At 38.2% G+C, this 72,089-nt stretch overlaps 1 protein-coding gene across 8 annotated transcripts; it reads left to right on the top strand.

The window, feature by feature from the left end:
• Positions 1 to 30,353: 30,353 nt before the first annotated feature.
• On the top strand, positions 30,354 to 62,764 carry CPSF6 (cleavage and polyadenylation specific factor 6). Of its 8 annotated transcripts, none has more exons than XM_086400052.1 (11): positions 30,354 to 30,458; positions 38,403 to 38,612; positions 40,008 to 40,111; positions 43,505 to 43,650; positions 44,564 to 44,737; positions 44,867 to 44,977; positions 45,431 to 45,935; positions 48,211 to 48,326; positions 49,122 to 49,275; positions 51,118 to 51,307; positions 57,979 to 62,764. In XM_086400052.1, exons 1-10 carry the CDS (start codon positions 30,399 to 30,401, stop codon positions 51,302 to 51,304), a joined length of 1,767 nt encoding a protein of 588 aa, XP_086256178.1. In that variant the 5' UTR covers positions 30,354 to 30,398; the 3' UTR covers positions 51,305 to 51,307; positions 57,979 to 62,764. The 8 variants fall into 8 exon arrangements, with proteins under 8 accessions (XP_086256178.1, XP_086256176.1, XP_086256177.1 ...); XM_086400050.1 differs by having other exon boundaries at positions 51,115 to 51,307; XM_086400051.1 differs by lacking the exon at positions 57,979 to 62,764 and adding an exon at positions 51,388 to 55,072 and having other exon boundaries at positions 51,115 to 51,307.
• Positions 62,765 to 72,089: the final 9,325 nt, after the last annotated feature.

The following is a 72,089-nucleotide window of genomic DNA, read 5'->3' as shown; positions in this document are numbered from 1 at the left end:
AAGAATAAGGTCCCTTGGGGACTGCAAGAGCCACATAGTCTAGGCAATTTGTTTGCAAGGAACAGAAAGCCTTTCAGGGTGGCTTAAGGAAAGAGTTTTAGTATGAGAATACAGGGGACTTCCAAAGCACTCAATTGCAGTAAGTGTGGTCAGACCACACAGTAACTGGAAATCACTGGAGAGCTATTTGTTGTCTCTGTCTATCCAGGACAACATGTTCTCTCAACTCTGCTCTATGTCCACTTTGGTCTTTGAAGTCTAGCTTCTGGGCATGGCTCTCAGTTTCTTAGTTTCTACCTTAGAATTATATTTCATGTGGCTTTGCATCAAAAAAAATGCACCAACTGTGGCCCAAACACTATGTAACCATAATTTAGTGCCTACCTCTTCATCTGGAGTTTAGTGTATGTGGGGTTTGAGGAGATGGAAGCCAAACTAGAAAAAGAAGATGGATGTGGCAGGAAAATTGACTTTTTTGGGGGGGGATGGCTGTGGGGGCTTCTCATTGTGGTGGCTTCTCTTGTGGAGCATGGGCTCTAGAGTGTGCAGGCCCGTAGAGTATGCAGGATCTAGAATAGTTGTGGCACACGGGCTTAGTTGCCCTGCAGCACGGGTGATCTTCTTGGACAAGTGATCAAACCTGTGTTCCCTGCATTGGCAGGATTTTTAACCACTGGACCACCAGGGATTTCCCAGGGTGGGTATATTTTTGATATGGAAACTAGGGTAGAGCGACCACAGCAGAAGAGATCACTTTAGTTATGACAGGCCAAAGCAAATTAGAATGGTAGCTGGAGAAGGTCTAAGATTAAAGAATTAAGACTGGAACTGGATGATGAAAGGAACAGAAGCAAGTTATGGCATATGTGTTAGAGAGCAATGGTGCCATGCTACAACAGGTATGTATCTGTGGCTACAAGTAATAGAAAGACCAAGTCTGGCTTAAACAATAAGAATATCTAATTATGTCACCTAAGACACCTGGAGATAGGCTATTCAAGAATTGGTTAATAAAAGAGGTCAAAGATGTCACCTCTCTGGGTTGGCTTCTCTGTCATTCTCTGGGTATTACCCTAAGGGTCAGACCATGACTGCTGTAACACCAAATGCTCCCATATGAAAGGCAGGGACATTTTTATTTTTTTTGGTAACTGTCCCTTTTATCAAGAGTTAACCCTTCTTCAGATGTTCACAGCATCCTTCCCTTCATGTTTCATTGCGCAGAGTAGGGTCACATACCTAATCTTTAACCAATTACTTGCAAAGGGAAATTCCACTTTCAGATCAGATCAGTCGCTCAGTGGTGTCTGACTCTTTGCGACCCCATGAATCGCAGCACACCAGGCCTGCCTGTCCATCACCAACTCCCGGAGTTCACTCAGACTCACGTCCATCGAGTCAGTGATGCCATCCAGCCATCTCATCCTCTGTCGTCCCCTTCTCCTCCTGCCCCCAATCCCTCCCAGCATCAGAGTCTTTTCCAATGAGTCAACTCTTCCCATGAGGTGGCCAAAGTACTGGAGTTTCAGCTTTAGCATCATTCCTTCCAAAGAAATCCCAGGGCTGATCTCCTTCAGAATGGACTGGTTGGATCTCCTTGCAGTCCAAGGGACTCTCAAGAGTCTTCTCCAACACCACAGTTCAAAAGCATCAATTCTTCGGTGCTCAGCCTTCTTTACAGTCCAACTCTCACATCCATACATGACCACAGGAAAAACCATAGCCTCGACTGGACGAACCTTTGTTGGCAAAGTAATGTCTCTGCTTTTGAATATGCTATCTAGGTTGGTCATAACTTTCCTTCCAAGGAGTAAGCGTCTTTTAATTTCATGGCTGCAGTCACCATCTGTAGTGATTTTGGAGCCCAGAAAAATACAGTCTGACACTGTTTCCACTGTTTCCCCATCTATTTCCCATGAAGTGGTGGGACCGGATGCCATGACCTTCGTTTTCTGAATGTTGGGCTTTAAGCCAACTTTCTCACTCTCCACTTTCACTTTCATCAAGAGGCTTTTGAGCTCCTCTTCACTTTCTGCCATAAGGGTGGTGTCATGTGTATATATGAGGTTATTGAGATTTCTCCCGGCAATCTTGATTCCAGCTGGTGTTTCTTCCAGTCCAGCGTTTCTCATGATGTACTCTGCATATAAGTTAAATAAACAGAGTGACAGTATACAGCCTTGACGATCTCCTTTTCCTATTTGGAACCAGTCTATTGTTCCACATCCAGTTCTAACTGTTGCTTCCTGACCTGCATACAAATTTCTCAAGAGGCAGATCAGGTGGTCTGGTATTCCCATCTCTTTCAGAATTTTCCACAGTTTACTGTGATCCACACAGTCAAAGGCTTTGGCATAGTCAATAAAGCAGAAATACATGTTTTTCTGGAACTCTCTTGCTTTTTCCATGATCCAGCGGATGTTGGCAATTTGATCTCTGGTTCCTCTGCCTTTTCTAAAACCAGCTTGAACATCAGGAAGTTGACGGTTCACATATTGCTGAAGCCTGGCTTGGAGAATTTTGAGCATGACTTTACTAGCGTGTGAGATGAATGCAATTGTGTGGTAGTTTGAGCATTCTTTGGCATTGCCTTTCTTTGGGATTGGAGTGAAAACGGACCTTTTCCAGTCCTGTGGCCACTGCTGAGTTTTCCAAATTTGCTGGCATATTGAGTGCAGAACTTTCACGGCATCATCTTTCAGGATTTGGAATAGCTCAACTGGAATTCCATCACCTCCACTAGCTTTGTTTGTAGTGATGCTTTCTAAGGCCCACTTGACTTCACATTCCAGGATGTCTGGCTCTAGGTCAGTGATCACACCATCGTGATTATCTGGGTCATGAAGATCTTTTTTGTACAGTTCTTCTGTGTATTCTCGCCATCTCTTCTTAATATCTTCTGCTTCTGTTAGGTCCATACCACTTCTGTCCTTTATCGAGCTCATCTTTGCATGAAATGTTCCTTTGGTATCTCTGATTTTCTTGAAGAGATCCCTAGTCTTTCCCATTCTGTTGTTTTCCTCTATTTCTTTGCATTGATCGCTGAAGAAGGCTTTCTTATCTCTTCTTGCTATTCTTTGGAACTCTGCATTCAGATGTTTATATCTTTCCCTTTCTCCTTTGCTTTTCACTTCTCTTCTTTTCACAGCTATTTGTAAGGCCTCCCCAGACAGCCATTTTGCTTTGTTGCATTTCTTTTCTATGGGAATGGTCTTGATCCCTGTCTCCTGTACAATGTCACGAACTTCATTCCATAGTTCATCAGGCTTATTCATTGTTGTATTCTTAGAATCAGAGAAGGCAATGGCACCCTACTCCAGTACTCTTGCCTGGAAAATCCCATGGACGGAGGAGCGTGGTAGGCTGCAATCCATGGGGTCACTCAAGTCGGACACGACTGAGCGACTTCACTTTCACTTTTCACTTTCATGCATTGGAGAAGGAAATGGCAACCCACTGCAGTGTTCTTGCCTGGAGAATCCTAGGGACGAGGGAGCCTGGTGGGCTGCCATCTATGGGGTCGCACAGAGTCGGTCACGACTGAAGCAACTTAGCAGCAGCATCAGCATTCTTAGAATTGAGAATGTTTGGCACATGGTAAGCACTCAACAGATATTTGCTGCATGATTGAAAAGGTTATAGATTTACTACTATTGGTTTGGATTAATCTGTGACTTGTCCTCTGAGGCAGGGGCCACAGCTTTTCTTTCCTTAAGCATATTGCTTCCCCATAACCACATCCCATTCAGCCTTGACCATGCACACTTGGCATAAAAATTATTCCAAGATGCATCATCCAAATAAATGAAAAAGGTAAATTAATAAAAATTTTAGAAGAAAACATGGCAATATGCTAAAGTCAAGGCTATGGTTTTTCCAGTAGTCATGTATGAATGTGAGAGTTGGACTATAAAGAAAGCCGAGCACCGAAGAATTGATGCTTTTGAACTGTGGTGTTGGAGAAAACTCTTGAGAGTCCCTTGGACTGCAAGGAGATCCAACCAGTCCATCCTAAAGGAAATCAGTCCTGAATATTCATTGGAAGGACTGATGCTGAAGCTGAAACTCCCATACTTTGGCCACCTGATGCAAAGAGCTGACTCATTTGAAGAGACCATGATGCTGGGAAAGATTGAAGGTGGAAAGAGAAGGGGACGACAGAGGATGAGATGGTTGGATGGCATCACTGACTCAATGGACATGAATTTGAGTAAACTCCAGGAACTGGTGATGGACAGGGAGGCCTGGCATGTTGCAGTCCATGAGGTCTCAAAGAGTCAGACAAGACTGAACAAATGAGTTGAATTGAACTGATGATTATCCTCTTTAAAACTGAGGTATAGTTGTGCAATATTATGCAATTTTCAGGTGTACAACATAGTGATTCACAATGATTAAAGCTTTACTCCATTTATAGCTATTATAAAACATTGGCTAAATATTCCTTGTGTGTGTGTTAGTCACTCAGTCATGTCTGATTCTTTGCAACCCCCATGGACTGTAGCCCACCAGTCTCCTCTGTCCATGGAATTCTCCAGGCAAGAATACTGGAGTAAGTAGCCATTCCCTTCTGCAGGGGATCTTCCCAACCCAGAGATCAAACCAAGTCTCCTCCATTGCAGGAGGATTTTTTACCATCTGAGCCACCAGGGAAGCCCATGCTTATAATATATTCTTGTAGCTTATTTATTTTATACATACTAATTTGTACCTCTTAATCCCCTACCGCTATCTTACCCCTCCCTTCTTCCCTCTCCCCACTATTATCCAGTAGTTGGTTCTCTATATCTGAGTCTGTTTCTTTTTTGTTATAATTACTGGTTTCTTTTATATTTTAGATTCCATACATAAGTGATATCGTACAGTATTTGCCTTTCTCTGTCTGACTTATTTTGCTTAGCATAATACTCTCCAAGTCCATCCATGTTGTTACAAATGGCAAAATTTCATTCCTTTTTATGGCTGAGTTGTATTCCATTGTGTATCTATACCACATCTTCTTTATCCATTCTTCTATTGATGGAAATATGCTTCCATATTTTTGCAGTTGTAAATAATGCTGAAAAATATTGGGGTGCATGTATCTTTTCAAATTATTCTTTTTGTTTTTTTCATATATATACCCAGAACTGGAATTGTTGAATCATATGATAGTTATCTTTGTAGTTTTCATGAAATCTCCATGCTGTTTTGCATATAATGATCTTTTTAAGTATCATCTTGACTAGACTATGGCCCCCGGTCATTCAATCAGGTATTAACCTAGACGTTATAGTAAAGTCTTTTTGTAGATATGATTACAGTTCATAGTCAGTTGCTTTTAAGTAAGGGAGATAAGCTAGATGATCTCGGTGGACCTGATTCAGTCAGTGGAAGGCCTTAAGAGCAGAGCTGAGGCTTTGCAGATGAAGAAGAAATTCTGCTTGTGGACATCTGTTCTAATTCATGCCAAGAGTTCCATCCTACACTTCCTGATAGCTTGCCCAGTGGATTTTAAACTTGCCTGGTAGATCCCCATTTCACATTACACAAATTCTTGCAATAAATCTCTTAATATATAAATTTACTGGTTCTACTTCTCTGGTTGAAACTTGACTAATACCACTGTATTGTGGTAAACAAAGATTTTTTTAATCAAAAAAGCACTACTACAAAGGAAAACATTGGTAATTTGGACTTCATTAAAATTCTTTCAGGAATTCCCTGGCAGTCCAGTGGTTGGGACTCAGCGCTTTCACTACTAGGGCCCTGGTCAGGAAGCTGGGATGCCACAGATCACGTGAGATTAGCCACAGATTACACTAGGAAAAGATATTCATAATACATATTTCTGTCAAAATATTCATGTTCAGAATATGTAAACAACTTCTACAAATCAATAGGGAAAAAAGTAAATAACTAAAAGTGGACATAAAATTTGAATCAGCATTTCACAAAATAAGATACCCAAATATCCAATAAACATGAAAAGATACTCTGCATCATTACTCATTTGGGAAATGCAAATTAAAATCACAATGAAATACCACTAGACACCAATCAGAATGGTTAAAATTAAAAGGATCAATAGTGTTAAATCATGGCAAGGATTTGGAGGAACTGCGATGCTTACCGGAGAAGGCAATGGCACCCCACTCCAGTATTCTTGCCTGGAAAATCCCATGAACAGAGGAGCCTGGTGGGCTGTAGTCCATGGGGTCGCTAAGAGTTGGACATGGCTGAGCGACTTCACTTTCACTTTTCACTTTTGTGCATTGGAGAAGGAAATGGCAACCCACTCCAGTGTTTTTGCCTGGAGAATTCCAGGGATGTGGGAGCCTGGTGGGCTGCTGTCTGTGGAGTCACACAGAGTTGGACACGACTGAAGCGACTTAGCAGCAGCAGCAGCAGCTAAAACTAAATGCATCCAGACACATGACAGAAATTCCAGTTCTAGGAATTAACCCAAGAGAAGTGAGTATATACATCCACTAAGGACAGGAGTAGGAAGGTTCATCACAGCTTTATTTGTATTAGCCAAAGTGGAAGCAATTCATTGCCCATCAACAGAGGAATAGATAAACAAATTGAGGTATATTCATAAAGTAAAATTATTTTATTTAGCAATAAAAAGGGACAAACTATTGTTTCTTTTTCATGATGAATTTCATATCTATGAAGTTGAGTGAAAGAAACCAAGTTTAAAAGCATACATATGAGTCCACTTATACAAAGGTCAAGAATTGGCAAAACTAATCGGTGATGATAGATTTAGAATAGTGACTACCCACCCTTCCTCTCCATGGGATTGGGTGCAGTCTTGGAAGAAGCAAGAGAGAATATTTTGAGGTGCTGGAAACTTTCCAGATCTTGATCTGTGTGGTAATGACATAAGTATAAGCAGATACAACAATTCATTGAGCTATGCACTTGGAATTGGTGCTTTCAGTATATGGATACTATCTCTCTATAAAAGTTAAAAAAAAAACCAAAACACTAGGGGATTCTCGGAGAAGGCAATGGCACCCCACTCCAGTACTCTTGCCTGGAAAATCCCATGGACAGAGGAGCCTGGTATGCTGCAGTCCATGGGGTCGCTACAGTCCATGGGGTCGCTACAAGTTGGACATGGCTGAGCGACTTCGCTTTCACTTTTCACTTTCACGCATTGGAGAAGGAAATGGCAACCCACTCCAGTGTTCTTGCCTGGAGAACCCCAGGGACAGGGGAGCCTGGTGGGCTGCCATCTCTGGGGTCACACAGAGTCGGACATGACTGAAGCGACTTAGCAGCAGCAGCAGCAGGGGGTTCTAGTCCCAAGAACTGTTGGGTAAAATGAACAGTATCTACCAGAGCCACTTCAGGGGGTCATGCTTTCTCTACATTGTGCTGTGTGCTTGCTGTACTAAGTTGCTTCAGTCCTGTCTGATTCTATCCGACCCTATGGACTGTAGCCCACCAGGTTTCTCTGTCTAAGGGATTCTCCAGGCAAGAATACTGGAGTGGGTTGCCATACCTCCTCCAAGGGATCTTCCTGGCGCAGAGATCAAACTCAAGTCTCTTATGTCTCTTGCACTGGTGGACAAGTTCCTTACCACTAGCGCCACATGGGAAACCCCTCTCTGCACTACCTGAGTGCATTTCCCACTGGGTCTTTGAAAGAGAACTGTGTGAGAAACACTTTCTCAGGACATCCACCTGGGAGGCTGGTGGGATTTGGAGTCCTGGGAGTTCAGAATTCTAGTTAATATTCCTCTGATCATTACTTGGAGTGGTACAACAGGGTATAAAAGGACCAGATAAGATCTTAAGTTTAAATCTGTTGCCTAAAATTCAATTTAGCAAATGTTACGGGAGGCCTGAGTTTTTACTGCCAGAACCAATAATGAAGATAGATCTAGAGACATAATTATTTATGGTTGGCACAAATAAGCACAACTTTCAGTTGCCAAGTGGGAACTGAAGAGCCCCTTGTGTATTTTATTTGGTTAGAAGGCTTAATTTAAATAAAGCACCAGGTGAAGACCTTCTGCTATCAAAATTATTCAAAGTTTGTCCTAAGTGACGTCCTCTAAAACATAGACCCATCTGTTTGTTAAACGTTCCATTTAAACCTGATGTCTATTTCTTCCTTATTTCAGACTGAGGATTTCTGGATCAATATTTTATTCAAGTTTTAAGCATAGATATGCCACTATTACCTAATAGAAAAAAATTATCAATAATAATATAATAGACGGTGTGTGCTAAGTTGCTTCAGTTGTGTCTGGCTCTTTGAGACACTATGGACTGTAGCCAGCCAGGCTCCTCTGTCCATGGGATTCTCCAGGCAAGAATACTGGAGTGGGTAGCCATTCTCTTCTCCAGGGGGATCTTCCCGACCCAGGGATTGAACCTGGGTCTCTTGCATTGCAGGAGGATTCTGTACCATCCGAGCCACTAGGGAAGCAATAGACTATTGCTTCACCTTCTTGGAACTAAATGTGCACAACTAAAAACTTAAATACAGTAAATGCAAATTCTTTACCATTTGAACCACCAGGGACACCCAAATGAATTAGAGTTGGTTTTTCCTGCTTGCTTTTTCACCTATCTTTCCTCTGCCTTTAACCCTGAACTAGAATGATTCTAGGTTAAGCTTCCTGAGCACAGCATTGACTTCCCAGTTGTTGGTTCTTACATAAAAGCTGCATTATATCACCATAGCAAGAGTCAGTATCTGTTTTCTGACAGATCTGTCTCCTGGCAAACCAGATAACTATGTTGAAGGACCTAAAGCAGGACTATGTTCTCCTCCCTCCCATGCTTTCTTAAAATGTTCTTTGACAGAAAACCCGTAGATGACCTGGGTACTTTCCTCCCTGCTGGAGATATGAATTAGGAATGGCTTCAAAATTGCTCAAAGTTGGAATTTTCATGGTAGCATTATGCCCTTTTTCCTATTTCTGTGATGAGTGATTAGATTAGTAAAGCCTCTTTGAAAATTTTCCTTGCTAAGTTACCTCATCCATACATGATGATGAAAAAACAAAACAAAACTTCGGGGACTTGAATTTGCTCATTTATTGAAAGACCAAAATAGGTTCTTAAGAATGATCCTGTCTTGGTTATAGTTACTCCTTTGGTGAACCTTTGAAATGAGGAGGGTGTGGGAGATTGAAATTTATAGATGTGGCTGCAATAATATTTTTGTTCCCAAATGCTCCTCTAAACTCTACCACTTCCCCATCAATACCTCCTGGAGTCTTTATCCCTTCCTCTTGAACCTGGGCAGACCTTTGTACATTGCCTCAATGGATGGACTGTGATAGAAGTGACAGTATGTGGTTGCCAAGGCTAGGTCAAAAAAGGCAATATGACTTCTACCTGACTTTCTCTCTCTCTTCCTGCCCTTCTCCCTCTCCCTCTTTCTTTCATTCTGAGCCACCATGGAAGAAGCCCAGCTAGCCTAAAGCCATGCTGCTGGAGAGACCATATGCAGAAGCTACATAGAGATACAGTTTCACAGTTGCACAGGGGCCCAGCTGTTCCAGCCCCAAGCTGAATGAGTCTCCTCAACCTGATACCAGACACGTAATTGAGCAGACCGTCACGTGATTCTAGCCCCAGTCACTGTCTGCAACTGCATAACTGCCTAGTTAAGCCCATCCAACACCTATAACTATGAGAGATACTAATAATAACCAGTTTTATTTTTAATTAATTAATTAATTTTTGGATGCGCTGGGTCTTTGTTGTTGTGCATGGGCTTTCTCTAGTTGCAGGGAGCAGGGGCCACTCTCCGGATGTGATCTGCAGGCTTCTCATTGCAACGGCTTCTCTTGCTGCAGAGCACAAGCTCTAGGTTCGTGGGCTTCAGTGGTTGCAGCACACAGGCTCAGTAGTTAGGGCACACGAGCTTAGTTGCTCTGAAACATGTGGAATCTTCCCAGCGCAGGGGTCAAACCTGTGACCCCTGCATTGGCAGGTGGATTCTTTTCTACTGTATCTCGCCAATGAAGTCCACCGATGTTATTTTAAGCCACTACGTTTTGGGGTAGTTTACTATGCAGTGATGGGCTTCCCAGGTGGTGCTAGTGGTAAAGAACCCACGTGCCAATGCAGGAAACACAGAAGACTTGCATTTGATCCCTGGGTTGGAAAGATCCCCTGGAGGAGGGCATGGCAACCCACCCCTGAATTCTTGCCTGGAAAACCCCATGGACTGAGAAGCTTGGTGGGCTACGGTCCATAGGGTTGCAAAGAGTCAGACATGACTGAAGCAACTTAGCAGGCACACATTAAAACACAGCTTTAGAAACACTTTGTTGAATTTGTTGTAAGAACATCATTAAGGACACTGTTTACTATATTACTTAATGTCCTAGGTATAAAACACCATATCAGAAAAAAAGTTTTAGAGCTAAGTTCCAATAAAATTAAAAAAAAAAAAAGTAGAATGTTTTGCTTTTGTAGTCAAGAAAAATTATGATTGACCTTTATTTTTTCAGCAGAAAATTCAAATTCTCACCTGTGGCTCAGCTTAGATAATTCTGTGGAACCCTATTGCTTATATAATTTACTCCACTCCATTGACTTGTTTTTGCCTAATAGATGTTTCTAATGATCCTATTTATTATTTATATTTTCTAATGGATCATATGTATTCTTGTAAGCTTTTCCAAACACTTACGGAAGAGGAGAGAATAGAAATAAAGTGAGAATAAAATGAATATATATGTAAATTATTCTTCTGAGACCTTACCAGGCCTCCCACAGGTCTCGTTTAATGATTTATTCATTTACCTCACAAATATGGATTAAACATCTACTATGAGCCAGCTTGGAGTAGGAAATGGCAACCCACTCTAGTATCCTTGCCCGGGAAATCTCATGAACAGAGGAGCCTGATGGGCTACAGTCTATGCGGTCACAAAGAGTCGGACATGACTTAGTGACTAAACACAACAAGAAATGAATCAGGCATCGTACATAGGGAGAGTATGGGCTAAAGCAGTTATCACACGCACACAGAGAAATAGCATGTCTGAGGATGGCCTGGAGGTTTGGGTGCCAACAGCATCGGGCAGCAAATTCCAATAGTGGCCTCCCCGATCCTTCCCACAAATGGGCCCAGGGTAAGGGTGGGAGAAGCTCATGGCACCCCACTCCAGTACTCTTGCCTGGAAAATCCCATGGATGGAGGAGCCTGGTAGGCTGCAGTCCATGGGGTTGAGAAGAGTCAGACATGACTGAGCGACTTCATTTTCACTTTTCACTTTCATGCATTGGAGAAGGAAATGGCAACCCACTCCAGTGTTCTTGCCTGGAGAATCCCAGGGACGGGGGAGCCTGGTGGGCTGCTGTCTACGGGGTCACACAGAGTCAGACACGACTGAAGTGACTTAGCAGCAGCAACAAGGGTGGGAGTGGGAGTGAAGGTAGATCTTGGGTGAATACGCCCTTTTGGTTCTTGGCCAGGAACGTCCAGAGGCTACCATCTCAAAAAACTCTTTCCAGTTCTGGAGAAGTCTTTGCTAAACTTGCCCTTAGACCTGGATTGCCACATGTACACTGCCCAAGTCCTTTACCCACCGCAAGGCAACACTTGTAACTGGTTTGTTCCACTGCTGCCAATTATTCTTTACTGATTTGTTTGACTCCTCCTCTGGTCCTCTGGTCTTCCCTGGTGGCTCAAATGGTCAAGAATCTGCCTGCAGTACGGGAGACCCAGGTTCAATTCCTGGGTTGGGAAGATCCCCTGGAGGAAGGAAAGGCTACCCACTCTAGTGCTCTTGCCTAGAGAATCCCATGTACAGAGGATCCTGGTGGGCTGCAGTCCATGGGGGCGCAAAGAGTTGGACACAACCAACTAACGCGACTAACACCTGCGCTGGTCCTCTGCTATCTTCATTTGCACTGATTGCGGCAACTTTTGTATCTGTCTCTCAGGATACACCTGCGATCTCTCAGCTTCTTGTACTAAGGGTAACAACAAACCTAATCTTCCTTGTCAACCTTAAACCTTCACGTTCTTATCCATTTCATTCTTTTTCTTTTTTTGACTTGTCCGTGCTGCAGCTGCTAAGTAGCTTCAGTCGTGTCCGACTCTGTGCAACCCCATAGATGGCAGCCCACCAGGCTCTCCCGTCCCTGGGATTCTCCAGGCAAGAACACTGGAGTGGGTTGCTATTTCCTTCTCCAAAGGCTTGTCCGTGGAAGCCTATTTATTAATTTATCCTCTTTCTTGCATTAAGGTTTATTCAGGATATTGAATATAGTTCCCTGTGTTATAGAGTAGGACCTTGTTATTCATTCTGCATCTCTTAATCCCAAACTCCCATTCCATCCCTCCTCCTCCCACCTCCCACTTGGCAACCACAAGCCTGTTCTCTGCGTCTTATTTTATTATTTCTGACAGCATTTCCATGAGTGTTTCTACATTTTTTTGGTCTCTGTTTTTCTTTGCTAGTCTTTGCCAGCAGGGGGCTCTGTACTCTTGTCTCCAGGCATTCCGTCTATCACTTGAGGTATTTTGCTGTCTAACTCAATGAAACTAAGCCATGCCCGTGGGGCAACCCACGATGGGCGGGTCATGGTGGAGAGATCTGACAGAATGTGGTCCACTGGAGAAGGGAATGGCAAACCGCTTCAGTATTCTTGCCTTGAGAACCCCATGAACAGTATGAAAAGGCAAAATGATAGGATACTGAAAGAGAAGCTCCCCAGGTGAGTAGGTGCCCAACAGGCTACTTGAGATCAGTGGAGAAATAACTCCAGAAAGAATGAAGGGATGGAGCCAAAGCAAAAAGAATACCCAGCTGTGGATGTGACTGGTGATAGAAGCAAGGTCCGATGCTGTAAAGAGCAATATTGCATAGGAACCTGGAATGTCAAGTCCACGAATCAAGGCAAATTGGAAGTGGTCAAACAAGAGATGGCAAGAGTGAATGTCAGCATTCTAGCAATCAGCGAACTGAAATGGACTGGAATGGGTGAATTTAACTCAGATGACCATTATATCTACTACTGCGGGCAGGAATCCCTCAGAAGAAATGGAGTGGCCATCATGGTCAACAAAAAAGTCCGAAATGCAGTACTTGGATGCAATCTCAAAAACGACAGAATGATCTCTGTTCGTTTCCAAGGCAAACCATTCAATATCACAGTAATCCAATGAGTAATGCTGAAGAAGCTGAAGTTGAATGGTTCTATGAAGACCTACAAGACCTTTTAGAATTAACACCCAAAAAAGATGTCCTTTTCATTCTAGGGGACTGGAATGCAAAAGTAGGAAGTCAAGAAACACCTGGAGTAACAGGCAAATTTGGCCTTGGAATACAGAATGAAGCAGGGCAAAGACTAATAGAGTTTTACCAAGAAAATGCACTGGTCATAACAAACACCCTCTTCCAACAACACAAGAGAAGACTCTATATATGGGCATCACCAGATGGTCAACACCGAAATCAGATTGATTATATTCTTTGCAGCCAAAGATGGAGAAGCTCTATACAGTCAGCAAAAACAAGACCAGGAGCTGACTGTGGCTCAGATCATGAACTCCTTATTGCCAAATTCAGACTGAAATTGAAGAAAGTAGGGAAAACCACTAGACCATTCAGGTATGACCTAAATCAAATCCCATATGATTATACAGTGGAAGTGAGAAATAGATTTAAGGGCCTAGATCTGATAGATAGAGTGCCTGATGAACTATGGAATGAGGTTCATGACATTGTGCAGGAGACAGGGATCAAGACCATCCCCATGGAAAAGAAATGCAAAAAAGCAAAATGGCTGTCTGGGGAGGCCTTAACAAATAGCTGTGAAAAGAAGAGAAGCGAAAAGCAAAGGAGAAAAGGAAAGATATCAACATCTGAATGCAGAGTTCCAAAGAATAGCAAGAAGAGATAAGAAAGCCTTCCTCAGTGATCAATGCAAAGAAATAGAGGAAAACAACAGAATGGGAAAGACTAGGGATCTCTTCAAGAAAATCAGAGATACCAAAGGAACATTTCATGCAAAGATGAGCTCGATAAAGGACAGAAATGGTATGGACCTAACAGAAGCAGAAGATATTAAGAAGAGATGGCGAGAATACACAGAAGAACTGTAAAAAAAAGATCTTCATGACCCAGATAATCACGATGGTGTGATCACTGACCTAGAGCCAGACATCCTGGAATGTGAAGTCAAGTGGGCCTTAGAAAGCATCACTACAAACAAAGCTAGTGGAGGTGATGGAATTCCAGTTGAGCTATTCCAAATCCTGAAAGATGATGCCGTGAAAGTTCTGCACTCAATATGCCAGCAAATTTGGAAAACTCAGCAGTGGCCACAGGACTGGAAAAGGTCAGTTTTCACTCTAATCCCAAAGAAAGGCAATGCCAAAGAATGCTCAAACTACCGCACAATTGCACTCATCTCACATGCTAGTAAAGTCATGCTCAAAATTCTCCAAGCCAGGCTTCAGCAATATGTGAACCATGAACTTCCTGATGTTCAAGCTGGTTTTAGAAAAGGCAGAGGAACCAGAGATCAAATTGCCAACATCCGCTGGATCATGGAAAAAGCAAGAGAGTTCCAGAAAAACATCTATTTCTGCTTTCTTGACTATGCCAAAGCCTTTCATTGTGTGGATCACAATAAACTGTGGAAAATTCTGAAAGAGATGGGAATACCAGACCTCCTGATCTGCCTCTTGAGAAATTTGTATGCAGGTCAGGAAGCAACAGTTAGAACTGGATATGAAACAATAGACTGGTTCCAAATAGGAAAAGGAGATCGTCAAGGCTGTATATTGTCACTCTGTTTATTTAACTTATATGCAGAGTACATCATGAGAAACGCTGGACTGGAAGAAACACCAGCTGGAATCAAGATTGCCAGGAGAAATCTCAATAACCTCAGATATACACATGACACCACCCTTATGGCAGAAAGTGAAGAGGAACTCAAAAGCCTCTTGATGAAAGTGAAAGTGGAGAGTGAGAAAGTTGGCTTAAAGCCCAACATTCAGAAAACGAAGATCATGGCATCCGGTCCCATCAGTTCATGGGAAATAGATGGGGAAACAGTGGAAACAGTGTCAGACTTTATTTTTCTGGGCTCCAAAATCACTACAGATGGTGACTGCAGCCATGAAATTAAAAGACGCTTACTCCTTGGAAGGAAAGTTATGACCAACTTGGATAGCATATTCAAAAGCAAAGACATTACTTTGCCAACAAAGTTTCATCTAGTCGAGGCTATAGTTTTTCCTGTGGTCATGTATGGATGTGAGAGTTGGACTGTGAAGAAGGCTGAGCGCCGAAGAATTGATGCTTTTGAACTGTGGTGTTGGAGAAGACTCTTGAGAGTCCCTTGGACTGCAAGGAGATCCAACCAGTCCATTCTGAAGGAGATCAGCCCTGGGATTTCTTTGGAAGGAATGATGCTAAAGCTGAAACTCCAGTACTTCGACCACCTCGTGCGAAGAGCTGATTCATTGGAAAAGACTCTGATGCTGGGAGGGATTGGGGGCAGGAGGAGAAGGGTCGATAGAGGATGAGATGGCTGGATGGCATCGCTGACTGGATGGACGTGAGTCTGAGTGAACTCCGGGAGTTGGTGATGGACAGGGAGGCCTGGCATGCTGCAATTCATGGGGTCGCAAAGAGTTGGACACGACTGAGCAACAGATCTGATCTAAAGAGGGCTGTCCCTCCCTATTCTAAGGTTGGCAAATGTGGTTACTAATCATATTACCCTATATTGAGAGTCCAAAGACCATGATGTTTGGTTTGCTAATGAGAATATTCATAAATATTTTGTAGTTAAATAATAAATCTCTTTTGGCTTCTCCAAATGCTGGGTTCTAGGTACTTAAAAATGAAAATAAGCTTGGGACTTCCCTGGTGGTACAGTGGATAAGAATCTGCCTACCAACACAGGGGACAAGGGTTCAATCCCTGGTCCAGTAAGATTCCACATACAACTGAAGACACTACTGAGCCCGAGCTCTGGAACCCAAGAGCTGCAACTACTGAGCTCAACAGGGAAGTCACGACAACTAGAAGCCTGTGCACCACAACGAAGAGGAGCCCCCACTCACTGCAACTAGAGAAAGCTCCCACACAGCAACGAAGACCCAGCGCATCCCCCCACCAAAAAAATAATTCTAAAAAAAGAAAGAAAATAAGCCTGTCCTGTACAGGCCCTTATCTATGGAGTTTTAACTAACTGCAGTACCCTGAGCTAAATTTAAATAGATGCGAATTGCTTTTTAAAAAAAATATTCATATGCTGTCTTCCATTTACCTAATAAGAGATGCATGCTCTCAGCTAATTTCTCTGACAAATCACTGTCATAAAATGTGAGTACTCTTCCTGGCAAATAGTCCTCATGGCTGCCATTTTTTCCTCAATGGTGCATGAAAAGGAATAGAAATTCCCCTTCTGCATATAGGAAAATCATCGAGGAGGTGACTTTAGTAATTGTTCACATCACTGAGCACTCTTTGCTTAAAGTGTCAGTGCTACAGAACGAAGCTACATCCAGATGATGATGGCCCCATGAATTCAATACAACCTTGAAGGCTGAGGTCATCTCGCATCAATATGGTACATTTCATCTCTTGTTCTAGCCCTCCATTAACACCATCCATCCGCCCTCCCGCTAACATTTTGTCAAAGAAATATCCACCTCTAAGAACTGCTGTGTTGGCTGCTATTTTGAAGGATATGGCTCAAAAAGATATAATTTTTCATCTTCTTGTCCACTTGGTTGGGTGTATTAGTTACATCTTAGAGCAATACACCATGCTGTGCTTCTACAGAGAAGAATTAGGTCTATCCCATAGCCAAAGTGGATTTTATACACAACTCACTGCATTTCACTACACAGTGAAAGAAACACTTTCTTTCACAGCAGCTGGTTCCATGTTTGCTATTTACCCATACCTTTAAGTACCACCATTACCCACATCAACTGGACAGTACCTGAAGAAGATATAAGCCACGAGAGAGAGCCTGCAGGAAATCCTCCTACTTGCCAGAAAGCAACCTGTGTTTATTAACACTGAACATCAAGGAAATGCACTGAGTGGAGGACATCACTGTCTAGTTATTTTTCTAATGCAAACATATTACCTGCCCATTATAAAACTGGCATTCCTCCAGGTCTTGAAAAACCTTAACCTCATGGCTTACTCTATCAGTTAGAGCACTTTGCATTACAAGTGACAGGAAATCCAATTTAAAACCATTGAAACAACAAAGTCAAAGCCTTTGGTACATCTTAACTCAAAGATCCAGAGTGAGGGTTGGTTCTAAGAAGCCTGAACCAGCAGTACAAATTATATCATTAAGGACTGGGTTTTCCTCTCTCTGTCTCTCCACGTAGTGTTGACTTCATCCTCAGCCTCTGCAACAAGGTCCTCAGTAGTTCTAGAATGCTCTAACGATGACAAGATGCCTACAGCAGTTCCAGCACATTCCATCATATCACATCATCCAGCAGATGCAAGCAGTTCGTCAGGAACTGAGAGGATTTCTTAGAAGCATATATTCCTTGAATCTCATCAGCTGTGACTAACGTATACGACCATCCCTGAACGAATAACTGGTACCTAGGAAATAAGATTGGAGCTTTCTACCCCAAAGGAAATCAAGATGTGGAATGGATTTGGGGCAGTGAAACAAAGTCTATGCAAGTATCTTACTCATGTGCATTTACCCTATCTTCTACAATTTTCATGCTACCTGACACCAAGTAAAGAAATCTTTGCTTCTCTAAACTGATAAAATTTTTCTCCTTTCTACTCAGGAGGTCACCTTCCACAAGTTATCTCATCTACTGCCAAGGCCTTAAATAACTTCTGTGACGATGCCTCTCAAAGTAGCACCTTCAGGCCAGACCTTTCTCTTGAATGTTAAAGAGATATGCCCAACTGTCTACTAGATATCTACATTTTTTTACTCAAAAGCATTTGAAACTCTTCTTTTTAAAAAATCTATGTGCTTTAGAGATACATGCTAAAATATTTATAGAAGAAATGATACAATATTTGGAATTTGGTTCAAAATATTCCAGTGGAAAGAGGGGGATGTGTGAGTTTAGCTTAAATCAGATAGATGAAGTGGTTATTGTTGAAGTGAAAGTTAAGTATCCATGACATTACCTACTATTCTTTCTACTTTGCATATGTATAACACTTTTCATAAGAAATTTTAAAGGCACCTCAAACTCGACATGAATATGAAAGTTAAAATATGGTTCCAGCCATACAAATAAGACTTCAAATAACAGTGGCTTCACAGGAGAAAAAGTATTTCTCTTTTATGTAAAAATCTGATAAATCACTCCACAGTGTCAGGGGTCCAAGTTCCTTCTATCTTATTGTTTCCCTATCCCTATGGTGTTCTCTTGGACTTCATGGTCCCAGATGTAATATCATATAACATTTCAACCAACAAGAAAGAAAAGAGGAAGGGAATATGCCACTCCTTTTAAGAGTGCAACCTAGAAGTCACAAACATCACTCCCTCTCAGATCCCATTCAGTTAAGTTCAGTTCAGTTCAGTCGCTCAGTCGTGTCTGACTCTTTGCGACCCCATGAATCGCAGTACGCCAGGCCTCCCTGTCCATCGCCAACTCCTGGAGTTCACTCAGACTCATGTCCATCGAGTTGGTGATGCTGTCTAGCCATCTCATCCTCTGTCGTCCCCTTCTCCTCCTGCCCTCGATCCATCCCAGCATCAGGGTCTTTTCCAATGAGTCAACTCTTCGCATGAGGTGTTGGAGAAGACTCTTGAGAGTTCCTTGGACTGCAAGGAGATTCAACCAGTCCATCCTAAAGGAGACCAGTCCTGGCTGTTCATTGGAAGGACTGATGCTGAAGCTGAAACTCCAATACTTTGGTCACCTCATGCGAAGATCCCATTACCTAGGTCTTAATAAATTAGCTGTAAGCAGGCAGGGAAATATACCGTCTTCCTGGGTAGTCATGTGCCAAACTAAAGAATTCTAATATTAAGAAAGACTTCTCTGAGGGGCATACTGAGGGGCAGTTAATAGTCTTTGGCCCATTCTGTCCCTCAAGTCACCCAAATATCCACATACACCTTTCTTCTTATGCATTGATTTCCTCTCTAGGGGCAGAAACCACCAAAGTCCCATCTAGTTTTTGCATCCAGCTCAAAGTTCACAATCTCTGGTTAATTCTCATTCCTATTTATGACATCCACTTATAATTCCTTATAGTCTGGTAGCCTCTAAACTAAAAGAAAGTCACCTGCCTCCAATCATCCTGTTATAAATTGTAAAACAGGAATAGGATTGCCTATTATATATATATATATATATATATATAGAGAGAGAGAGAGAGAGAGAGAGAGAGAGAGAGAGAATGAGTAAAGAGAAGAATGGGAAAGAGGGAAAGACACAGCAGCCTCTGGTTCATTCCAACCATCAAATGCTACAGATGAGTAATTGCAGAGATTCCCTGCCCTGGTATTGGAGTGAGTCCCTAGGTTATCCCATATAGCAGTTGCTATTATTGCTGCCTGGGGGATGTGGAGATCTCTCTTCTGAATCCTTGCCCTTTACTCTCCATGACCCAAATTTTACCCTATGGGAGATTCTTTCTGTCCATTCTTGTCTCTGGTTACATCTAAAATAGTCTTTGTAGAATGTGCTATACTTGGGGCTGCTTAGTTTTCAAAAGGAATATCTGTGCTACAGGCTTGGGGGCTATTGTGCACATAATTACACAGTCAAAGGTTTCTGCTAGATATTTTTAAGCTGAAGACTGATCTTTTATCGAAAAGGCATGAAACAGATTCTCCCCTGAAACCTCCAAAAGGAATACAGTCCTGCCAACACTTAGATTTTAGCCCAGTGAGACTCATTTCAGTCTTCTGACCTCCTGAACTCTGATTTTGGAGGTTACCTTTAATTTTCTGAGTAACATATTTAACGTATATAGCAATATAACATATAATCTGTATCTACCTTTGTCTGAAGTTTTTCAATAGATCTATCATAATGCAGAACAGAACCTTAGCACAAGCTATTGTATTCTGTATTTTGCCCCAGGCCTTCACACCAACAAAGATAATCTAATACAATGTGCTAATTTTACAATGGAGGAAGGTGACTTGCTCCAGATCGTAATTAGAAGGGATGCATTTGGTCCCTTTTTAAAAACCGTTATCAAGTTTTACAAAGTGGAGAACATAGGAGATAACACTTCCTCATTTCTTTACGTTCTATGCTACACATTCTTCTTGGTCTCTCCAGATCCACTTTCTGCTCTCTACCCCTTTATGGTACATCTTCCACCCTCCCAGTTGGCTTCATTCAATGAGAGGCTCTACCAGGAGATCCAAGGTCAAGAGAGGAGAAATAACAGGTATTTACTGCCTAGGCTTTCTCTGCCGTGTGCCTCTACTGAAGGCTACAGCCTAGGCAAGCAGTCTTCTCTTAAAAGTTACAGATTTCTCCCTGAGCTTTAGCAACTGATGGCTCTCTTTGTCCCTTCAGGCTTGCCCTACAGTGCTTCATCATCCTTAATTAGTTTCTCTTATCCCTGCCCATGTTCTCATAAATGATTGCTCAATTAAATTCTCTATTTTCCCCAGTGAGCGCGGCATCCCTTTCCTGCTGGGTTCTGGCTGGCACATATTCCCAGAGAATTCCAAAGGAATATCTGTGTTTCTAAGGATTACCAGCTCCCCTACACCACACTGTACATATACTTTCTAATTTGAGTTGATGCTTATAAAGCATTCATCTCAGGGGCACGTATTACTAGATGCTCAATAATTGTTGGCTCTTTCCTGTTTCTTAGGTCTTCAACCTAGAACTCCATATCCTTATTTTTTTCAACAGGTCTTATTGAGGTTAAGTAACTTTTGCTCAAAATGTCACAGTTGGGTCTCAAATGACAGAGCTGGGTGTCAAACCAATATCTGTTACATTGCAGGCTACCATACCACTTCTTATTACAATATGATGAAATTTTATTTACATTTGTAACACTTGTTACTACCTACTACAGTGGTCCACACACAGTAGTTGGATTAAAAATATGTGTTGAGGAAATACCCTGGTGATCCAGTGGTTAGGACTTTGTGCTTTCGCTGCTGAGGGCCCAGATTCAATCCTGGTCTGGGAACTAAGATCTCTCAAGATGCAAAACAAAAAGAGAGAAAAAAAATGTGTTGAATAATGGAACGAATAAATTCTACATTATGTAGAATTTATATGTAGAATTTATTTGTTCTGTTATTCAATTCTCTCTTTTTTTTTTCTTGTGTCTTGCAGAATCTTAGTTCCTGGAGCAGGGATTGAACCTTGGCCATCAGCAATGAAAACACAGAGTCTTGGGGCTTCCCTGTTGGCTCAGACAGTAAAGAATCTGCCTGCAATGCAGCAGACTTGGGTTCAGTCCCTGGATTGGGAACATCCCCTGGAGAAGGGAATGGCAACCCACTCCAGTATTCTTGCTTGGAGATTTCCATGGACAGAGGAGCCTGGTGGGTTACAGTTCATGGGGTCGCAAAGAGTTGGACAAGACTGAGTGATTAACATTAACATTATACATTTGTTTAGTTGCCATAGAAGTTGTAGGAAAAAAATAAACAGTATGATTACTAACTTTGAGCCCCATTACTCCATAAAAAGTGATTTTTGATGTTGAAAAATACTTCCATTCACATTAATATTATTGTATTTTGCTGAAGTACAATCCTTCATGTGGATTGTATATTTCTGTTTCACCTCCAGTAATTTCCAGAAACAAATCATTAAGAATACAAAGACAGGGAGAATGGCATTGAAACATGTATAATATCATATGTGAAATGAATCGCCAGTCCACGTTCGATGCATGCTCAGGGCTGGTGCACTGGGATGACCCAGAGGGAGGGTATGGGGAGGGAGGTGGAAAGGGGGTTCAGGACGGGGAACACGTGTACACCCGTGGCAGATTCATATTGATGTATGGCAAAACCAATACAATATTGTAAAGTAATTAGCCTCCAATTAAAATAAATAAATTTATATATATATTTTTTAAAAAGTAGTTTCCTAGGGCTACCTACAAATCAGCTTTAGTTTTTAAAATAAGTTTTAATATTTAATAAAAGTTATAATTAAAAAATAAAAATAAAAACACAAAGACAAATACATTTTACAAAGCACAAAATAAGACTAATTGTAACAAACAATACACTTTAAAGTCATGGAGAGAACCTTTTATTTTTAAACATTCAGTTCAGTTCAGTTCAGTTCAGTTGCTCAGTCGTGTCTGACTCTGCGATCCCATGGACTGCAGCATGCCAGGCTTCCCCGTACATCACCAACTCCTGGAGCCTACTCAAACTCATGTCCATCGCATCGGTGATGCCATCCAACCATCTCATCCTCTGCCATTCCCTTCTCCTCCCACCTTCAATCCCAGCATCAGGGTCTTTTCCAATGAGTTGGTTCTTCGCATCAAGGGGCCAGGCTATTGGAGTTTCAGCTTCAGCATCAGTCCTTCCAATGAATATTCAGGACTGATTTCCTTTAGGATGGACTGGTTGGATCTCCTTGCAGTCCAAGGGATTCTCAAGAGTCTTCTCCAACACCACAGTTCCAAAGCATCAATTCTTCAGTACTCAGCTTTCTTTATAGTCCAACTGTCACATCCGTACATGACTATTGGAAAAATGATAGCTTTGACTAGACGGACCTTTGTTGGTAAAGTAATGTCTCTGCTTTTTCATATGCTGTCTAGGTTGGTCATATCTTTTCCTCCAAGGAGCAAGTGTCTTTTAATTTCATGGCTGCAGTCACCATCTGCAGTGATTCTGGAGCCCCCCAAAATGACGTCTCTCACCGTTTCCATTGTTTCCCCATCTATTTGCCATGAAGTGATGGCATCAGATGCCATGATGTTAGTTTTCTGAATGTTGAGGTTTAAGCCAACTTTTTCACTCTCCTCTTTCACTTTCATCAAGAGGCTCTTTAGTTCTTCTTCACTTTCTGCCATAAGAGTGGTGTCATCTGCATATCTGAGGTTATTGGTATTTCTCCAGGCAGTCTTGATTTCAGCTGGTGCTTCTTCAAGCCTAGCGTTTCTCATGATGTACTCTGCATATAAGTTAAATAAGCAGGGTGACAATATATAGCCTTGACGAACTCCTTTTCCTATTTGGAAAGAGTCTGTTGTTCCATGTCCAGTTCTAACTGTTGCTTCCTGACCTCCATACAGGTTTCTCAAGAGGCAAGTCAAGTGGTCTGGTATTCCCATCTCTTTCAGAATTTTCCACAGTTTATTGTGATCCACACAATCAAAGGCTTTGGCATAGTCAATAAAGTAGAAATAGATGCTTTTTCTGGAACTCTTGCTTTTGTGATGATCCAGCAGATGTTGGCAATTTGATCTCTGGTTCCTCTGCCTTTTCTAAAACCAGCTTGAACATCTGGAAGTTCACGGTTCAAGTATTGCTGAAGCCTGGCTTGGAAAATTTTGAGCATTGCTTTGCTAGCATGTGAGATGAGTGCAATTGTGGGGCAATTTGAGCATTCTTTGTCATTGCCTTTCTTTGGGATTGGAATGAAAACTGACCTTTTCTAGTCCTGCGGCCACTGCTGAGTTTTCCAAATTTGCTGGCATATTGAGTGTAGCACTTTCACAGCATCATCTTTCAGGATTTGAAATAGCTCAACTGGAATTCCATCACCTCCACTAGCTTTGTTTGTAATGATGCTTCCTAAGGCCCACTTGACTTCACATTCCAGGATGTCTGGCTTAGGTGAGTGATCACACTATCATGATTATCTGGGTCATGAAGATCTCTTTTGTACAGTTCTTCTGTATATTCTTGCTACCTCTTCTTAATATCTTCTGCTTCTGTTAAGTCCATACTGTTTCTGTCCTTTATTGAGCCCATCTTTGCATGAAATGTTCCCTTGGTATCTCTAATTTTCTTGAAGAGATCTCTAGTCTTTCCCAATCTATTGTTTTCCTCTATTTCTTTGTATTGATCGCAGAGGAAGTCTTTCTTATCTCTCCCTGCTATTCCTTGGAACTCTGCATTCAAATGGATATATCTTTCCTTTTCTCCTTTGCTTTTCTCTTCTCTTCTTTTCACAGCTATTTGTAAGGCCTCCTCAGACAGCCATTTTGCTTTTTTGCATTTCTTTTCCATGGGGATGGTCTTGATACCTGTCTCTTGTATAATGTCAGGAACCTCCGTCCATAGTTCATCAGGCACTCTGTCTATCAGATCTAGTCCCTTAAATCTATTTCTCACTTCCACTGTATAATCGTTAGGGATTTGATTTAGGTCATCCCTGAATCAAATCATACCAGGTCATACCTGGTCCAGTGGTTTTCCCCACGTTCTTCAATTTAAGTCTGATGTCAATATAACATGTCTCAATAAAATAATATTTATATTTTCATATTTTATGGCTGCATGTTTTAAAATATACTAATAGGGGTAGGTATTTTTAAAAGTTTGGGGACCATAGGGCTAAACTATGACCTGTAGTATGTTAGAACCAAAATCATGTTTCTGTAGAGGTCATGGCCTTGACTTATTTGGGGTAAGTAAGAATGATAGCCTGTGTTAAGTATTTATGGACTGGATTTGCTGTCTCCAACCATCAGGTTTTTGTCTATGTGATGTCATTCAATAAGAGGAATGTGTTAGATAACAAGTGGAGTGTCCGCTTGGTTCAAAACAACCATCTTTCGCTCACAAGTCTCCACACTTCCCTAACTCACACAGTAGAAATTGTAAGCCAAGTTGTTACTCTGGGACCCCACTGCCTTAGACAAACTTGGCTGGACTAGGAGTAGACTTCTATTACAGCTGTGCTAAACAGTTGCTTTCTCCTTAGGTTTTATAATTGAAACTAAGACAGATGGCCATTTTCTTGAATAGTGGTTATTTGAATTCTGCAGCTGAGGCTGCCAATGTTGCAAGACCATGTGCATGGAAAAGGAGAGAAGGTTTTTCCATACAGAGAAAAAGCAGATGTATAGGGAATCTTAGAATACGATCTCTCTTCTAATCCCTTTGCTAATCTTATATATTTTAATTTTATATTATTTATATTATTAGAGTGATGAGATTGTGGAAAGGGGGTCATAAAGAGAGCATGTGGGCAGCCTCGAGGAGACGGATAAAGCAAGAAAATGAATTTTCCTCTAGAGCAGGGTCCTCAACTCCTGGGCAACATCAACTCCTGGGCAACAGACAGGTACCAGTCTGTTACCTGTCAGAAACTGTGCTGCACGCAGCAGGTGAGCAGTGGGAGAGTGAGGGAAGCTTCATCTGTACTTACAGCTGCGCCCCCGTGCTCGTATTACGTCATTCTCACAATGTAATAGTAATAACGGGCACAATGAAAGCAATGTGCTTGAATCATCCTGAGCCATCCCTGTCCCACCCCCACCACACACACTGTCTTCAACAAAACCAGTCCCTGACGCCAAAAAGATTGGGGAACGCTGCTCTAGAGCCTTCTGGAATGCAGGTCTCCCAACACCTTGATTTTAGCCCAGTGAGATATATTTTAGACTTCTGATCTTCAAAACTGTAAGATAAGATACTTGCGTTGCTTCAAGTCACTCAATGTATGGTAACTTGTTACAGCAGCAATAGGAAACGAATGCAGGTGGGCCAGTAGGAAACTCCTCTACGATATTTAATACACGATTGTCACAAGGTACCTTGAACTTTCAGAGAATTCTCTGTAGCTTTAAACAACAGAAATTTAGAACTGAGAGGGACCTTCATGGAGAATTTGAGGGAAAGGACTTGTCTAAGGTTACTTGGCTAATCAGTTGTAAAGCCAGTACAAGAACCCAAGTCTCCTATCTTTCATCTATGTACAATAACAACTGTAACATGCCTAACAAAGAGACTGTTATGTAGAAGATACTCAATAAGCCACAGAGTTTGTCACTGCTGTCATTATTATTATGTATTTTCCTTTGTAATTCACTACAATGCCATTTTGTGGCCAAATAAGGAAGTACCCTGGAACAACATTTTTAAATCATCGAAAAGTTGGGGGAATGTGAGATGCAAATTACTGGGTGTAAGATAGGCTCAAGGATATATTTTAAAGCACAGGGAATATAGCCAATACTTTGTAATAATTGTAAATGGGAAGTAACCTTTAAAAGCTGCATATAAAAATCCCCTGGCAGTTCAGTGGTTAGGATGCCACACTTTCACTGCCAAGGATAAGGGTTCAATCTCTGGTCGGGGAACTAAGATTCTGCAAGCCACTCAGCATGGCCAAAAAAATTAAAATTAAGAAAACAAAACTGTATAAAAATTATTTTTAAAAATAAAATAATCAAAAAGCTAACCAAGAAGTGAGTTAGGAATTACCTGACCAAGAAGCAGAAGGGAATAGTGTCTATACATTCATAGTGCTTTTGTCCTAGGGGGCATTTTAATTTAATTTTTGTTTCTTTCTTTTTCTCTTTATTTCTTCTTTTTAAAAAATTTTTAATTTTTTAAAACTTTTTAATTTATGTTGGAGTATAACCAATTAACAATGTTATGACAGTTTCAGGTGCACAGCAGGAGCAACTCAGCCATATATATATATATATATATATATATATATATATGTATATATATGTGTGTGTGTGTGTGTGTGTGTGTATTCATTCTCCCCTGGGGGACATTTTTAGATTCAAAAGAGATGACCGAGAGGTTGAACCCCACTTTTGACAACTAGAAGAACAAAATATGGAGTCTTGGATCTGTCAAAAGTGTAATTCTGGACCCGTCAACAGCGGGTGATTTTCGGGACTTCCCTGGTGTCCAGTGGTTGGGGATCTGCCTTGCAGTGCAGAGGACGAGGGTTTAATCCCTGGTTAAGGAGCTGAGATTCTACATGCTATGAAGGAACTAAGCCTTTGTGCTGCAATTATGTGCACCAACCTGATGCAGCCAAATAAATATATATATATGTATTTAAAGTGATGATTTTGGCATACCACATTTTGGGCTGGTCTTCACAAGGGCAGTACCCTGGGAAGTAAAGGCCAGCCAAACTAAAGCAGTCTCCCCAAGGTCCCCAGTCCCCTGGGTTAGGGTGATCCTGTTTGTTGGTACTGCAACATGCCTCAAAGAAAATGAAAATCATCTTCCAATCATGGAAGAAAATCATATACATCTCACATTATTTCTTCAAATGTTTCAATTACGATGCCCAGCTTACAGTCAGGTAACAAGACAACATGAGTGAGAATCAGCACAATGAAGAATAACTAGAACAATGAAGCAATAACAGATACAACAAGACTCCAGATTATGGAATTATCAGAGACCAAAACCGTATACCAGTGATGTCTACTATATACAAAGAGACAAAACCTAAGATTGACAGTTTGAGCAAAAAAAAAAAAAAAAAATTGATGCCATTAAAATGAACCTAAGTTTTAAAAAGAATCAAATAGAAGTTCTAGAACCTAAAATTAAAAAAAAATAAAAAAAATAAATTACAGTTCAGTAGATGAATTTAACACTATAGGAGAAAGAATTAGTAACCCAGAAGAAAAGGAAAAAGCTATTCAAAATGAAGCATAGGGAGATACAGATGTATAAAATAAAAGAGAGAAGGTAAGAGAACTAGTGGATAGAAAAGATCTAACAAACATTTAAATGGAGTTATATGAGAGAAGAAAGAGTGGGGCAGAAACAATATTAAAATAGGTAATATCTGAGAATTTTTCAAAACTCACGAAAGGCATCAATCAATATATTCAAAAGGCCCAATGAATTCAAGGCATCATAAATAAAAAGAAATACACCTCCAGACATACATAGTAAAAGGGCGGAAAACCAAAGTCTAACAGAAAGAAAATCTTTAAAGCAGCCAAAGGGGGAAAAAACTCCAATGACCTTCAAAATAACAGTCACACTAAGAGCTGTTTCACAGGTAGCAATAGAAGTCAGAATCTTGAAATGATTTTTAAGTGTCCTGAAAGAACAGAAACTACTTTTATCCTCATGGTCTCCTCAGATTCTTGACTTGCTCTTTCACTTGTTAGGACTCTTGTGATTCCTTTGGGCCAACCCCAGGAAATCCAGAATTCAAGGTTCTTGTTTCAAGGTCCGTAACTTAATCATATCTGCAAAGTCTGTTTTGGAATATAAGGTAACATAGTCCCAGATTTTAGGAACTGGGATGTGGACCTCTATGACAGGCATTATTGTACCTACCGCATTACCAGTCTAAAAAGTGCTCTTGCCTTTTATGAGGAGTGGTTCTTTTTTCCTATAAAGCCCTTTGGAAAAAGGGGAAACCAAGTGTTTCCAAGAAGCAAAAGTGGATAGGCATTTTTTTGTACATTAAACCACTATCAACCTTCAACCTTGATGTGGTAAACATTACCACCCCAATTTTAAAGATTCTGAGATTGAACCTGAGAGCCCGTAGGTATCTTGACTGAGGTCATCTAGCTGGTAAAGTAACTGACTAGAAATTTGTATCCAGATCACCAGACCTGTCTATAAAACTTCAATGAACCAAGGTTTTCCACCATATCAAGTACAGTTATTACTTTTGCTTACCATTGTATCAGTAATTTCTGGGCAGGATGTATCTTATAAACACACTCTAACTTGGTGGGTTTTTAAAAGGATGAAAAAGAATAGGAGGAGGTTTCAAACTGGAGAGACTAAGGCGATGGCACCCTACTGCAGTACTCTTGCCTGGAAAATCCCATGGACAGAGGAGCCTAGTGGGCTGCAGTCCATGGGGTCGCGAAGAGTCGGACACCACTGAGCAACTTCACTTTCATGCATTGGAGAAGGAAATGGCAGCCCACTCCAGTGTTCTTGCCTGGAGAATCCCAGGGACGGGGGCGCCTGGCGGGCTGCCATCTATGGGGTCACACAGAGTCGGACACGACTGACGCGACTTAGCAGCAGCAGCAGCAGCAGTCTCCACTTGGGGCTTCTCAAGTGGCTAGTGGTAAAGAACCCCAGAAGGGATATGCTCCAAGACCCCTAGTGGATGCCTGAAACTGCTGCTGCTGCTGCTAAGTCGCTTCAGTCGTGTCCGACTCTGTGTGACCCCTGAGACGGCAGCCCACCAGGCTCCCTGGTCCCTGGGATTCTCCAGGCAAGAACACTGGAGTGGGTTGCCATTTCCTTCTCCAATGCATGAAAGTGAAAAGTGAAAGTGAAGTCGCTCAGTCGTGTCCGACTCTTAGCGACCCCATGGACTGCAGCCTACCAGGCTCTTCCGTCCATGGGATTTTCACACGCTGCAGTAGTACCCAAAGCTAAATATACCATGTCTTTTTTCTGGACTAACAGGTAGTGTATAAAAGGTGCTAGACAAAAAGATGATTCATTTCCAGGGATGGTTGGTGTAGGATGGCTAAAGATTTCTTGGATGCTACCCAGAACTATAGCTACTTAAAACTTAGAAACTATTTCTGGAATTTTCCATTTGACATTTTTGGACTGCAGTTGACCCCAGGCAACTGAAACTCTCTTTCAGGACAGACTACTACATTGGCTGGCAAACGCTTTTTTATTAACCACGTGACTCCTGTTAAGCCGCTTAAGATTCTTTAGGCCTCAGTTCCCTTTATCATCTGTAAAATGAGATGTTTGGACCTAAAGTCATCTTTTCTAGTTCCCTTCCTTCTCTGACATTCTATGAGTATAAGAGAGGAGTCCCCTCGTCTGAAGATACCTCCACTTTATGGGGCGGGCCCAACGGTGACCGCATTCAAGTTTGAGACATTTAAACTATCCCACGAACAACCAACTGCAGCTCAAGGAGGTTAAAAATGACGGGCGATGAAAAGGGGGCGGGGGGAGGAGATGAAAGAAGACGATGCAGAAGATACAAATGGAAAGATAAACGGTATGCAAATGACATAAGTAGCATGCAAATAACTCAAGAAAACCATCAACCGGTAACTAGCATTTACGAAGCAGACGAAATTCTGCTGGTCTTTTGAGGATGCAGAGGTAAGACATCCTCTGGAGGCGCTCACGGAAAGCCGGGCTACACTTTTGGTGTTTCATCTAGACATAAAACTTCCATCTCCCTAAAAGCCCTGGCTGTGAGAAACGTAAGAAAAACTGAGAAATGAAAATATCACAAAATGCTTAAGTGTGCCAAAGACAACGTGGAAACTGTCTGGAGACAACTGGGACCACCCCCGCCCCGCCCCCCAAGCCTAATCCAGACACACAAAAGAAACCGCCAGCGCCTTCGGAAACGCAGTTTTCTGTTCTCCGCCAGCCAAGCAAGCGGTGGCGGAGACCCGCGCCCCCGGCTGCCCCCGCCTCGGCCCTCGGGCCTCGGAAGTGACGCAGCGCGCCCCGCCCCCGCCGCTAGATCCGCTGCTGCTGCCGCGGCGGGCGGACCTGCAAGAGGCGGCGGCGGCGGCGGCCGAGGCCGAGGGAAGATGGCGGACGGTGTGGACCATATAGACATTTACGCGGATGTGGGCGAAGAGTTCAACCAGGTACGTGTGGGCCCGGGCTCACGCCGCCGAAGTGGGCGGTGCTGCGGCCGGGACGCGGACCTCGGGCCCGCTGCGGGCCACGAGCCGGCGCGGCTGCAGACCGTGCGCCCTTGGCGCCTGTGGGCCGCGCCGCCCGATCCCGGCGCAGCGCCCGCCTCGCCCCTCGTTCTACCGCGTCGTTTCGTGGGCGGCGGGCGCCGCCACCCTCCGCGGGGCCCCGAGCGCGGACGCCGGCCACTGTGCAGCCGCCGCCGGCTCCTCCCTCGCCGCCGCCTCGCTCCCCATTGTTGGAGGCCGGCGGGCGCTTCCCGCCTCGCTAGGCCCGGGCGGCGGGGCGGCGTGTGCGCGGCGGGGAGAACGGGCCGCCCCCGCGCCCCCACCCCCGCGGCTAGGTCGAGGAGGAAGCCCAGCGGGGCGCGCGCCGGCCTTCTCCTTGCCCCCGGCCCTGCCGCTCGGGCTCCGATTCCTTCGGTCGGTCCATTTTGTGTCTCTGTCGTCACTCGGTCGCCTCATGGAAGGCCGTGTTCACGGCCCTTTGTATCCCGCGCGCCCAGCTTCCTGAGCTCCCCTGCCCACGTTTGCTACAGGTTTCGGCGTGGCGCCGTCCCTGTCCTTCTCTCACTCTTTGGGAAGACGGCTTCGGTGCGGGCACGTTTGCAACAAGTCCTTTGACTTTCGGACCCATGGATCGTGTTTTGAAAGTCGGTGCACTGGCCCTCCCTCGGTGGTCGAGGGCTTGCAGTGCCTCCGGGGCCCAGTCGTTCTCGGTCTTTGTGATGAAAATATCAGTGAAGCTAGGTGGCCCGGGCCCAAAGGAAGACTTGGAAGCGCGAGGGTTGGATGGAACAAAAAAGATGGTAGCTCACCAAGAGAAGAGATCAGAGTAGTGATTAAAGAATCTCACCCAAAATTCACATGGTGTTTGTTAGTTTTATAGCTGTTTCCCGATTTCCGAAAGCAAAATGTTTACTGTTCTCCGAGGGGTTTGGAAAGGCTGGAGAAAGTGAGAATGCAAGGTTTTCCCGGTATCTCATAGGCCACAGTTGCCTAGAAGGACTAGCCGCGGAGCTATGATGTCTGATGTTGTGCATCCTTGCAAAAGGTTGTTACTAGAGCAGTGACGTTTAAGCTGTAAGCATTCTGGTCACATCTGCTGTCTTTTATATAGTAACACATTTAAAAAAAGCAAATTGTGTTTAACTGCAGTGTTCCTAATAGCTTTCTTACATTTTCCAGGTCCATGTGAGAAGCTTAGTAAAATTCTGGTTAATGTGTTTTTGTGGGGTTTTTACCCCTCCGTTAAGGATTTTATTTGTGCAAGGAGTTTAAGGATTTTTTTAAATAGGGAAAACTAGAAATCCGGTGTTTTTTTTTTTTTGAGGGATGATGGTGCCCTTACGTTTAAATATTAGAAGAAAAGTTCAATTAGCTTTAAATGTTTTCTACTCCGTTAAAAAAGAGTATATTTAAACGTAACTCATTGTTATCAAATGTTAAGTTTTAAAATCTTTATTGTATTGCGCTTAAATTTTTTTTTGCTATGCCTGAGTTGTGTCAGTGACAATTTAGAAAGTTACCTTGAGTGCTAAACACAGTCGGATTCTAATGCTTTTTTTAAGATCAGTAAACAAAGACCTCTGGGAAATTTCTTTTCCTTTTATTTATCAAATGAGTGTAACATTCCATCGACAGGAGGTCCGTACCTGCAAGTAAAAAAACAAATGTTCAAGGCAGTCTTCATTAGCTCTCTTCCAAGAAAATATATTTCCTTTTGTCTTTCTAGTCTAGCTAGAGTCTAGTCTACTAGAGTCTAGCTCTAATAAAGGAAGAGCTGGACTACAGTTTTAGAAGTTGAGCATTGTTCACAACCTTTTAATGAAATAACTTTTTAGGCTTTTGCATACTTAATTTGGGATGGGCATTTTTGTCATCTGTATAGCTGGATGGAGTGATACTTGCTTATCCCTGTGCACCAGCTAGTGCTGACTGAACAGGAGGTAAGAAGAGATTAAAATTTGGTAGCCCTGATGAACTGCTTAATAGGGTTCTTTCAAAAATAACATTTTGTGGATTTTACCTATAGCATTATATTGCACATGTATTTGAATGGTTTTTACCTCTAGGATCTTTATACTTTTGAATCAATTAATGGCATTAAATAGAGGGTTTGTTTTTGTTATTATTTTGTGTATCACTGGCCTTTGTAATCTACTGCTTGCTGTGATAATTCCTGTTCACAATATGGCCATAAATAGATAGTTGATGGTTTTTTAAGGTACATTCTTAATTTTTAAAAATGTTACTAGTATTGAAATATTTACCTGAAATTTTATCAAAATTAGAAGCAACTACAAAATTGTTGGTTGATTTAATTTACATTCTTATTAGCTGGTGACATTACTTCTATTGGTTGCTAAACTGACTTTATTTTGTTGTAGTTGAGTAGAATGTTTTGCTAAGTATAACAGGTTTTATTTCGGCTTCTAAACTGTTGTAAACATTTAAAAAATCTCTTCATTGTGAGCTGTAGTTTTAATTGCATTGTATACTTTGAAATTCTTTGTAATATATGTGTTTTTTATTTTTTCTGTTTTAAATAATTATACTTGTATGATGTTTATTTCATGTATATACTTTGGTAAAGAGCAGTGTAAACCTATTTCAAAAAGTGAGACATTCAATTGTCTTAGAAACTGTAATTTGGAGATGGTGTGAGAAAAAAGTTATTGAAGCTATAGAACAGCTCCTTTCTTCACCAGATGAATTTAGAATGAAGAATAAAATTGGAGAAGGGAAGAATGCACAAGGGCCTCAGTTATCCTTTATAGCTGCTCTTTAGTTCTTAAATTGAAGATCTTTGGATGGAACCAAATTGAGAACAGTTGCTCAAGTGAAAGAATTTGAACTCCTTCCAAACCTCTATATTACTTGGATTTGGAGTTGAAAAGAAAGCTGTTGGTTTCAGTCTCTCACTGAATTGATAGTGTGTATCAGTGCAGTTTGAACTGGAATTTGTACTTGAAGGTAGTAGTTACTAGTCTCATATTTAATAATTACAGACTTTTATTTTGACCTAAACTAAACTAAATTTATTTTAACTCAGTTCAGTATTTTATATGCCAGCAAGGTAGGGCTTCCCTGGTGGCTCGGAAGTTAAAGCGTCTGCCTGCAATGGGGGAGACCAGAGTTCGATCCCTGGGTCAGGAAGGTCTCCTGGAGAAGGAAATGACAACCCACTCCAGTATTCTTGCCTGGAGAATCCCATGGAAGGAGGAGCCTGGTGGTCTACAGTCCACAGGGTCTCAAAGAGTGGACAGACTGAGCGATTTTCACTTTCACTTTCAAGGAAGGATACAAAGTATATATAGTGTCTAGACTAAGTGCACTGTAGTGGGATTACATAAAAGATATGACACACTGACAGGTCATGTGTTACAGAAACCACTCTTCTATGTCTGTCTGTATGTGTAAACTTTTATTGGCAGAGGAGAGGAGAGGGAAGTCAAATTCTGAACTTCAGGAAAGCTTATCCTGGGTGCACTGAAGTAGTGTGTATTTTGCTTGTTTGGGGAGCAAAGCCCTTCATGTAGAATGTAGTTTTTGATGTACCTGGTGGTAGGTCACTGAGAGCAGTGCTCATTCAGTGATCTGACATTCAGACTTTAAAATGAAAATGTATGTAGATAGTGGGAAAAAATTCGTTCGGAAGTTACAGACGTAGACATCCTTATAAGTGTGCTTGTCTTTATATCATGACTCATTATACTTTACATTGAGTTATTGTGTGTCTACTATAGCCAATGTTTAGCTAATTTTGGAAAATAAGTTTTATTAGGCAAATATCTGTGAAATCTTATTTCTACCAAATTTATATTGAATAGAGAACCCTTTAAGATAAGGCATGTAAGATGGAAACTGAAGTAGGTAGAGACTGATTCAGAAACTTGGGTAGAAATGTTTAGGGGAGCTGTAACTCTTAATTATTTTATTATTTATAAGTAGTTCATTCTGTTGTTCACTTTGTGATTTATGTGCCGTATTTGTAGTACCAAATTGGCTTCCTTCCATTAGTTGAGCTTTTAACAGGGATTGGAAACTGATTTTAATATCTACTTGAAATGTAAACAAAATCAGAAACTGAAATATTTTCTAAAAAGATAGGTATGTATTAGATTATCTGTTTTGTGGATTTTGTGGGTTAGTGTATTCTTTTCCATGGTATAGAAAACATGTTATAAGTGCAAACTTGTATTTTGCTTGTATTTCTCTAAATGGAAATTTTTTTTTTCCAATAGAGGAACTTTGAACAAGTGGCCTTTGCTGTGACATTAGTGGTGGTAACATAATGCAGGAGTGGCATTAATACAGTTTTAGGAACACCAAAAGTAGTGTTGTGCCTGTCAGGAAGAGTGAAGGTTACAGGACAACTATCACAGTCTTCCCAGTAATGTACAGAGTATCTGACATTAAAATTACATGGGAGGTGATTAACAAAAGTATGTCCCTCTTCAGAGCAAGGGCATGGTGATAATGAAAAAAAGGTTGAGAAACATTGCTTTTAAGAGGAGCTAATTGAAATTTGGTTATTTTACCATCTGTCTTAATTTGAGTGTTGTCTCTGACCTGGCTACAGCTACTCATTTGTCGTGAGGAACATGATCTTGAGATGCAGAATCTTGAAAGGCTACCTTGCCTTTAAAATAATTATTGTAATTAAATGTAGAAAATGAAATAACTTAGTGGATTTTTTTAACAAACCCTAAGAGCTGTTGCCTACTGGAAGTTAAATATAGTGTATAGTTCTATTGGTTATTAGTTGCTATGAACAAATTGGGCAATATTTGTAATCTAAAATAATTAAAGGGGTAATATTGATTATTTTTTGTTTTTGAGTACCTTTACAATTTCCCAATGGTAATAATTGAAAAGACTGCATATAGAACTTGACACTGTTGACTGTTATTCTTTGACAAAGTTTGTCCAAATAGACTCTCAGAGCTCACCTTCTTTGTATGTGATCTGTGGTGGTGGTGGTGGTGTTTAGTCCCTAAGTCATGCCCAACTCTTTTGGGACCCCGTGGATTGTAGCCTGCCAGGCTCCTCTGTCCATGGTATTCTCCAGGCAAGAATACTGGAGTGGGTTGCCGTTTCCTTCTGGGGATCCTCCCGAACCAGGGATCGAACCTGGGTCACCTGCATTGCAGGCAGTTTCTTTTCCACTGAGCCACCAGGGAAGCCCTGACTTGTGATACTCATTTTACATAATTTTAGAAAGTGCATGTTTTCCCCCCTTTTAGAGTGGGAACAGAAAGTAGGATGTGTTCTGTATATAATTATTTTTTTAATCTGGAGGATAGGTGTGATATGGTGAAGTTGAAAAGGAAGGTTACTGATATTACAGAAGAGTGTGTGTTTTAAGTTGCCTCTTAGTAATGGTGGTAATGTATTCAAATTCATTAATATTTTTTCACCAAGTCCAAATGCATACCATGGGGCTAAAAGTACAGGCTGTGGCCTTGGAACTGAGTGAAGCTAACTAGTCTACTTGGAAATCAAACCCCAGGACTGTGGTCTCAGTTAGCATCATATTTCAATCAGTTGGAAGCAGTCCAACTACCAGACCAAGTGACTGATATTAAATATCGGTAGAATCGTATCAGTATGGAAAATTGATTAGTATCAACACAGGAATTCAGGGATGGACAAAAATAGTAAGTTGTGACTCACCAGGTTAGTGTAGCTGCAGTTATTATGCCTGTAAATTATTGTCGACTTATGTGAACATTTTCCTAGATTTATAACTAGTGAAAAGTCAAATAATATTTCATCAAAGTATAGATTGAAATACTTTTAGTGCTACTATTAATAACCCTTGCATTCTGTTTTACTCTCCCTCAAACCATATATTGTGATTATAGTCTCTGCAGAGGAGGATGGAAACACAACTCCTTTTGAATAATAGTAACAATAATTTACTTGATGTGCAAAACTGGATTGCGAACGATTTCAAAGTGCCTGCTACCCCTTGTGGGAAACTTTGGTATCTTAAGTGTGTGGAATCAACTGCTGCAGCCGTGCCACCTGAAGCCTTAGCTACACTGAAACTTCTTAACAAAACTCAACCTTCTTTTTTCTAATTTTTACTATCACTGCTTTTTTCTAATTTTTTTTTCTTTTTTCTAATTTTTACTGTCACTATCACAATTTTTACTATCATGTTCCTTGGTTTCAAAAAACTCAGTTCTCAAAGGTTATTTTGGTACTGCTGTGGAAAGAAAATTATGGCATTATTCAGTGATTTGTGGTCTTAGTTTCTGCCCATTGCTAAAGAGGGCTTTCTTCTCTGATGTACCTTAAGATTTTGTCCCTTAATAAATAAGTTACATACATTCAGCCTCATAACAATATTGTTATGTAGAGATTCTGTTGCATAATCAGCGAATTGGATAACTTCATTATGCAGAAGATTACCTGATATGCTATGTGTTATGAACTGATAAGTGGTATATTTCCCCTTCTAGATTTTTTTTTTCTTTTCCTGTTTCTTTAAAAAAAAATCTTTTTCTGGCTTCCTTCTGAATAGCAAAACAAGAACCATGTTCCCTTGGGACTCTTATTATAACAGTATTTTGTTGATCTGTTCATAGTCATATTATTCATGCCTTTTTTCAATGTCATTCTTTATCCATAAAATGGTTAGTTCCTAAAACTATTAGTTTCTCCTTATCTACCATTTGTATTCATTCTTACTGAATTGTAATAATGGAGAAGATAAGAATTATATTCGTTTTCTAAGTGTAATTGCCTTTCTTTTATTACCTTGACAGAGGAGTCTGGTAGGCTACAGTCCATGGCCTTGCAAAGAGTCAGACATGACTGAGTGACTTCACTTTCACTTTTCAGAATGAAGTAGTTCACATCCATTTAGATACTTTGTGGTGGAAAGGAAGATAAAAATAGAGCTTTTCCTCTGTTACTGGCTAGTCAAGCCAGTGGCCCAGTAACTGTTACCAAAGGCAATTTAAATGATGCTCAGTGTTCTGCCACTACCTGCATTTCATTTTTCTTGTGCTTATTTACAGGTTGAACCCTATTTTTCTGTTTTTCTCCTGTTCACATATTTGCTTATTATTCATTTTCCTTTTACTTGCATATTACTTAGGCATGTAAGTGGCATCTCCTAGCCTTGTTTTAATTCTGCTGGTGACACTTGATGGCAAAACTTTACTAGATTCTTCCGTGTTCATGTCCCTTTTCTCTTGACCATGTAGATGTTTTGCTAATTGACTGTATATCTAAGAAGTCAGGTAAGCATTAACTCTTTGTTGACTGAGAATAATAAAACTTAATATAGATACTAATTTGGATAGTTTAACCTGTATTTTCTCTTTCCCTTGTTCATTTATTGTGACATATAGAATCATTACATAGCCATATTTCTTTATCCCTTTCCTGTGGCTTAGCTTACTATGCTTTTTCTAAAACTAACAGCTTCCACAGAATTGGGAAGCATGATCCTGAATACTATAGAAAATAATAGTTGTATTTTTCTGCAGTTAAAAATATTATTAAAGATTCATAATGGCTCTGATTTCTGTTTGTGATATTTTTGTATTGAAAATTTGTTGTCAGTGTTGTTACTTTTAGAGTATTTCGCTTCCATGAAAAGTTCATTATTTTATTTTGTCTACATGTTATTCTGTTCCTAGAGGAACATTAGTTCTTATAATAAGTATCAGTGGGGAAATAGGATTCATTGTATAGAAATTCACTTTATAGGCACTGTTCAAGAAGTGCTGTAAAGTGAAAGATTTGTACTGAGATCTTTGACCTATGTCTTCTACCAAATTTTTAAAAGAAAATTGTTGAATAAATTTGCATTCACATCTGTTTTAGAAGTCATCTGACTATTGTATAATCTAGAACATTATTTCTGTATCTCAGGAAGCTGAATATGGTGGGCATGATCAGATAGATTTGTATGATGATGTCATCTCTCCATCTGCAAATAATGGAGATGCCCCGGAAGATCGGGATTACATGGATACTCTCCCACCAACTGTTGGTGATGACGTGGGTAAAGGAGCAGCACCAAATGTGGTCTATACATATACGGGAAAGAGAATTGCATTGTATATTGGGAATCTAACATGGGTAAGTGACTTGATTTGAATTAAATCCTTGGTGATTGATTTCAAACTATTCCAGTAGTTAATTTTTTCTCCAGTATATAAAAATAGGAATTTCAAGTTATTAAATTGGTTCTACATGCTTCGTTATGCACCAAGGGGGGGACATGCATGTACCTTTTAAATATAGTAAGTACCAGAATCTTCTAGTTCTGAATTTTGTAGACATTCAACTTGTTTTGGTAGAGATTCCAGTTAAATGTAGTTCAATTATTTTATCTTTTACTACTCCTACACTTCAGCTATCTCAGTTTACAAAGGAAAATGCTCACATAAAGGCTCAAACCAGGATTCAGTAATGTAGGAGAGAAAGATACACAATATAATTCTTGTTTTTAAGAGTTTTCATTATTCAAACCATAATTACACACACACTGAATTTCATTTTTGCCCTTAAATTTGAAATATGATTTACAGAAATACTGCTATTATACATTGTATTTTAATTTGGTTTATGATACTACAGTAGTAGTAAACCTACAGGTTTATTGATTGGAGTTTCATTAGCTGAATGTTTAGTAGTATTATTATCTGTGTTTTATTAGCATTGAATCTTAAATATTTACTAAAATAGTCCGGTAGAGTTTTTGCATCTCTATTTAAAAACGTTTATTACACATACTTGAAAATTTAAAAATTGCCTAGAAATCAGTTGTTACTGTACATTTCCTTAATAGTATTTTATTTTAAATGTTTGCATATTTAAAAAGCTGGCCAATCTCCCATCATCTGAGCAATTTTTATAATGTTGGAGACAGTTGCATTGTAGATAAAAAGAGTGTGGTTGCTGAGGAAGACTGAGTTTTGGCTCCTATATATGTTTTATAACCTTGGACAACTTCTTTAACCTCTCTATTGCATAGAGTGTAAAACAGAAATTATATGTAAAATGGGACTTCTGTGTTTTGAGAATTAAATATTTGGTAAAAGGGTATGGTAGGCACTGAATACACATTAGGATTTTGTTTTGTATACTTAGAAACATAAGGTGGAGTTTATTTCCCCAAATAATTTCTTTTAAGGAAAAAAGCGGCAGGTGAGATTGGTTTATTGAAAATTTAAAGTCACAGCAGTTGAAAGCTGGAAGAGACCAAAAACTCATTAAGGGTTTTCTTTTTTTAATTCTATATTCTCTCTGAGGGTATGTACCTTCTATTTCCAAAACTCTTATCAAGGGACGAAAGTATGTCTTCAGGTGCTTTTGTGCTATTTAAAAATTGGAGACTGACTGGCGGTAATTGTACATAGTTTGCACTAAGGATTAATTTTGTCTGTCCTGAGTTTACCCTTACAAACTAAATTGAAACAATAAAAATCTTAGATATGTTATGATGGTTAATGAGGGGGAAATATCTTGCAGTGGACAACAGATGAAGACTTAACTGAAGCAGTTCATTCTTTGGGAGTAAATGATATTTTGGAGATAAAGTTTTTTGAAAATCGGGCAAATGGCCAGTCAAAGGGGTAAGAATTTTGTTTTAATTCTTTTTTTTTTTTTCACCCAATGGGAGTTTGTAGCTAACAATTACGATTTTAGGGGTGACTTTCCTTGAAGTTAATACTTATCTACACATGTGTAGGATGTTTCTTTTCTACACTGACAGGAGGTTCTTGGGCAAAGATTCATACTCATTTAATGTATCCTGTGATCTACCTCCCTAAAACTAGTGGAGCTGGGAGATTAGGTCTCTTTTCCAATTTTCCTGCGTTTTCTCCATTGTGGTTGAACAATGACAGTTTGAAGAAGCATCACTATCCCTGTGGTTAAGGGGTATTGGAAGATGGGCCACTGAAGAATACTGTAGCGTGGATGTTTTGCATTATTTGTTTAACTATTAAACTACACAGATGAGGTAGGATACTTATAAAATCCAGATGTCCAAAAGTAAGACAGTAAAAAAATAGAATGTCATCATCTGTAGGTGATTACTCTTGTCATTTTAGTGAATATACTTTCAGGTATTTTCCTAGTGCTTTATTTTTATTGCAAAAATAATAGGATTGCAATTTACGTTTTATAGTGTGTTTGATACACAGTAAAAAAATTAGTAAATATACATCTTCTCTAATGTATTAGTTCTTTCCATCATACTTTGCTACTGTAACTAATTTTACCATTCTTATTTTTGGTTATTTGAGTTTTCAGTTTTTGTCTATTAGAAATAATGTTTTATTTAAATCTCTGGTATAGATTTTGGATTTTTTAGAAGATAATTTGCTAACTACAGAATGATAAAGTAAAAAAATATACTTAATGTACTTATTTAATATCCAGTGTGCCAGTGTGCAATAACTAGGAATATTTTCAAACATGTGCAGAGTCTGACTGCTTTTCATGAACTCCACTCTACTGCCTGGTCCAAGCCACTGTTATCTCTTACTTGAACAGTAGCTTCCTACCTGATGTACCTGCCTTCACTCTAATTCTCTACAGTCTATATAGAGACATAGCAGAAGTTGAAAAAAAAGTGACATCAGTATTTGTCTCCTCAGAATGTTCTATTGATTGTCCATTTTATTCAGAGTAAAACCCAGAATCTTCACTGTGGTCTATAAGGCACGAAGACCTGTTTTCCCCACTCTGTTACCATCTCTGACCTTATCTCCTACTGCTGTTTACTTTGCTATGCTGCTCAGCTACATTAATTAGTCTTTGCTGTTCCTCAGACATATTGCTACTTGAGACCTTTACACTCTTTCTTCTGTTTGACTTACTTTTCCCCAAAATATCCACATTTGGGATCTTTTCACTTCAATCAGGATTCTGCCTGAGTTCCCCTTATCTGGCCACACTGTGCAAGAGCTTCGACTCCTATCACTGTTCCTTTTTCCTCCGCTTTTCTTACATTGTATGTTACTCGTTTATGGTCTTGTCTCCTACTAGATTTAGATTGTAAGTTCCAAAAGAGCTTTGTTCACTACTGTATTCCCTAACCCTAAAGTGAGGCATGGCATATAGGAAGTGGTGCTCAATTAAATTAGTGAATTAATTAAATTGTCTCTAAATGTTGTGACCCAAGGTAATCTTGAATCAAACAGCAGACTTTGTTGACCAGGATCTAATTAAAGGACCATTTTGAATACTAGGCAGTAAAGACTCCTAAGAGACCTTCTGAGAATAATTTAGAATATTATATAACTTTATGAATTGACACTCATTCATTTTTTTTCTGTTCTAAATTTATTTTTCCTAGTGAGATACAATTCACATACTATAAAATTCACCCTTTTAAAGAATTCAAATCAGTGGACTTTATTTATAAAGTTGTACAACCATTATTATTGTCTATTTCCAGAATGTTCTGATCACCCCCAAAAGAAATCCTGTGTCTGTTAACAACTGTCTTTGTGGATTTGCCTGTTCTGAAGAGGTGTCATAGAGAATGTGGTCCCATGTGCCTAGCTCCTTGCTCTTAGCAGATTTTCAGGTCTCATCATGTTGTAACATGTGTCAGTACTTATTTTTTAAAAATATTAATATTCCACTAAATATTATACTATGTGAATACACCACATTTAAAATGTTAAAAATTTAGAAATTCTGAAAATTTCATCCATCATTTGGTGGACATTTAGGTGGTTTCCATTTTTGCTATTATGAATAAGGCCCCTATGAATATTCATATATGAGTTTTAGAATGAGCATTTTTTTTAAGGAAATTGTTTCTTTTATCTAAATAGATTACACTGTAGTTCCCGTATGATTTGCAACTGTTCCAAAGCCACCCTTTTATATAGACAGAAAAATCTTTAGTGAAAGAAGTTAAATTTATCAGCATTTATAAAAATTTCTAATTTTGTTCTTAAGAATACTCCTCCTCTGTATTCATGTACCAGTTTGTATGAACGTAATATTTTCAGTCAGTTCTGTTAGATACATGTATACACTCAGGAGTTTTGTTTCTTTTGCTGCCATAAGGCTTTTAGGATTTAGTTCCCTGACCAGGGATTGAACCTGGGCCATGGCACTGAAAGCTCCAGCTCCAAACCACTAGACCGCCAGAGAATTCCCAGGAGATTTATTGGATCATATTTTAACTCTGTTATATTCAACCGTTTAAGAAGCTACTGGGATATTTGTCGGAGTGTCTGTACTATTATATATTTTTTCATCAAGCAGTGTATGAGGGTTCTAGTTTTTCCCACATCCTCACTAGCACTTGTTAATTATCTTTTTGATTAGTGGGTGAAGTGGTATCATTACGATTTTGATTTACATTTTCCTGTTAGCTAATGATATTGAGCATCTTTTTATGGTGATGTTATTCGTAATAATTAAATTTGGGTTCTGGAAACAACCCAAATGCCTGTCAGTTGGTGGATTTTGAGGAAATGTGGTATATCTATATAATGAAATATTATTCAGTCATGAGAAAGAACTAATCACTGACACATGTTTTAACATGCATTAAACCTTGAAAACATCATGCTAAGTGAAAGAAGCTAGTCCCCATGAAGGACCACACACCGTGTTATTCACATTTAATGAAATGTCCAGAATAGGCAGATGTACAGATTTGTTCTTTAGGGTTGGAGGATGGGAGGAAATGGAGTGACAGCTGACAGTTATGGGGTTTTTTTTTTTGAGTGATGAAAATGTTCTTAAAATTGATGTGGCTGTGATTGTAAAACTCTGAGTATACTAAACAAACAAAGCATTGAATTCTGTACACTTTGAATAATATGATGTGTTATTATAAAAAAAGTTAGAGCTGGAAGTGTGACCATTGTATTCTAAGAAATATTTTGGTTTGTTTTGGTAGGTAAAATTAAATTCAAATCATTTCATTTTTAATAACTGCAATAACAGTTAATCCCTCCTCACTTTCTACCCACATCCCTTTAAACACCTTTTAGGTTTGCCCTTGTTGGTGTTGGATCTGAAGCATCCTCAAAAAAGTTAATGGATCTGTTGCCTAAGAGAGAGCTTCATGGTCAGAATCCTGTTGTAACTCCATGCAATAAACAGTTCCTGAGTCAATTTGAAATGCAGTCCAGGAAAAGTAAGCACCCCCCTCAGAGGCTTTTATTAAAAGATGTGCATTTTAACCAGTCTTGTTAGCATTTGTTATATGTTGTATTGGAGAAGTCATCTTAATATTTATATTTAGTTCATTGGAGAATCCATTTTAGAAAATCCATGCTTTGAGTTTGATTTAAATTACTGATTATGATTGGTTCCGTGTACTGGAAACCTATGCCCATTTTTCTCTAAATGTTACAGACCCAACATTATACGACAGTGTGCAAGTTTTATAGCCCTGCCATTCTTATCCTGTCATTCCCATCCTAAAGAAAGGAAGAAACTACATTCTAATCCTTAGGTTGAAGGAAAGTTATGTGGATGTCTGTTATGGTTGGGGAGAAACTACTGATAACCAGAAAGTATTCGTTGATTTTCTGCTTGGCACCAAGACCTATCACCACTTGGTAAAGTGACTATAGAAAAGATTTGCCATTATATACTTAAAAATGTTATCACTTAAAGAGATAAATGAATGATAATGTAATTAATAGAAATTTGAATGGTTGTTTTTCTTAATGTTCTAGCACTTAAAACTTAACTGATGAATGTTAAAAAGTTTGAATGATTTATACTTACTGAAATTTAGATTTCTGTTAGAGAATTTTGGTCTTGGCTGCTGCAGAATACTGGTATTTTGAAAGTAACTCATTATTTGTTTATCAGAAATACATTTAAGCCTAGATCTTTGAGACTTCAAAAGAATTTAAATAGATGTGAAGGTTTTCCTAAATGGGTACTTCTCATGTAGTTTGGACGGGCCCAAGGCATCTGGAAGTTAGTAAGCAGTATACCTAAACTTTGATTTAGAGTTGTTTCTAATATCTAACAGTGGTTACATATCAGATAACTATTTTAATAAATGCTATTTATGAGTATTTGGATATTTGCAGCTACACAATCAGGACAAATGTCTGGGGAAGGTAAAGCTGGTCCTCCGGGAGGCAGTTCACGTGCAGCATTTCCACAAGGTGGTAGAGGACGGGGCCGTTTTCCAGGGGCTGTTCCTGGTGGGGACAGATTTCCTGGGCCAGCAGGACCAGGAGGGCCACCTCCACCTTTTCCAGGTAAAATTTTTCTTAAATTGCCATGGATAAAATGTGTCTACCTAATACCTCTTTTCCTTTTCTCTCTTTTTCAAGTAATGCATTATTAATGTGACTTACTCTCCTTGTTATGCTATTTTTGGAATCCAGGAAATTTGATCAAGCATCTTGTTAAAGGAACTCGGCCTTTGTTCCTGGAAACTAGGATTCCATGGCATATGGGGCACAGCATAGAGGAATTACCCATTTTTGGCCTAAAAGGTCTTTATTTTTCTCCAAACTTGCTTGACTTATATATAGAATATTTACATCCGTCTTATTTTCTTACCTCTTAAAAAATCCTTTCAAGACCATTTTTCCTTGTTTCACTTTCTAGCTTGTCATCAGAGTAGACTATAAGGTGGGTGATTTCACTGTAAGAAGTGTGTGTATGCTGAAAGATGGAAACTATCTCTAAGCATTGTAATCTGTTAAAGTTTTTGTTTCAGTAGTTTTTCTTAAGCATTAAATTGAGCTAGTTAAATGTGTAAGGATATACTTCATCCTTGTAACTTGTTAGTGTAGCGTTTACCATATGGGTTTCATTTAAAGAGAAAGAGTCTTGGTCTATGAGTTATGCTTTAAAAGTATAATTGCAGCATGAAGATTAAAACACCTTATTGAAGTGTTTTTTTTTTTTTCTCTCTCTCTCTCTCTCCCCCCTTTATTCTGTAGCTGGACAGACTCCACCACGCCCACCCTTAGGTCCTCCAGGCCCACCCGGTCCGCCAGGTCCTCCACCTCCTGGTCAGGTTCTGCCTCCTCCTTTAGCTGGGCCTCCTAATCGGGGAGATCGCCCTCCACCACCAGTTCTTTTTCCTGGACAGCCTTTTGGGCAGCCTCCATTGGGTCCGCTTCCTCCTGGTCCTCCACCTCCAGTTCCAGGCTACGGCCCCCCTCCTGGTCCACCACCTCCACAACAGGGACCACCTCCACCTCCAGGCCCCTTTCCACCTCGCCCACCTGGCCCTCTTGGGCCACCCCTTACACTCGCTCCTCCTCCGCATCTTCCTGGACCACCTCCAGGGGCCCCACCGCCAGCTCCACATGTGAACCCAGCTTTCTTTCCTCCACCAACTAACAGCGGCATGCCTACATCAGATAGCCGAGGCCCACCACCAACAGATCCATATGGCCGGCCTCCGCCATATGATAGGGGTGACTATGGGCCTCCTGGGAGGTAAGTTAGTATGCGTCTGTAAAAGTAGACTTAGTATATTTGATCTGCAAAAGCTATTTTTCACTCTTGTCTGTGAAGTTTTAAAAAATTAGGAGCTTTCCCGATACATAATGTTGTGTATGTTTTCTCTTACAAGAAGCAGTATGATACGGTGAAAAACATACTGAACAGGGTTGGGAATAATCCAGCTCTTCCACTTCCACAGGCTTGTGATTTTAGGGCAAGTCACATTATTTCTGTCATTTTTAAGTTAAAAGAAGTTGATAAAGATACTGAAGCAAGCTAATGGGATCCTCCAGCTACTTTTAAAATTTTAACATCAATATCATTCATCTACCATTGATGACACTACATAGAAAGTTAAAGTTTCTTCATTGTTTTAGAAATTAGGTCAGTTTATTAGATAGTATCTCATGCTTATCAGGAGTCCTGTATAGCAAAATTACTAACTTTTAATTAAAGTGGGGACATTAAATAATTTATAAACATCTTTGGGTAGACAAAGACTTGTAAAACACAGGCTTTATGGGAATTAAAATAGTTAATGGCCATCCTTAGAGAAAAGCTGCATGGAAACTAAAGTACTTTTAAAGCTGCTGCTGCTGCTAAGTCGCTTCAGTAGTGTTCGACTGTATGCGACCCCACAGACAGCAGCCCACCAGGCTCCCCCGCCCCTGGGATTCTCCAGGCGAGAACACTGGAGTGGGTTGTCATTTCCTTCTTCAGTGCATGAAAGTGAAAAGTGAAAGTGAAGTCGCTCAGTCATATCTGACTCTTTGCGACCCCATGGACTGCAGCCTACCAGGCTCCTCCGTCCATGGGATTTTCCAGGCAAGAGTACTGGAGTGGGGTGCCATCGCCTTCTCCGACTTTTAAAGCTATCCGTGCTCAAATCGTAATCTGGAGAGCTGTGTTAATCTTTAAAAACTACTTGAATTTGTCCCCTTCAGTTTCTTGATTTTATATTCTTTTACTGTTATCTTTGAATTACTCTGTATTTCAGTTTGTCTGACAATGTACTGCAGGGATGGATTTGAGCATCTGCCTAATTTCATACAAGGGTACAGGGCCAGGGAAATAAATTTGATGTTGTAGATAAAGTCTTCTGACAGTTATCTATCCATAGACACTGTGCCTGAAATATTTTGTTTTCTTTTGAGAAATGTTATATCTAGGAAGGTAGCACAATTTTTCTTCTATTCAACTTAAATCCAGTGAGCACCTATCTGTTAAGTGTTCATTGTGTGGGAGTGGGTTAGGTGGCTTGGTTTGGTAAGTTTAGTTTGAATTGCATGTCTTTTTTCTAACATAATAGAATTTCTGTAGTACCAGTTTTTCTAAAAATATTTGTGTATATATACTTGGTTATTATTGAGTAATTTTTAATTGGAAGTGGGAGAAAACTGATTTTTTTTTTTTTTAAAGAAATAGGATGGGTATGAGTCACAGAATTTATCTGAAATCATACATGGATGTTGGAAAACTTGTAATTTGGTTAGACTGCTTATAAAGTTTTGAGAATAACAGTAATACCTTATAAACATGCAGAAGGTTGTATTAGCTCTTCCTCATCTCATCTGAATGAACTGCTTCTGCTTGCCTTGATTCAGCATCCTACCTAGTAACTAATAACTAAGATGGCAAAATGTTTACCTTTTCTGTACTACACATGTAGTCACAATTTTTTAAGTTGTCCAGCAGCTTTAGAAAATCTTGGGATTTTGTTACCTTTTTTTCAGTAAATATTTGTAGGTACTGAGGGTCTTTTATTTGCCAGATATCCTGGGGATTCAGTGGGGCATACAAGATAGGTCTAAGATATTGTCCCTCCTGAAATTTTATTAGTTAGACATTTATTATTCTTCTGTTGTGAGTTGGGCTCTGTGCCTAAAGGATCCAAATATAAATGAAACCAGATTTTGGCCCTGGCTTGTGTAGGGTTGCTTAGATATACATACATATATAGACAGACATCAAAACAATTTTTTACATGGTTTTGTATGACTAAAAATATTTTATTGCAGTTATGTAGATATAGCATTTCTGACCTCCAGAAAGATATTTTTAAGTTGCTACTTTATTTCAGCTGAAAGATAATAATTGTACAAGGGAATTTTTCATACACCTGCTCTGTACGAAAAATAGTATATTTCAATATGAGAAAATAACTGTTAGCTCTGAGGCACTTGTCAAAAGCAGTTATTTGAATTGCATTACACAGTTATGACTAATTTAGAATTTTGAGTATGATTTAAGGTTTATTTTGATTTTATAGGGAAATGGATACTGCAAGAACGCCATTGAGTGAAGCTGAGTTTGAAGAAATCATGAATAGAAATAGGGCAATCTCAAGCAGTGCTATTTCAAGAGCTGTGTCTGATGCCAGTGCTGGTTTGTATATTTCTCTCTGTATTCATATTTCTTATTTATGTTATTAGGAATGACCTAAAACTTTTAAAAAATGATTTTTGTTTTGGCTGTGGGCAGGCTTTCCCTGGTTGCAGCACGCAGGGGCCACTCTAGTTGCGGTGCACTGGCTTATCACTGTGGTGGGTTCTCTTGCTGCGGAGCACAAACTCTAGGCACACAGGCTTCAGTAGTTGCAGCACCCCGGGTCAGTAGTTGTGGCACGTGGGTTTAGTTGCTCCGAGGCATGTAGGATCCTCCTGGACCAGTGATCGAACCTGTGTCCCCTGCATTGGCAGGCAGACTCTTTTCCACTGTACCACCAGGGAAGTCTAGGCATGACCTAAAGCTTTTAAGTACAACTTTGAAGATGGGTCATCTACATGTAGTAGTTATTTTTATATTTCCCAATCATTATCTATCTTATATTTAAAAGGCATGGAAGGAAACTATATGTCACAGTGTAGTGAAATACCCCTAATATAAACATTTTAGGTATAAATTTAAGTATTAGCCCTGACATTTAATGGCTTAGGGGCCTCAAGGCAGCTCATTTATTCCTATATTTACTAAATGATCACATGTTTCATACAGCTATAACAATAACAAACTTCATGTACGTTAAAGCCTTTCCCAAAATGATGAAACTGAAAAAATTAAGACATCGTCTATAATCATTTTGAAGTGCTTTGCTTTTTTAAAATGGTTGCCTCAAATGGTTAGGTGATATTTTTGAAAACAAAATTTGTTTGACTTAAACCTCTCTCTTTCCACTCACAGGTGATTATGGGAGTGCTATTGAGACATTGGTAACTGCAATTTCTTTAATTAAACAATCCAAAGTATCTGCTGATGATCGTTGCAAAGTTCTTATTAGCTCTTTGCAAGATTGCCTGCATGGAATTGAATCCAAGTCTTATGGTTCTGGATCAAGGTAAAACTTTCCTGTCTCATGTCTATATAAAATTGCTGCTTTGCAAATAGAGAAAAATATTGTGTTTGGGACTCTATAGGACTTTGATTTTACTTATTACTGTTTATTTAGCAGCTAATGTGATTTTGTTGTTATTTAATAAATGTCAGGTGTTTGCTTGCTTAAAACACCTCAAAGGCTTTCAGTTGTTCTCACAATTCTTAGAATAAATGTAATAATGCAAATGTAAACATTGTAAACAGTATGATACAGTTTGCCTCATTATGTACCTCTCTTGCTCACTATTCTCTAGCAATATTGGTTTCCCTTTTCTTCCTCTTGAAACTCTTGTTTCTGTATTAACACTTGGTATTTCTTCTACTGGGAGCCCTTTTCCTTGACTCTTCACATAGCTGTTCCTTGTTCTTCTCTCAATTCAATCTTTCTAGGATTGAAGACCCCCTCTAGGAGGGGGTCTTCTCCCAGGTTATTCTGATTATTTCTTTAATAATTCTTCTTGCAATCTGTTCTTATTGTTGTTAAGTATTGTTACTTATTGTTCTTATTTCTTTTCAGTAGAACACATTGAAAAATGGGAGGGGTCTTATTTACCTGTCTTGTTGATTACTGTGTTGGTAATGATGTAGAGAATGGGTGCTAAATAAGTATTTCTTGAACAAGAGAGTTTATGATCATTTCTTAGGGTTTTTTTTTTTTAAATTAGGCAATTCTTTTTTTGGCATTACTGCTAACGTTGAAATTTTACATATTTTAGAAAGGTAAAGCTTAATCTTGACATGATACTTTCCGGTCTTTAGTATACTTACCAGGTGGTAGAGTCATCTTCGTTAAGCTAGGAAAAGGAGCTTGTCTTTGTCATGGTCCCCAACTTTATAATTATTAATTTTGTGACCCGGTTTAAGGATCTTTGAATCTGAACAAATTTTCATAGCTAAAGGCTGTATCTTACATAGTCTTTTAACTTTTTAAGTCCAGAATAACTTCTACCTTGGTCACAAGCTTAACACCTAATAATGTTTGCTAAGTTGAGCTGCCTGGTGCAGAAATACAAAATAGGGATTAAACTAATAGGCAGTTATTTCCTAATTGTGAATTTTAGAACTTAGATTAGTAGGATTTCTAAGATACATACTTTGGTTAACGTACCTGTTTTTTGTTTGTTTCTAAAGGAAGTTCATGCAGCGTTTCTCTTTATTAAATAACAGTATGAATAATTTATCAATCTTTTCTAGTGGTCGTGTTTACTAAGTTTCTTCTTTGCGTCCCACCATGCTTCTCAGCACTACCATCCTCCAAAGCATACATATGTATATATTTCTTTGGAAAGTTTCTTAGCAGGGTAGCACTTACGATGAACCATATTTTGGCTAGTTATAAATGTAAGATTAATATTTACATACATGTTTACAGTAATGGGTGATAATTTTAAGTAGTTAAGTCTCATTGTGTATTGAGTGATTTCATGAATTTTATTTCTAAAAAACTACTTTTCTATATATTCTTTTGGTTAAAACACAAGTTCTATGAGATTTTCTCTACTTTACCTTTCTGCTTTTCATTCAGTAAATATTGCATGTCTCTTTTAGGCTCCTGGTTATAATAGATGATATGATGTATTGCCATGATGTGTCTGGTTCCCAATTTTTAGGTGAATATTTTTTAAAATGGGATTTCTAGTTCTTGGTTGTTGCTGAGTTGATAAATCATTATTGTCTGTTCAGGATATTTTAGTCTAAACTATATTTGTAGGTTACTTTTTTGCCTTGGGTATTTTTAAACATCAAAATACTAAATTTTAAAGCTAATTATGGAGAGCATTAATCCAGTAATTTCTTTTAGAAGACGTGAACGATCAAGAGAAAGGGATCATAGTAGATCACGAGAAAAGAGTCGGCGTCATAAATCCCGCAGTAGAGATCGTCATGATGATTATTACAGAGAGAGAAGCCGAGAACGAGAGAGACACCGGGACCGGGACCGAGACCGGGATCGAGAGCGTGACCGAGAGCGCGAGTATCGTCATCGTTAGAAGGTGGGTATTCCTTGTTCCTGTTGTTTTTAGCATACCTATTATTAATAGTAATTATAACTCCAAGGCTATTGTTTATACAGTATATACCCACATTTTATATCGTCCAACTACTTGTTCTGAGTTTAATCTTCTGGAATCATCTGAGGTAAATGACAGGTGAGTAATGACAGGTAAACATTTTGACCTCTTATCCTTAAATATTGCTTGTTTGAGTTACAGCTTTTAGGTTTCAGACTGTTAATGATCCTAAGAAAGCAAGAAAATAATCAAGAGGACTCATTGTCTACTTCTAAAATCTAAAAATTGGAATTCTCTTAATCACATACATAGTTTGCATGTGATTTAAAGTATAAAATATGAGTTAATTCTTATTATAATATGCTTGGACTTCAAAAAATAAATTTAAAGTTTCTCTCCTTGAACTAACTTTATTTATCCCTAAAAATTTTATAGACAATCTGACACTTGTTGCTAGTTGGAAGGTGGTTTGTTAGCATTGAGAAAAACTTTTTTTTTTTTTAAAGAAAAGACACTTTTCCTGCCATCTGGGCTTTGTTTTTAAAAGAAAAGAAACAGTATTCTTTGATTTGCAAAGAAGATAAGAAAGTTACTCAGTTAAAATGAATTCAGGTATTCCATATAGAGAATTTTAAGCTGTATCAAATCATACATCTCAGGTTAGAATAACCTTGAAGTAATCTTCTTTGATGTTTCATTCATAAACCATAATCATTGTGTCTTTTTTTTCTGTATTTTAAAACTATTGTGTACATTTTTCATAAAGCGGGAAGAGTTTGTCTGTTTATACTTCATTTTCACGTGTAATTTTATTTTTATATTTGTGAACAGCATTTATTCATGTGAAGAGTGGGAAGAGGGCACTATAAGGCTTGTGCATGTGACACAAAAGTTATTCTGTAAACAGATTTTTTTTCTTCATAGGTTGGTGGCATATCCAAATTAAATTAGACTAAAACAAATCCCTTATAGGTTACTACTCTTTACATGATTATTTTCCATAACTAAAATTGGTAAATACTTTTGAAAATTCAGTAATTGTTAGTGTTTAGATTGTTATGGGCAAAACCAAAGACTTGTGTGTAATTCTGTGACAGAATAGCAGTTTCTTTAAGTAAAGTAGATATATTTTAGCAAATGAGATCATTTTTTAAGTAATACTACTTAGAAAACAAGCAATGTAAGTCTTATTTTTGTGGTTTACAAATAAGTTATCATTATTTACAGTTTTAAGAGCTTTTTGAAGGGAAAGGCAAGTTTGAATGCTTTTCCTTGCATTTTGAATATGCATCTTGAATATATATCAAACTGTAATTTTAAAATAGTTCTCCATGTACTGTATTATAGAACTTAATACGATTTTCAAAACATTATTTTAATATAAGGCAAAATTTTTTTTACTTTTAAAACTAAGCTTTTTGGAATTGATACTGTTCTTGGATGTAAGAATTGAATGTTGTGTCATGTAAAACTAAACATTAGATTTTTTAGATGTAGTCCCCCACCTCTCCCCAAGTTGAATGGGCCTAATCCCATCTTAAAAAAAACTCCCAGTGCTCATCAGTTGCTTTAGGTGAGTTATGGCCACCTTAGTGAAATGCTTAATGTTCATCAGTCATTTCATTTAAAGTAAGATACAGGTCCTTCAAGTTATATTTTTACTTAGACTTTGTCAGTTACCAACAAGCTGCTAGTTACTGAAGTCATGAGAATGGAACTTGCATACCTTTTCAGTCTTCTCCAGGACTGAACATGCCCATTAGGGGCATTCTGAACCAGTTTATATCCAAAGTTAATTAACAGGTTTTCTTACTGGTTTTAGTTAAACTAGCATAGATAGATAGGTAAACTCTTTCTGAAAAGCCCAGTGTTAATTTTAAATACCTTAAATTAACTAACATTACATTCCAGTAATGGGTACACCTAACTATATCATGGTTTGAGTTTCATTACATTCAGACATTAACTATGAATTCTTAACTTGCAAACTAAATATTGTTGGCATTTTTTCTTAATCGCTGATGTGTACCATACCAAAATTCCCATGTTTTGTTTGTACATTATAATCAGAATTGAGTTGTAATATTGTTATGTGCCTTCATCCAAGCAAAATTTTACATACGCATTTCCAGTGCAAAAAATTTTGTTAACCTGGAATATTGTACCTTTGCTATATACCAAAAAGTATTTATTGCTGATGTAGACATGGAATAAATGGGGTGGGGGGAATTGGGATTAAATATATCCAAGTGAAAAACTTTCTTAAGCAAATAAAAATATTTTCATATTTAATCACCATCAAAATAAGGTCTATTGACCTTTTTTAGAAGTTTTAAAATATGAGTCCTTTTGAACTTTCATGTAAACCTTAAATGGACTAAATGGAATAAGAGTAATTTGGAAGCTGAAGTGAATGTCACTGTTAAGTCTGTATACAAATAAAACAATAATGTGACCTATTATTAAAGTGATCAATGGCTAAAAGGGCAAGTTCTTAATTTAACTGGAAACTTAATGATGTTGGCAAGCTGTTAATGTCTGTCCCATCTTAATTTTTTTGTGTTTGAACTGTTGGTAATGTTAATTGCATTCTCTCATTTAAAAAATGTATTAGTTTTTCTAAAAGCATTTAATATCTAAGTTCAAATATATAATATTTTAATGAGAATATCAATATTGTGAATTTCAGCATGTAAATACATTGTGCTTCATATTCTGGAATTTCTGCCTCAATTCTCAGACCACTCTGAGCAAAACAAAAGTAGTTCAGTGTTTTTAATATTGTATGCTTTTTACAGAAATAATTTTATTTTCAAAGTTATTTTCTTTCATGTTTCTGTTATTACTTGTTGGGAACAACCCTGTTGAGCAAATTTCTGTTAATGGTTCTGCTTTTGTTTGTATACTGAAGAGTAATGAAAGGATTTTTAAAAAATACTTTTTATTCATGCTTTTCCTCTTCCCGACACATGACTTGACACATTCTCAAATCATTATCCATTCCTTTGATTAGATTTTTAAACATCATGTATGGGGTATAGGTTAAATAATTATTCTTTCCTTTGCTATATGATTTCTCTTCTCCTATCATAAGTATTATAATCTTAGATTTTGTTGTCATTGTATAAGATTTAGGGTGTTTTACATTCGTTACTCAGTTTTTTAGCTTTGCATTAATTTGGGAAAAACAAACCAAAAAAGCCGAAAGAATCGAATGTTCTTTTTAAATGTTAAGATGTTTTATCTCCTTAAAAGTTAGTGTTACTTTGAGTCTTAGTTGAAAATTAAGTACTTCTAATTATCTGATGAATGATACCGGTGGTGATGAGATTTAAAAATTATTTCTGCAATTCTTAGGTCATCTGAGATCACTAATATTACCCATCCCTGTGTTTATGGTTTCCCCATATATTTTAACTGCTTCATCTGGATATGCTACCTCTCACTTTTAATTTTCCTTGCTTTTAGTAGAAGTAGCAAAACCTGTGTGACTACACAGATATGTTAATTGCAGTGAAAATAAGGTAGTAAGTGATCCCTAGAATGTATGTGTAGTGTGTTTTGCTCACTGTGGTTTAAGAATATGGTTTTATTTACAAATAATTAATGTTCCCTGTTTCTTAAAAAAAAAAAAAAATCAGTACCAATGTGAGTCACCTTGATCTCTCACCTTCATTTCAGTGTAAAATTTGCTACCATTGGTTTAGTTTGTGAGATTGTTTTGAATAAATACTTAATTAGAATGAACAGTTACCATTGTTTAAAAGAAGCCTAATAACCAAAAAAGGAGTAAGGGTGTCATGTATGCTATCCAGATTTACTAATATAATGCCTTGGTGGTAGCATGTTTTAACTCTAAATCACAGCTTATTTTGAAATGGCCATTTTGTCAGATTTTGGAGCAAAGATGAGTATTTCTTTGTGAAGTTTATTTCTGCCATTTAGTGGACTGCCTGGAGCAGCAGTCATGTTATATTTCATAGTGTAATAAAATTCTTTAGTTAAAATGAGGTAAGTACTGTCTCTAGAAGTGGAAAGATGAAAGTACAAAATGTTTTGGTAGTAAGGAGGTTTTTTTGTAAATATCTACCATAAGCAAGATTTTGTGTACTATGTTCTAGTCAATGCAAGAAGGGATGTTGATTTTAAAGAGTTGTTTTAGATACTTCTCTGTCTTCTGCCCACCTCATCTCCATTCCTCTCTGAAATTTTCAGATAAAAAGTGAATTTTATTATACTGAGTTAATAAATTAGAATCCTTCAAATTCAGTATATTAATGTGAAAACCTGTAAAAGATCCATATCTAATATGGATCAGTTACTTCATGAAAGATGAAGTACCTGATACCAGTACATTTTCTTGGATAAATTTCTAACAGAAGCATTCATTATTTGAGTTGTTAATACTGACTTGATCTTAAATTATCTTGGGATTCCCTGGTAACTCAGCTGGTAAAGAATCTGCCTGTAACTCAGGAGACCCCTGTTTGATTCCTGGGTTGGGAAGGTCCCCTGGAGAAGGGATAGGCTACCCACACCATCATTCTTGGGTTTATCTCAAAATCCAGGTGCTTCTCTGTATTGAAATTTTAACTTAGTGATCACTTTATATACTCATTAAAGAGCCATAGATTCCATCTGTCTCAGTTTTTTTTTACATCTGTTTACATAGATCTTCCTTCTATAACTGATAGCTAAAGCAAGACATTGTGTAGCTTTGACATTATAGATTTGACTGCATGGTATTCTGAAAATATGACCACTGAATGTATTTGTTACTTTTAAGCTTCTTTTTTATATCTTTGTTTATGTAGATTTCTGCCTAGAAATTTGAGACTATAATATGGAATTGGGTTATTGGAAATGGGTTGTATTGCCTTCAATTTTGCCTTTTTTTGAGATTGTAAAATTTGTATTTCCAAATGGATACATGTAAAGTGTTTAGAAATAGAAATAAAAACTGTCAGATTATCCCCCAGATTTTATGTCTGTATGGTGAAAATTAGAGATTTATTAGTAGTAAAAGTCTTATCTTTAAAGCAAACAATAAATGTATTCATCCTAAAGATACATGTTGTAATTTCACAAACAGGATTCTTTACATATAAAGTAGTAGAACTTCTCCATTCAGAATGATATAAAATTGCAGAATATGCCATATGGTTTTTGGAAGGGTTGGGTATTTTTGTTTTGCTCATTGTGACTTAATTTTTCCTTCTTAATTAACCCTTTCAGTATGACAGAATAATTAGGGCGATAGTGTTCTCTTACAGTAAGAATTGTGAATTTCCTATTAATTTTTTTTTGGTTAGAATATATGCCTTGTCTCTCTTTAATGCTTCAATACCAGTTTGTTTAAGTGTACTGAAAAGTAGTAAAGATATGTGAAAGCCAGCCATCTTCCAGATTTTTTCCATGAAATAATTCCACCAAAAGCTTTATCAACATAAGATAAAGTACAATAAAAGTTAGCATTAAAAAAGGCTTAAGTATCTATATGAAAAATAAGGGCAAATAAAAATAGTTCAAAAGTTTCAGGATTATAGTGTCTGCTTTTCTCTTTGCAGTTGTAAAATTTAGGTTTTTACTGCTAGGCAATGTGAGTATGTGTATTGATGCTCTTAAGATGCTTACACCCTAGTTGAGAAGGAAAGGACATGAAAGAAAATTTATAGTTAGTTGTGACAGAATACTAATTATTCTTAATTGTAGAGCAAAAAGTATTTTTCTTAATTTTATGGAAGACTGTCACTAAACATTGTGCCCTTTTGCCTCTTACATCATCTTATTATTGACATGCTCTCTTGGAATTTATATTTCAAATAACTGGTGTTTCAGTGGTCACTAATATCACATTAATTGAATATGTTTCCTTTGTGAACCTCTACCTGAAGTTTGCATTTTTATGTATTCCAAAAATTTTAGTTTATCTCATTTATTGGGTTTTTTTTTTCCTTTTTGTGAATTTTCAATGAAATTTGTAGATTCCCATTTAGCTTGTTTTGGTTTAGTTTATATACATTAGATATTTTGATATAGGTGAAATAGAGTGACAGTACTGTTATAAATTTGTATATGTCTAAAGATTTGTACGTGAATGTCATATTTATTTACATGTGCATACTGAGCTTATATTTACAAGTTTTGTAACATGGAGGTCCGTTTGATTTATATTTGCAGAAGTTCCTGTATACTGTCAAATACAACTAATTTGTAAAATAATTTATTGCATTTATATTCAGTTCTCATTTGTTTATGAGTTATATAGAATTTATGTGGATGAATGAAAAATATTTACATTAAAATCATACAGGCATTTTCCATTTTTGTAGTATGAATACTTTAGAAAATGACTTACAAATGTTTCCATTTTCACAGAAACAGTAGCTGCTACAATTTCATTTGTTTCAGTCATTAAATTTATAAGGCAGTAATACTTAAGAAGAAGGAAATCAGAATGTCTCTTTTAATCATCACAGAAATTGGGAGCATTCTCCATCACAAAGGCAGCTACTGTTTCAGTTATCTTATTTTGTGTTAGAATACGTAACAGTGACGTAGATGCACGACTGTGTATGTATAGTTAAGCCAGCGTTTTTCTGTGTATTATGGGGAATAGCAAAATCTACATCATAAATTTTGACACATTACAGCTGAAGGAAGAGGAACACCTTCCAAGACAAAACAGTCTTCTGGAAAAATGACGCTTATCCAGCAGTTTGCTTCTTGTGATTGAACTGAACCTGTAAGGATTCATGGATAAAATGAACAGGAATAGATCTGAATAAAGCAAATCTGCATAAATGGTAACCAGTAGCTCTACTTTTATTTTTTATGTTGCTTAACTGTTTTATTTGAAGGAAACCTGTGTGATTTAAAAAGTTAAAGCTTTTGCAACTTTATTACTGGTTATATACATTTGGCCATTATAATGTGCAAGCAATTGGAAAAAAAAAACGTCAAGTAAATGCTTGTTTTATAGTAGTTTGTTCTTGTTAAAAAAATGTTCATATGATAATGTCTGTAAACAGCACCACTTTGATTACAATAGATGTAGTGTTGTAATAAACTGTTTAATGGGGCTGATGTGTAAAGCTGTTCAAGTTATTTGATGTTTACACCTCAGGGAAAGTCTTGTGTTCAGCAATATCTAAAGATAATGTTACTATGACATTTATACTGTCGTTAAAAAAAAACATTGCAATAGCGTTTTTGGATATGCATCAACCTAATCTTGCGTTCAGTGAATTAAACATACTAATTAAGTGTCTCTTGCCCTTGATTTTGATATTAGAATAGGTGATTACCTGGATATTTAATATTTCTATATTCTGCTTTTCTAGCTGTTTTTACCTAGTTAAGCTTGTGACTTTGCTGAATGGTATGTAAACTTGTAAAAAACTGAAATTTCACGACATAGCAATCCAGTCATTGTGTTAGGGGTCAACAAAGATTTTGTGATTTTAACATTTTAGTAGAAACCTACACGTGATTTGCTACAGTAATGCAGCTTAATTACAAGACACATGTACTGAAACGCTTAATTGTAAACTGCTAGCATTGAAGAAATATTTTGACAATTCTGATTTGATGCAGCGGTTATTTGCTATTTTATATTGATAGTGCTTATGGTTTATTTTTGAAGCCATGGGCGATGTAAATATAGGCAGCCGTGCAGCAGACAAATGTGAGTAAAGAAAGCCTTAGTTTTATTTTCCAGTTACAGAAAATAGACTTCTGAAGGGTGTGAGGCTTATTAACATTGGGTTGTATTCTCCTGTATGTGTAATGGGAGATTATAGGTGTACCTGTCTCCACAGTTTAAGGAGTTCTGTGTATTCATGCAGTCTGTTTAATTCACGCTAAAATTATCTAGTTAATCAAAGGTTTTTTCCAAACCTGCCTTGCATATGAGCCCACATTAAAAGCACCTGGCTAGCATGTGTTCTTAATCAGCATAGGCAGAGTGTCAGTTTAGGAAGGTCATTCTGAATCACTGCTTCAGAAATTTGAGTTAAAACCTTTAAGCTTGTTTTTAATGTTTTTAAAATCTAATTATCTTTGAGAGATCTTCTGATAATACACATTTTTAAAGTATAGCTAAATTTTAGGACAGTGCTAGTTGAAGCACCCTGGTATAACATAACGTGCAACCTTAGAAGCCCTCCAGAGAACTGCAGTTCTTCACTTTCATGTTGTCCACCATTGTACTAGCTCTTATAGAATTAGCTGCTCCAAATATTGCCAGTTTTATTTTAAAACATTTTGTGATTAGGGTAAATGCATGGAATCACTGGTGTTCATCAGAACTATTTGCTCTCAGAAATGATTTTTTAAGTGTTCTGTCTTGTTGAAAACGCAGTTGGCTTTTTAACATTTGAAAGTTGTATCAAAATCAGTTTTCTTGCTTTGTGTATAGGTGGTGTTAGTTTTTATTATTTCTTAGCTTTTTTAATATTACAATGCCGTAATGCGAAGAAGTATGGACATAAATATTACAAGGGAATTAGTTAATAGTTTAAAAGGTAAGTAAATGTCCATGAGGATACAATTTTCTCTGAAAAGTTTAAAAATGGAATCATAAAAATCTTAACTGTGCTTGAATTTGAAATGAAAACTGGAAGTTTTATACTAATTAAATCCTTCATATATGTTTTCATTTTTTTTTTATCAGTGGAACCCTTTAAATTGCTCATTCTATATCATTCTTCTCCCCGCTTGGCTGATCTCATTACGTACTTTTGTTGCAGACAATGTGAGTGTACTATACTTGTTTGCTGTTAGTCTATTATTTTTAAGTGTCATCAAAAGGGAATAACTTTAGATTTGACCAGTTTTTGCAAAGTCTTTATCTGATACATGAATGTATAACAGTAAAGGTGAAAATGCAAGCTTTGTTTTATTCTTCATACCCCCCCCCTTTTTTAATGGGCTGATGTTACTGAAAACTTTTTTAATGTTAAAAATAATCCAAAGAGATTCATCTTTACATGGACACCAAAAAAGAGTCCCAGAGATCTTTTTTATTTCTTTTTAATAATAACTGTAATGGCTATGAAATCAAAACTTGAGTTTAATTTTAAGCCATAGCATTTATTAGTGCTATGCAGTCACATTCCTTTTAGCTGGTAAAGTTATGAATGAGTGATACAGCACCTAGATGGTATTACTTCTGAAGCAGCCCTTTGAATTGAATGTGCTTTTGGTTAAAGGACATAGGTTTTGGAAAGGATATTCCAGTATAAATTTGTGAGTGTTTTGTCGATTTTCATAAGCAAGATTTGGAGTAAGTTGCAGTGGCTAATGATCATAATTTAGCCCATTTACCTAGAATATTCTTAAGCAGTTAACTACAATTTGGAGTTCACAAAAAACTTATGGATTGTAGCTTAAGGTATTATTTTCAGTTAATTCTCCTATGGAGATTATTACTTTGTTTTCTACTAGTTTATGGTCCGTTCTTAAAATAAACATGGCGGTTTTAATCAATGTTGTATAACATTTTATAGTGAAAGAGGAAAATAATTGGAATGGTAAAGACTTTTTTTCCTTTATGTGTTAAAATGTGCCAATAACCTAAATACATACTGTTTTATACAATGAGATACTACTGCAAGACTTTCTGTTGCAGTGCTCTCGACATTTTGGTTTTCATACCTGAATGATCATTGTGTTTTCTGTATCTTGTAAGATGGCCTCATTTTTGTGTTTTAAGCATTAGCTTGTTTTTTTAAGAGGAAGTTTATGTTCTAATTCTTTACTGAGAACACAGTATTGAGATCCTAGCTGTTTTACATATAACTGCCTTTTAAATTTTATCCATTAAGTTCGTTTGCATCCCATGGCCATCTGTAATGTTTCCTGTAGTTGTATGTACTTTTAAGTGCACGCTTATCCATTGTACACATTAGACATTTTTTGTGCTGAAATATATTAAGTGGGATTTTTGTAGCAAACATTCTATTTTTCTGTTCTACAGTATTTGTGTTGTTGTTTTCTACATTAACCTTCAGTTTAAACACTGGTGTATGTGTTTTATTTTTTTAGCAACTTGACTCTTAGAAGCCTTAGACTAATTTTTTAATAAACACTAAACCAAAAATTATAAATTTATTAAGATGTGGCCTTAAATATAGCATTCCTTGTGTTTGTAATGTGAGATTTTTGATTTAGAGATTTCAAAAGATTCAGGATTAAAATAATTGTAAGCTGAAATAGAAAATGTGTTTTAAAATGTCTAGGCTTCTGGGAGGAAGTTCTTATACTCTTCTTTCTTGGAATCAGAAAGAAGTAATATGAAGTTTTATAAATACTCAATAGGCAGTTGTATTGTGTTTGGATTGATTTAGGTTTGTCTTAACCAATTTCTTTAAAGTTTCAGGTTGTTGGTATTCACTCTGAATGTGCAGCTATTATGGTTTTTTATGGGACATATAAACACTTGGTTAGGTTTATGTAGATTTTAATGTTTTAAAGACTTCCTGCTATGTTAATTAGCCTCTTGTAATGGGAGTTTTTAAAAATATTAAGTAGAGTTTAATTGAAGTCACACAAATCTTGAAACGGTATCTGCAGACAGTAAATACTTAAGAGAGTTTTTCATGTGGGAGTATCCTAAAACTCCTGCCATAGATGTAAATGTTTTACATCAGTTTCATAATTGGACAGACCCTGCCTTTAGTGGAAACATTTCATTTGGAAGATGTGTTCTTTTCGTCTCATTGTTACTGCGTAATCCTTCCCAGCATTTGTAAGTTAAATTATTTTAAAATGGTGAATTCATGTTTATTTTTTTACTTTGAAAATTGTAGTACTCAGGTGGTATTTAATGGGAAAAGATCCTTTGGGGTAAATCATAATGTGTTCTAAGGAATGCATCTATAACATTGATGACTTTAGCCTTAAAAAAAAGGTCTATTATTCCTCCTTCCTCTTCATTCCATGATATATTAGCAAAGTAGTTTACAGCCTTGTACAGCCTTACAAAGTTGTTTTACAATTTTTAATGGAAAGCCCTTAACAAAAAATTGTATCATATTACCAGTATACGTGAATTACTGAACCACGGTTTGTAAATAATTTTATCTAATACCAGAAGGCCAAAGAAAGTCTTAAAATTTTAGCTATTGACTCTATGGTGACTTCACAATAAAATTTCTGTGCAAAAGGTAAGGTGATATTTGATCAAATAAACACATCTTTTTGATGTCCATGAGAAATAGACTTCCATATTAGCTTCTATTAAAAAGCTCATTCCATTTTATTAAAATGATTGTAATTGCAATTTTGTGTTTAATGTTTACTTTCTGTCTTTTCTTTCTTTAGCATTTAGGTGACTGTTCAGCAGTTTGCTATATGGCCATTGTTGGCCTTTAAACTGCACTAGTAACGAGCATGGTATTTATCTTGTATTGAAAATAAAACACAGTTTTTATAAGACTTTGCAGTTTGTCTTTTTTGTTTGACTTATGGTTTGTTAACTGTTGTGTATGGTGTGAATAATAAATCCATATATCTGCAATATAACAAATTGCTGGTATTTTATATTTAAGCCACCCTCCTGGATAGTGGTGTTTTTTTTTTTTTTTTTTTTTTGCCATTTTGATGGTCTTTAAAGCAGATGATATCTGACTAAAATTAGGATTTAGAAACCTAAAAGATTTTTAGGCTGTTTTATTTTTAAATCTAAGTTTCAGAGAACATTTGTTTAATTTTAGAGGATTTTAACCTTACTAGACTTTAATCAGACCTTTTTCTCCAACTAGAGGCTTAACTGGCAGCTAGACATCTCTACTGGAATGTCTGCTAGGCATCTCAAAGATAACATGCCAAGGCTGAATTCTTTTACCCTTGTGCATTCCCCACCACCTGCTCAGCCCCAGCAACTAGCATCAGCATCATTTCAAATGCTTAGGGCCAATACTTTGAAATTATTGACTCTTCTCACACCCTACGGCCAGTACAGCAAGAAATCTTTTTGTCTACTATATCTAGAATCTGACAACTTAATTACCACTCCCACTACTTTAATTTTTTGCCTGTATCACTGGAGTGATTCCTAATAGGTCTCCATGCTTTCTGCTCCTGCCTCCCTGTAGTCTGTTCTTGGCACAGGTGTCAGAGTTTCTGTCATATCTCTGTTCAAAGTCCTGCTATGACTCCCCATTCCTATTAGAGTAAAGCTTCAGTCCTTAAAATGTTCCTCTGTGATTTGGCTCCTAGTTCCTCTCTGGCTAGACCTCCCAGTACCTCTCTCCCTGCTCACTGCATTCCAGCCATTCTGGCCCTCCTTTTTATTTATTATTTTCAGCTACATCACATGCCTTGTGGGGTCTTAGTTCCCTGGCCACTCAACCACTGAACCTGGACTTTCAGTAGTGAGAGCTTGGAGTCCTAACCACTGAACCACCAGGGAAGTACCCTGGCCTCCCTTTTCAGTCCAGGTGTGTTCCTCTAAAATTCTTAAAGAACAAGGTGACGAAGGGTGAGATTGTTGGATGGCATCATTGATTCAATGGACATGAACTTGGGCAAACTCTGGGAGATAGTTAGGGAAAGGGAAGTCTGGCATGCTGCAGTCCATGGGGTTGCAAAGACTCAGACATGACTTGGTGACTGAACAACAGCAAAAGTTCCCTCAGCATTTAGGCCATTTTCCTTGCTTGGAATGCTTTGGATATCTGCATGACAGTGTCATCTTAATGAGGTCTATTTTCACCTTTGTATTGAATAGAACCCACTGTCTTCCTTCATTCTGCTTTTTCTAAAGTGTTTTTTAGCTAAGAATACATAATATTAGCACAATATGTTACGTTTGTTGTATGTAAGACTGTAAGGCATATGAAGTTTCAAGTGCCTACATAAATAAATTGCATGTAGATGTTCAATAAATAATGAATGAATATCCTGAAAGTTTAGGTCTACCACATTATCCTGTTAAGCTTATGACAGTACAGTGATAAGAGCGAATTCAGCATCTTTCAAATTTTAAAGTATACAACACAAAACACTGGTCATGGCAAACACACTCTTCAAACAATGCAAAAAACGACTCTACACGTGGACATCACCAAATAGTAGTACTGAAATCAGATTGATTATATTCTTTGCAGCCAAAGATGGAAAAGCTCTGTACTATCAGGAAAAATGAGACCTGGAGCTGACTGGCTCAGATCATGAACTCTCAGATCATGAGATCCTTAGCAAAATTCAGGCTTAAGTTGAAGAAAGTAGGGGAAAACACATAAGCCATTCAAGTATGACCTAAATTCAAATCCCTTACAGTAATACAGTGGAGGTGACAAATAGATTGAAGGGATTAGTTCTAGTAGATGAGTCTATGGACAGATACACAGGAAGCAGTGACTAAAACCATTCCAATTGCCTCAGATACACAGATGATACTTTAATGGCAGAAAGGAACTCAAGAGCCTCTTGCGGGTGTCAGAGGAGAGTGAAAAAGCTGGTATAAAGCTCAACATTTAAAAAACTTAAGATAATGGCATCCAGTACCATTACTTCAAGGAAAACAGAAGGGGAAAAAATTGAAGCAGTGAAAGATTTTGTTTTCCTGGGCTCCAGAATCACTGCAGACGGTCACTTCAGCCATGAAATTAAAAGACCCTTGCTCCTTGGAAAGTTACACAGGCCGAGATGTATTAAAAAAGTTAACACTTTGCCAACAAAGGTCCATATAATCAAAGTTATGGTTTTTCCAGTAGTCCTGTCCAGATGTGAGAGTTGGACTATAAAGGCTAGTGAGTGGAAGAGTTGATGTTTCAAATTGTGTTGGAGAAGAGTTCCTTGGACTGGAAGGAGATCAAACCAGTCAATCCTAAAGGAAAGAAAAAGAGAAGTGACGTCATTCAGTTGTGTCCAACTTTTTGTGACCCCATGGACTGTACCCTGCCAGGCTCCTTCGTCCATGGAATTTTTCAGGCAAGGATACTGGAGTGGGTTGCCATTTCCTTCTTCAGGGGGATTTTCCTGACCCAGGGATCGAACCTGGGTCTCCCACACTGCAAGCAGACTCTACCTTCTTAGCCGCCAGAGAAGCCCTTCTAAAGGAAATCAACCCTCTATATTCATTGGAAGGACTGATGCTGAAGCTCCAGTATTTTGGCCACCTGACGCGTAGAGCCATCTCATTGGAAAAGACATACTGGGAAAGATAGAGGGCAAGAGAAGGGGACACAGAGGATGAGGTGGTTAGGTAGCATCAACAATTAAACAGACATGAATTTGAGCAAACTGGGAGACAGTGGAGGACAGAGGAGCCTGGCTTACTGTAGTCCATGAGGTTGCACAGAGTTGGATATTACTTAGGGACTGAACAACCACCACCACAAAATAATGAAAATTGGCCATTTAAACCATTTTAGTGGCCTTACGTATATTCACAGTGTGCAATGCAGCCATAACCTCTATACATGTCCAGAAAGTGAAAGTCGCTCAGTTGTGTCCTACTTTTTGTGACCTGATGGACTATACAGTCCATGGGATTCTCGAGGCCAGAATACTGGAGTGGATTGCCTTTCCCTTCTCCAGGTGATCTTCCTAATCCAGGGATCAAACCCAGGTCTCCCACATTGCAGGTGGATTCTTTACCAGCTGAGCCACAAGGGAAGCTGTACATGTCCAGAACTTCATCCTAAAGAAATCCTGTACCCACTAAACAATAACTGACCATTCCTCTCCCACTTCTAGACCCTCCCTGGCAACTTCTGTGCTTTCTATGAATATGTGTATTCCAGATACGTTATATAAGTAGAATTACAGAATATGTTGTCTTACGTGGCTGGCTTATTTCACTTAGCATACAGTTTTCAGGATGCATGTTGTAGCGTGAATAAAAATTTTATTCCTTTTAAGACAATACTGTGTTGTATGTATATACCACATTTCGTTTATCAATTTGGCCATTTGGGTTGTTTCCACCTTTTGCCTGTGGTGACTAATGCTGCTTTGAAGATCAGTGTATTAAGTATCTGTTTAAATCTCTTCTTGCAGTTCTTTCAGATACATATATGGGAGTGGAATTGCTGAATTTTATAGTAATTCCCAGGTGGTGCTAGTGGTAAAGAAGCCACGCACCTGCCAGTGCAGAAGCTGTAAGAGAAGTGGGTTCAATCCCTGGGTCAGGAAGATTCCCTGGAGGAGGGCATGGCAACTCAGTCCAGTGTTTCCTTGAGGATTTCATGGACAGAGGAGCCTGGGGTTGCAAAGTCAGACATGACTGAAGTGACTTAACATGCACGCACATGATAATTCTGTAATTTCCCATGCGGTGCAGTGGTAAAGATACTACTTGCCTATACTGGAGACACAAGAGACATGGGTTCTATCCCTGGGTTGGGAAATCCCCTGGAGTAAGAAATGGCAACCCACTCCAGTATTCTTGTCTGGAAAATTCCACAGACAGAGGAGCCTGGTGGGCTATACAGTCCATGGGGTCACAAAGATTCAGGCACAACTGAGCACACAGACAAGGTAATTTTATATTTAACTTTTTGGGGAACCCTGAAGCTTTTCCACAACAGCTGTACTGTTTCATATTTTCCATGAGCCATGCATGAGAATTTCAGTTTCTCCATATCTTGAATAAACTTTTTATTTTCCGTTTTTTTTTTTTTTTTTTATAATAGCCATCCTTTGGGTGTGAAGTATGACACTGTGAACTGTGATTTTTATTTTTCCTTGAGTTTTACCATTTTTGCCTAATGTAGTTTGACAGTGTTGTGAGAGATGTACACATAAAGCGTTGTTATGTGTCTTGGAGAATTGACCCTTTTCTCATTATGTAATGTCTCTCTTTATCAGCTGTGATTTTTAAAATGACTCATGTTTAGCCAGTCTTTCCAAAGCATTTAATGAAGTTTTCTTTGAACCACTTGTGTTTGCACTCATATTTTGTTGCTTCCAGTTCAGTTCAGTTCAGTTCAGTTCAGTGGCTCAGTCGTGTCCAACTCTTTGCGACCCCATGAATCGCAGCACGCCAGGGCCTCCCTGTCCGTTACCAACTCCCTGAGTTCACTCAAACACGTCCATCGAGTCAGTGATGCCATCCAGCCATCTCATCCTCTGTCATCCCCTTCTATTCCTGCCCCCAATCCCTCCCAGCATCATAGTCTTTCCCAGTGAGTCAACTCTTCGCATGAGGTGGCCAAAGTACTGGAGTTTCAGCTTTTAGCATCATTCCTTCCAAAGAACACCCAGGACTGATCTCCTTTAGAATGGACTGGTTGGATCTCCTTGCAGTCCAAGGGACTCTCAAGAATCTCCTCCAACACCACAGTTCAAAAGCATCAATTCTTTGGTGCTCAGCTTTCTTCACAGAAAAACCATAGTCTTGACTAGATGGACCTTTGTTGGCAAAGTAATGTCTCTGCTTTTCAATATGCTGTCTAGGTTGGTCATAACTTTCCTTCCAAGGAGTAAGTGTGTTTTAATTTCATGGCTGCACTCACCATCTGCAGTGATTTTGGAGCCCAGAAAAATAAAGTCTGACACTGTTTCCACTGTTTCCCCATCTATTTCCCGTGAAGTGATGGGACCATATGCCATGATCTTCGTTTTCTGAATGTTGGGCTTTAAGCCAACTTTTTCACTCTCCACTTTCACTTTCATCAAGAGGCTTTTGAGTTCCTCTTCACTTTCTGCCACAAGGGTGGTGTCATCTGCATATCTGAGGTTATTGATATTTCTTCTGGCAATCTTGATTCCAGCTTGTGCTTCTTCCAGCCCAGCGTTTCTCATGATGTACTCTGCATATAAGTTAAATAAGCAGGGTGACAATATACAGCCTTGACGTACTCCTTTTCCTATTTGGAACCAGTCTGTTCCATGTCCAGTTCTAACTGTTGCTTCCTGACCTGCATATAGGTTTCTCAAGAGGCAGGTCAGGTGGTCTGGTATTCCCATCTCTTTCAGAATTTCCACAGTTTATTGTGATTCACACAGTGAAAGGCTTTGGCGTAGTCAGTAAAGCAGAAATACATGTTTTTCTGGAACTCTTGCTTTTTCCATGATCCAGCGGATGTTGGCAATTTGATCTCTGGTTCCTCTGCCTTTTCTAAAACCAGCTTGAACTGAAAGTTGACGGTTCACATATTGCTGAAGCCTGGCTTGGAGAATTTTAAGCATTACTTTACTAGCGTGTGAGATGAGTGCAATTGTGCAGTAGTTTGAGCATTCTTTGGCATTGCCTTTCTTTGGGATTGGAATGAAAATGGACCTTTTCCAGTCCTGTGGCCACGGCTGAGTTTTCCAAATTTGCTGGCACATTGGGTGCAGCACTTTCACAGCATCATCTTTTAGGATTTGAAATAGCTCAACTGGAATTCCATCACTTCCACTAGCTTTGTTCATAGTGATGCTTTCTAAGGCCCACTTGACTTCACATTCCAGGATGTCTGGTTCTAGGTGAGTGATCACACTATCGTGATTATCTGGGTCATGAAGATCTTTTTTGTATAGTTCTTCTGTGTATTCTTGCCACCTCTTCTTAATTTTGTTGCTTTACATAATATTAAGTCATGAAATCACAGGAAATACTATCAGTGTAGTTTCAGAACACACACACTGAGTCTTGTGTAATTAGTACGAATTTTTTCTATACGAATGTGTAAATGAGTTTTATAGAGACTGTATAGCTAGGTTAGGTGGAGGGCATTTTAATCAGTTCTTACCATTGGGTACACTCAGATTATTCCACTAGATTTTTGACTTGTATAAAGGATACTATAATGAATATTCTTATGAGTAATTATAAATGCACATATTCTCCAGAAAGTAGTTTCTTGTGCTTGATTTAGTAAATATGAACAGTTGATGTTTTTGACACATAAAATTGCCCTCTGACCACAGCTGTATGTGAAAATGGATATTTCTCCATTTCCTTTTGAATAATGAATGCTTTTAAAATTACTGATTTTAGATATGAAAATTGGTATCTTTTTAAAAAATGTGTTTTTTTAACAGTATAATATTTTAAAATATTTAGTTTTAAAAATATCTTAACAATGTTTGCTGCCATCTAGTGATAATTTTATTTAAGAAATAAAACGGTAAGTCATAATTTAGTAATTTCGTCTTATAATTGAGGAAACAGTTAAGTGTACGCATTCAGACCCCAAATAATATACCAATTAAGAGCAAACTCAAGAGCTGAAAAATCCAAGCCAAGCTCTCATCCAAGATCTGAAAGATTCTTTTCTAAGCCGTTGTCCCTGTTAAGTCACAGCAGTACAGTAAAACCAAAAGATCAGGTGATGATGAGAATAATACTCTTGATGATTCTGATGAAAGCCATTAAGAAAATTTTATATCTTTATATTGTAAAGGTATAAAACTTTATATTGTAAAGTGTTACTTGAAGGGAAGGAATTTTGTACCTACATATTTTGTATTTACATGTAGATTATTTATTTGGAGAATATATTTACTTTTCTTTCAAGAGTATATAGTATTCTAATGCCATTCTGAATAGAATTCTCAGGGTAGGTGTAAGAGTGTGGGCTTAATTTGACTTAACTACATAATACCTGTTTTATTTTTAATCCTAGGTGAATTGCCTTTTTTTTTTTTTAGCATTTGAGTGTCCACTCTGTGCTATATGTGGCATTCAGAAAGGATATATAAGCCAAGGGATATTCATTTTGTCCTTTGAGAGGAAATAAAATAATTTATACCCGATGAATATTCAAAATGACTACAGAGTACAAAATAGCATGAGAACACAAAACCATGTGCTGTCTGGAAGAAAGCAGTTGAAGTGACAGACATCTACTGGCCACTGTCCCATGTGGTATTTTTAAGAAATCAGTTCCATTGGAGTTCCTCATTTTATAGGTGAAGAGAGAAATTTAGGAAGATTCAGTAGCAAAGCAGTAATCCACTTTTGGGTCAAAAGAGCCGATATAGAGACTGTGACAGTGGGACTTAGTTGTCATTACTTATAGAAGATAGGAGATGGTGTGGAAGACTACAGTTTATTAGAGTCAAAAGATTATGAAGCTCTGTGAACATTAGTGTAGAAACAGATTAAGTAGTACTAAATTTAATAAAAGATGTGCAAGTCCTTTTGAAGCAAGTTTTGAATATTTGGAGTCCTTTTGATTTGATATGGACTCAAATCAATGGACAAACCCATGTTCGTGAATCAGAAGGTTTAATGTAAGTATAACAATTCCCTCCAAATTGACTTACAGATCCAACTAAAATTTCAAGAGGTTTGTCAAGTCTTACTGTATATTACAGTCTGCTTCTAACCTTTATGTGGAATTAAAAGCAAATAATATGGACTTCCCTGGTGGTCCAGTAGCTAAGACTCCTGTCCCCAGTGCAAGGGGCCCGGCTAAGTTCCATGGTCAGAGAACTAGATCCCACATGCCACAATGAAGATAGAAGATCCATCTTGCCACAACTGAGACCTGGTGCTGCCAAATACGTTTTTTTTTTTTTTTTTAGTTAATAAAAATTAAAAAAAAAGAGGAAGGGAAGAGTTGCTGTCGCATACCAAGACCTGTAATAAGATAGTGCAAACTTTATACAGCAATAAATTAATAGGCCCTGGAACAATACAGAGGGGCCAGAAACCACATATAAATGAAAACTAGAGTTTATGCTAAGATGGAAATTGTAAAGATTATAATGAAAAAGAAAAATGAACTCTTTACCTAATGCTACACATAAACATCAATTCTAGGTGGATTAAATGTGGATTTAATGGGACAGACAAAGCTAGACTATTAAGAAAAAATACATAGGAAATAATTTCATGACCATGGATTAGACAAGGATTTCTTAAGATATAAGTGCAAATCATAAAGGGAAAGATTGATAAACATAAATAAGAACTTCTGTTCATTAAAGACACATTAATAGAGAAAAGACAAGCCCCAAAGTGGGGATTTGCCAAAGAGCTGACTTGTTAGACCCTGATACTGGGAAAGATTGAAGGCAGAAGGAGAAGGAATAACAGTGTGAGATGGTTGGATGGCATCACTGACTCAGTGGATGTGAGTTTGAGCAAGCTCCAGGAGATGGGTGAAGGACAGGGATTGCAAAGAGTCGGATGCAACTGAGTGACTGAACAACAAAGTGGGGAAAAATACTTGACACATAAAACAAATAAAAGATAGTATCAATATATAATAAACTACAGCTCTATAAGAGAATAACAAAAATCCAGTGGAAAAATGGGCAACAGACATGAGTTAATATTTCATACAAAAATATTCCATAAGTACATGAAATGTTCAACTTCATTAGGAATCTGAGAGATGCATATTGAAATCACAGGTGCCATTTCACACTTAGTATATAGGCCAGGGGGAAAAAAAAAGTTTGATAAGTTCTGTGTTGGCTAGGATATGGTGCAATGAAGAGTACTGCTGGAAAGGATGTAAATTGTTACAATGACTTTGGAAAACAGTTTAGCATTACTTTGTAAAGTAAATGTGCATATATATACACCACGGAAACTTGATTCTTTGTGTGTGGAGGCTTTTACAAGAATGTATATAGCAACATTATTTCTAGTAGCAAAAAACTACAAACAGCACAGATGACCACCGACAATAGATTAATAGTAGGACATCTGTACAATGAAAATAACTACTCGAACTGAAAAGATAACTCTAGCTGCACACAGCAACATAAATGAATCTTAAAATTATGTTGACTAGAAAAAGCAAGTCACAGAACATTCACACAGTATATTTCTATTTATATAATGTTCCAAAACAGGCAAAATTTTGAAACT

Source organism: Bos grunniens, chromosome 5, assembly GCF_055505025.1.
Source record: "Bos grunniens cultivar Pamir isolate PY7600 chromosome 5, Bosgru_T2T1.0, whole genome shotgun sequence".
Classification (NCBI taxonomy): Eukaryota; Metazoa; Chordata; class Mammalia; order Artiodactyla; family Bovidae; genus Bos; species Bos grunniens.
This window is presented reverse-complemented; position numbering and strand designations above follow the sequence as displayed.

Coding starts and splice junctions, on each gene's coding strand:
- CPSF6 (XM_086400050.1), top strand. CDS start 30,399: ATGGCGGACGGTGTGGACCATATAGACATTTACGCGGATGTGGGCGAA. Junction 38,613..40,007: donor ATATTGGGAATCTAACATGG/GTAAGTGACTTG, acceptor AATATCTTGCAG/TGGACAACAGATGAAGACTT. Junction 44,978..45,430: donor ACCCATTTTTGGCCTAAAAG/GTCTTTATTTTT, acceptor TTTATTCTGTAG/CTGGACAGACTCCACCACGC.